The 72,089-nt window shown below is 44.9% G+C and overlaps 1 protein-coding gene across 1 annotated transcript; it reads left to right on the plus strand.

Moving 5' to 3' along the window:
• The first annotated feature begins 4,141 nt into the window (after nt 1-4,141).
• Nucleotides 4,142-46,438, plus strand: LOC147460602 (branched-chain-amino-acid aminotransferase 5, chloroplastic-like). The gene is made up of 10 exons (XM_086508078.1): nt 4,142-4,372; nt 4,446-4,528; nt 5,368-5,542; nt 5,638-5,814; nt 5,901-6,032; nt 6,293-6,391; nt 6,541-6,657; nt 45,377-45,472; nt 45,599-45,711; nt 46,086-46,438. The coding sequence occupies exons 1-10, from the start codon at nt 4,238-4,240 to the stop codon at nt 46,198-46,200; spliced, it is 1,242 nt and encodes a 413-aa protein (XP_086364204.1). The 5' UTR covers nt 4,142-4,237; the 3' UTR covers nt 46,201-46,438.
• The last annotated feature ends 25,651 nt before the right edge of the window (nt 46,439-72,089 follow it).

Consider the following 72,089-nt stretch of genomic DNA (forward strand, 5'->3'; position numbering starts at 1 on the left):
ATGCTGTGAACCACTGCCACAGTGTGCAAATGTGTCAAAAGACAACGAGACATGTGAGAGATGCATCAACACTGATGTAGGTGGCTTATGAAGCATTTATAGTCACTTTATTGTGCTACAATAGGCCAACAATATTGTTATGGGAATTCTCACACCTTGAGTGTCGATACTGTGGGGTATCACGTAGGGGCTATGAAGCATTCATAGTCACTTTACTGTGCTGCAATAGGCCAACAACATTGTTATGGGAATTCTCACGCCTTGAGTGTTGATATTGTGGGGTATCACATAGGGGCAAACAAGGGAAAACTAGATATTGATTATGTACTCAACAATCTTCCTGTTGTTGGGGGCTAAGAAGGGACAACTAAACTAGATATTGATGTGTGCTTCAACAATCTTTGTTAGGCATCATGCTACAGAAACAATTGAACATAGGAGGGGAGAGGGAGACCCTCATCATAAATGTGGCCACCTTTGAGAGGCCTCTTAGAAAGGGTGCTTCTACACAACTTATAGATATGGAGAAACATTTTAACCAGGAGAGCCTAATTGGCATAGGGGACATTGGCAAGGTGTACAAAGCTGGTTCAAAAGATTGGTCTATGGTTGAAATCAAGAAGTTTTTGTAATTCAACTATCAAGAATAAAGAGAGTCAATAGCAAAGATGGATACTCTGAGCATGACTTAGAATAGAAACTTGGTGTTCTTGCTAGGCTACTGCAAGGTGGGCAAAGAAAGGTTGTTAGTGTTTGAGTACATGGAAGGTGGAATCTTAGACGATAAGATGCATGGAAATAAGGGAATGAAACAAAGGCTGACATTGCAACATTAGAAGTAAATTATGCACGAGGCAGCTCGAGGGCTGTTCTTTCCGCATGAGGAGTGACTGCTCCATATAATCCATAGGGACATGAAGTCCAACAATGCTGCTTGACAAAACTCTTGAGGCTGAAGTGTCTAGCTTTGGCATCACAAAAGCTAATAAGTGCATTGGCCACTCACTTGAGCGTGAGCACATTGGTATGGCACCTGGCTATGTGCCTCAAGAGTACTACCAAACCTGTAGGTGGACTTTCAAAGGGAAAATCTACTTACCTGGGGTGATCTTGCTATAGTTCCTCATAGGGAAGTGACCTACAGACTTAATTTTTCAAAGATACAAATCTAGTAAGTTTGGGAAGGCAACTTGTGAATGAGAGGCATACATATGAGACACTAGAGCAAGCAAGTCATGGGGACAATCAATGTGAAATCATGTAGTATTTGCGGATCACATATGAGCGTATTCATGACATTCCTTCTAAGTGACCCACGATGTGACTGATACTCTCTAGGTTCAAGGGAGTTACCATCACTATGTGATGATCATGGAGGAGGCAAACCATGCAGGAACTCAAATAGTCATCCATCTTGTTGATGTTGATAAAAAATAAGTGCACGACGATGAACATTGTTGTTACTAAAAATTGCGGCGGTTATTAAAACTTAATCAACAATTTTTGGTTCAATAAGTTGTCAGATACGTTTATATGATGCATAATTTTGTCATTTGGTTTTCAAGCTATTAGATGGTTGATATGGTTTGCCCATGCAAGCACTTATGAAATAGAGATTAAAACTATGTCACCCTTTTTTTGCCAAAAGCTTGACTTTTGAAAGAAGCTTGACATCACACTGAATTATAATTGCTTTCAACATGATACCTGGTTTGGAAATTTGTAAACTCCAATAGAGAACACTAAATAGGGATGAGTCTCTCATCAACCTTGATTCACCTCAATGTCGATCGATGTGTGTCGCTTTCTCATCTTATCAATCCTTGGTTTGATTTTACACCGTGAATAGTTTTTTGTGAAAAAGAGACTCCAAGCTCGAAGTAAATTTTTCCGTGAGGCTAGCTTAGATTTTTTTATGAGGCAACATGATACCTGATTTCGAAATTTGTAAACTCCAATAGAGAACACTAAATAAAGACAAATCTCTCATCAACCTTGATTCATCTCAACATCAGTCGATGTGTGTCGCTTTGTCATCTCATCAATCCTTGGTTTGATTGTACATCGTGAATAGTTTTTTGTGAGAAAGAAACTCCAAGCTTGAAGTAAATTTTTTTGTGAGGGTAGATTAGATTGATGTGTCCTTGTAATTGGCACGCCTCGTGATTTTATCACTTGTTACTCTTCTAGTTACTTAATATGCATCTATATAGTGAGACAATGGTGAATGGGAAGTTCTATTACCTCCATGATAGGTGGTTCACTACAAAAGGTACTTAATATTAGCGACGCTCGTAGTGCGACGCTCAAAATGTGAAAACCCACGGCGTCGCTATGCATGTCGCTAAATTATAAGTAACTTAGCGACGCCTATGCGATGCTATCAGGGGTAAAAAAATAACCAAGAGCGTCCGAAAACTCAGATCTTAGATCTAAGTTTTCAGCGCACGCTCAAGCAAGCAAAGGTAACGCGCACTCTCCCTCTCTCTCTCTCTCTCTTTCTTCTCCACACACACACACACACACACACACACACACACACATGAGGAGAGGACGGAGAGCTAGGTATGCTCCTTCCCTCTCCTCACTCTCATGTTTCCTTCCCCTCTTTCTCTCTCCCTCTCTCTCTCTCTCTCACACACACACACATACACATTGTGTTTTTGAGAGAGAGAGAGAGAGAGAGAGAGAGAGAGAGAGAGAGAGCATATGCATATACAAAAAACGCACACACACATGCATAAACAAAGAATGCACACACATTGAGAGAGGAAAAGAGAGAGAGAGAGAGAGAGAGAGAGAGAGAGAGAGAGAGAGAGAGAGAGAGAGAGAGAGAGAGGAGAAGAAGAAGAAGAAGAAGAGAGTCTTAACGTCAGGTGAAAAGAGCACATGAGCGGCTTTGAGGTTGGCTCATCAAGCGCGTGATAGCAATCCTCAACCAAGTTCCAAAGGGGAAAAGCTCCCCTTTTCAGCCTCTTGATTGTAGAAGTAGACAAATGCTAGGGAGGAGTGATGATATGTGCTACCACTGGAAACTCCTTTAGATGGCCATCAATTAATAGGATTATTTTACTTTTACTTATGGAATGATTCGGAGAAAAGAGAGGAAAGAGTCAAGAGTTTGATCAAATGTCTAGCCCATCAGATGTCTAGATTAGTTAGTGGGAAAATTTCAGTGCATACTTGTTCATTTTTCAATTCACTCATAAACTTGCCTCTTTAAGAGAGATCCTGATTAAAAGGATTTTCTAATTTGACAAATTTTAGGTTTGAATTGGAGGGAGGGAGCGCTTCCCTCTTTCTGGAGGTCCATAAATGCACGCTTGGATCTTCTCTATGAGGCTACGAAAATTGTTGATGCGTGGGGGTGACCAAGGTTTAGAAACACAAATGTATATTTTGTTTCATGCAAGAAGATCACAACACTATAACACTTCTCTACAAGGCTGAAAATTGCAAGTCCAACCGCCCCATGTTGTATTGGAAATGTAGATATGGGACTTCTTACCATGGCCTTCAAGAACACATTTACCTTTCCTCCTCATCGAATTGAAAAATCAAGATCCAAGGGATTTCTTTTGTATCAATTTGAAGCAGAGCATCAGAACCCTCCTGTAAAGATGCAATGAATGAAAGAGACAAGCTCCTTCGCAATGTCTAAATTACTATGTCTTTGTGTGCTCTCCTCTCTCTTAATCATCTTCCAATAAAGGATCCCCACTAACTTTTGTACATGACATAGAACATTCCATGACTGCCTATATGAAGTGATGTCTATCCATTAGAGCAACTAGTAAGGCCGGCGGGCTTCGCCCGCCTCTCTCTCTTTCTCTCTCTCTCTCTCTCTTTGCGTCTGTGCTCTCGGAGTTGTAGGTCACACCCGCTGCTTGAAGGAGCTTCTGACACATGGCAGTGAGAGGGAACCGGAATTCCCTCCCCCGTTATCCTTAGTATAGATATAGATACTTAACACTCCATGACACAGCACGTTAGAACAACCTCTACATCAAAATCTCACCACCATGGGGTTCCTTTTGCATTCACACACTCATGAAAGTTTAGTGCTCTTCAATAGAAGCTACCGTGCAATCTGTCCGGACCAACGCATCAACGCAACACATTGGGAAACCCAAAGGGAAGACACTAGAGTGCCAAGCAAGAAATTGCAAAGCGCGGACGTCTCTCCCTCCCTCCATTATCGGGCATTGAATTGACCTCGCGCAGAGAGAGGGTGGCTATGGCATCTCTTTCCTTCGATCAGCTAGTAGCATCCTCTTCGAACCCAGACTTTTCCTCTACTAAATGCAGGCTTGGCTCATACCCATCTTACCGTGGATTTCATTCCCATTCTCTCCAGGCTCGCTCTAGTCAGGTTTGTCGTAAGCTCTGCCATTACTTCTACGTCTCTGCATGTCCACGCTGACTTTTTTGTTTGATGTTTTCAGAGGCCTCTGCGCAGGACATTCTTCATCAATCAACAAGCTGCCTTTTGCGCTCGAGCTGATGTCGCAGCTGTAACGCTTCCCAAGTACGTGCAACATGTTTTCCTCGTTCACGCCATTCCTTACACAGAATTTTCTACCTAGTGAACTAGTCTTCACTGCACCCGTGCTCATTTCTAGCTGTTATCACAAAGTTGCTTCTAACCGGAGTTTTCTGAGCATGGCCAAATATGGAAGCACATGCATAAGGTGTAGGTGCAAGTAGTTCAACAATGGAGGCAGATAACGAAGAAAACAGCCAAATCAAAGTTTGCAAGGAACTTGTGCGGCAAAAATCTCAATTGTGGGAAACCAACCTGAAGGCAGTAAAAAGACCAAGTAGGACAAGGTTGGGCTGCTTGGGGATATTCTTCCCTATAGATTGTTGTGATCAATTACCTGTATGATAATGGTGTGGAATGTGCGTATCATGTGGACAATATGGGCTTCTTTGTGTACGGACAACATCCAACGTTTGTCAACAAATCTGGCCAACCACGAGACAACAGCATAGAAGGTGCACATACATCGTGAGGTCACTGGAACACCAATGTGGCAAGATAAATCATCAAACTGTGGACTGTTGTGTTATTTGTAGTCATGTAAAAGGTTTCCTTCCATTTAGGCACACCAATCTCCTGTATTTCATCACCCAAGTTAATACATATCTATGTTCTAGAGGGAAGGTCAGATTGACATATTTTGAGATTTTGTAAACCAATATCTTTGACGGTTAGGTATGCTTTATTTCATAGGTATGTTCATGGTTGATTACTCTTTGCAAGCTTTTAGTGCTTCCTTTTTGTTTTGTTGAAATGCTGGTTTGTCCTTGTCACCTTATCAGATGTACCCATTATAGCTCATTTTTGTTGTTTTATGTGAGCAGTGAGATTAAGTCAAGTTTAGAAATTGATTGGGACAATCTGGGTTTTGGATACCATGAAACTGATTTCATATATGTTTCGAAATGTGGCCCGGACGGTGAATGGAATAAAGGAGAATTAGAACCTTTTGGTCCTTTGAAGCTAAGCCCTTCAGCTGGTATATTGAATTATGGACAGGTCTGTAAGCAACTCGGCTTCAAATCTGCTCTGAAATTCTGAGCTACTGGGTGCATATCCTGAGTTTGTTTATCAGGCTCCAACCATTTTAACAGGGAATCTTCGAAGGTCTGAAGGCGTACAAAACTGAGGATGATCGCGTGCTGCTTTTTAGGCCCGAGGAAAATGCCATGCGAATGATAGTTGGTGCAGATCGTTTGTGTATGCCAACACTACCTGTTAACCTCTTCGTCCAGGCAGTGAAGCAAACTGTGCTAGCCAATAAACGATGGGTGGGTTGTGTGCATTGACGAGAATACTAGTCCGTCACTCTTTTTAGGTGTAAGTTGCACACTCAGTATTTCTTGATGTTTCGCAGATTCCTCCTCCAGGGAAGGGGTCTCTTTATATCCGTCCTATACTCATGGGATCTGGTGCGGTTCTTGGCCTGGCACCTGCCCCTGAGTATACTTTTGTAATTTTTGTAGCTCCAGTGGGCAATTATTTCAAGGTGAGTTTGAGGCGTCTTTTTTCATATGCCACATAGTTATGTCAGTTAGTCTTCAATATTGCACATGTTGCGCACATGATTTTCTATGATTATGAGTTGATAAGGATTTGGCTGCATTTGGAACAAAAGTGAGGTACTTATTATTATATATTTTGCAGTATCTGAAAGGTTTTGTTCCTTGGGGTATTGAGGCATTGCATTTATAGATCTTATTACTTCAATTATTGTGGGCATTGCATTTATTCAATTTCTGTTTTCAGGAAGGGCTGGCACCTATTCATTTGAAAGTTGAGAATACGTACCATCGGGCAGCACCTGGTGGGACAGGAGGAGTTAAAACTGTTGGAAACTATGCATCGGTAAGATTTGTCACTGGTTAATGGCAGTTGTTTGTAGTTAGTTTACCCGGTATTAAGGCCTCCAAACTCTCTGCAACTACTTGTGGTTTCCTTTTTATTAGCAGGTTATATTAAGGCTATGAGCATACAGGCTATTTCATATTTTGCAGGTATTGAAGACACAACTCAATGCCAAGAAACATGGGTTTTCTGACGTCCTTTATCTAGATGCTGTCGAGAACAAGTATTTGGAGGAAGTGTCCTCTTGCAATATCTTTTTGGTAGAGGTGAGTGGTTCTGACTACTTTAAACCTCATAAATGGGGATGCTTTGTGTGTCTTGTTTACTAGAGCCATCACCAGGTGCATTTCCTGTATTGTACTGCACCTTTCATCTGCAACGCTTATACCATATGCAGTGTGCACTCTTCCCGCCTAGTGCCTCAACTGGCCAGAATTGCACTTCCAGGGGGGCCAGCTTAAAAGCCACGTGACAAACTTACAGATTTTGTGTAAGCTCAACAAGGACTCTCTCTCTCTCTCTCCATATACATACGTACATGCACCTACACACATACGGAGGTATCTGTATGTGTCTCTCTCTATACACGCATGTATATATATATGTGTGTGTGTGTGTGTGTGTGTGTATACGCATATTTGTGTGTGTGTTACAGGCTTGGACACTCCAAGCGAGAAATCAATAGCAACGTACGAACAGGAAGTTCAAAATCATTGAACTTCAAGAGAGAGAGAGAGAGGCGACACGGCACGGTGGAGTTCAATACCCAGAAGCATTGGCCCCAAAGACTGGCGCCCCTTTCGGTATTTCTTTATTATTGCTCATATCAAGGCACAACTGCCGAGGGGCCTTTGCTCTCAGACTCTGTGGCTAGATTCTCTGCAGAGTGAGAGGCCCAAGGGCTCTTTTAAACTTACAAGGGATGCCCAAAAGCAGAGTCCCAAAAACAATTAGTTCAAACTTCAAAAAGCATTAAACCCCAAAAGCTCTGGCTCTCAAAAGGTAGCGTTGGAATTTGCAAAAGTTGCTAGCATAATATACGAGAATCTGTACAGCTTGCCACGTCAGAATAGCAACGCAAAATGTGGAAAATCCGTATAGCCCTGCCATGTCATCATCCATACAAATTGCCACGTCAGCATGTCATTGCATTTTACGAAAATTTTCAAAAGTTCATGCTTTCGGTCTTTTTAGGGTTTTGGGTCCCACGACCGGTGTTTCATAAGTTCTTTTAGTTGGTTGGCTTAGTTTCTCTTGTCCACTCGGCCATTTCTCTTCTAGTTGGGCATGCCATGTCATCACTTTGTGACGGTGTGTGAGACAAGAGACGAGATTCTGTTGTGCGCAAAAGCCTTCCCTGTGCGTCGTCAACCTCAGCGCACTGCCGAAAGCCCAGCCTACGACTTGCCCCTGCTGTACCCTTTGCGCGGTGCTCTAGTTTCGTGCGCAAGCCTCAACATGACTCGTCTATGGCAGTTTTGCGAGAAAGTTTCAACGCGACCGTGCTCAGTTCTTTGTATATAGCTGTCTTCTGCTATAGCCTTCGTTTCGGTAGAGGGTATCAAGGTTGTGCTTGATTGCAGATGTATGCCCTTTGTGGTTTATATATATGCTATTGGGGTTTCTGTACATAGTTTGAAGCAGACGAAAATGAAAGCATAGTTTTTTGCAGTGTACGTTTCGCTAGGCTTGTTCTTTAGTTGGGGTTTTGCTACTGCATGTTAGAGTTTCTGTGCATGTTCAAACGTCGAAAAGCTATGGATAATTCTTTGGAGGTCGCCTCTGAAATCAAAACCTGTTTGTACGAGGACTGCGAAGAGGCCCGAAAGGCTTGGAATGGTCAGGCACCTGCTCTTGAATCCGTATTCTCGTGTAGGACCTTATGGATCTAGTTGCACAGTATTCCATGAATGCAGTCATCTTGTTTTTCTTAAGCAAAATGCCTACTGTGTAGAATGTCGGACAATGGCTTGATTTACTTCTCAAGCGTTAGGCTGTCCGTGGCGTTTATTTTGGTGCCCGTGGAATCTATGAAGTCTTATTGGTTGATACTAAAGTCAGAAACTTTTTGTTGGAGATGTCTCCACTTTTTTTCAGTACGTAGATGACTCATGTTCTGCCGAGGGCACTCACTAAAGATTATTGGAGTCTTATCCGTCACAAATGCACGGTGTGGGTGGAAATTGTTGATTTCCCTCGTACGTGGCAGCATTTTTTTACTGTTGTTGGCTGCACAACTTGGTAAGGTGATTTGCCCCCCGAAATTGGATGCTAACACGAATAGGTTTTGCATTCTTTGGGATACGGACAAAGAAACCCGTGAAGAATTATGGTTGATTCGCGAGACCCATGGGTAGGCAAGTGTCTTAGTGTCCTTTTATACTTAAATGGGGCAAATTTGCAAATTCTTGCTTTCGATGCGGGAAATTCGGTCACATGCAATTTGAATGTCTAGAACTAGTTTTGCAGCCCTCTCTTTTAGTAGTTCCTTCGTCTACCCTTGTCCGTATAGGCAAATCTATCGGTGAAGCTAAGCAGAATGGAGCCTCTACTACTAAGGTGGCTCCCAATGTGGAAAAAAGGAAAAACAAGACTCCTCTGTCTCTGATCGTGGGAATGGGAATGCTGTGAAAGGAAAAAATGTTGGGTGTAGTGATGCCCATTGCCAACACGTGGGTGGTGCCTAAAATGACAGTGAAGATTTGCACCCCTCTCCTCTCGTAATTATATTCCCTCTCTTAATGCTAATAAGAATGCATCGTTTAAGCAACTTCCATGCAATGACAATCGCACTGACGTATGGGAAAAAGCGATGCACTCCTACAAAGATGTACTTCTTGGTGAGCCTTCCACCTCTCATGCGAACCCTGTGGACATGTTTCGTGCATTGTTCTGGTATGGATATGGTGGATGGAGATGTGTCTATGGGCACTTCTACTTGATTCTATGTTCTTTTGCCTCTTGTATATATGATTCCCTATTTATAATCGCATCAAATGCATCTCATACAATGTGCGTGGGTTATGTAACCTTGCCAAAACGGTGACTAACCTGACACTATGTATGTAGGGCAAACATAGCTGTTTCGCAAGAACATAATCAGCATGAGTTTGCTGGTCAGTGTTCTTATTTTGCGGGTTATTGGATCGCGTATGTTGGCTTGCACGATTATTTGGGTTTATTGATGCGTGTTCATTATGAGCTTTGGTCCATTCTAGTGTGTAACGATCTGCGTGGCCGTTGGATGGCTGTACAATGCTTGCTGAACGGTCAGGTAATTGAATTTGGAGGTATATACAGCCTCTGGGCAAGGGGCCACCTTATGGCAAGACGTCTCTTCTCACCCATGGATCTCCAATGCATTCCTCTGTGGCGACTTTAATAATACCTTGATACGAATGATAGTACCACAGGCAATTCGCAATTCGCACACGTTGCTTGCAGAAAGGCAAGAATGGGATCTTCTCTTTGCTTCTGCACATATGATTGATTTATGGCGGTATTTGCATCCAATTGCTTGTGGATTTACCTTTCAGCATGTTGCTCACTCTTCTTATTGCTCAAGGTTGGATCATTGGCATTTGCTTAATTCACAACAGTATGATGATTTTGTATGTGATATGAGAATGGATACACCTAGTAGTCATTGGATCATTGCCTTGTTTTGTTGACTTTGTACTTTGGGCAGTCTCTTTGTGATCGGCCTCTTTCTCGGGAATGTGTGCTACATATTAACAATGCTTACCTCACTCATGAGGTCTTTCGAGACGTGATTGCTGATATAATTCCCCCTTTGCTTGCCCACATGCATCTTGTCTTGATGCTACCTTGTATCACTTTATCATGAGGGTACAATGTGTTATTCACGACTATGGCACGCATTACATGCATTGCACTCGGGGGGATGCCGATCTTGCGTGACTGGCTTGTCAACGACTGCAAGTATTAAGTAATTCGTGGTCTTTGTGTGACTCTGAAATGTCGGAGTTGTGGGAAGCTTTGTGTGAATTCAACATAATGAAAGTGGAAAATTGCTAACTGGCAGGCGCGTATCCACCAACAGGCTTTTATGGATAAAGGTTGCGCTTTGAAGCAATTTTTAAAGCATCTGCATCATACAAGGGTCTCACAAGAAATTAAGCGTGTTATGCTTCCTTCGGGTGCTTGGACTTCTTCAAAATAGGAACTTGCTGATGCCACGGTCTCACATTATCGTCAGGTGTTTGCTGCTCAGACATCTTCACTTGCTTGTCAAGCGCGTCAATTGTTGCTTTCTTATGTTCATCCAATCATCTCTCCGCAAGATGCACAATGCCTTGAGGATCCATTTATTGATTCTGAATTACATACTTGCATTGGGCCATTGGCGATCTCCTGGCTGGGATGGGCTTATTGTGGAATTTTTCCTGATTCTGAATTACGTACTTCATTGGGCCGTAGGCGATCTCTCTGGCTGGGATGGGCTTATTGTGGAATTTTTCCTTTCTTTTTGGGAGGCTCTCAAACAACCCTTGCTTTTCATGTGAAATGCGGCATGGGAGAAACAAGATTTGCCATTATCTTGGAAAGAGGGTTTTCTTAAATTGTTACCTAAGCAGCACTTTGCGAGCAATTCTCTCAGTGGCGGCCAATTACTTTGATGCTTGTGGTTTACAAGATATTGAGTTGTTGGTGAACTGCATTAAAGATCACCTGCTTACAGGTTTTCATCAGGCTCAATATGGTTGCATCCCATGTCACTAGATCATGGACAATTTGGCTAATGTCATGATTGGCATGGAGTATGCAAAATACACCTAGTAACATGTGCTTGTTATGCAAGTTGATATTGAAAAGGCTTTTGACACTCTCCAATGGGACTTAATTGCTGCCACGATGAGGTGTTTAAGATTCGTTTCTAAATTGGCCAATGCAGTCTATTTCTTATATGCTCGTAGTATATTGACAGAATCTTGGCCTCTTGGCTCTCCGGTTAGGCAAGACTGCCCCTTGAGTGCTTTGTTGTATGCTATTGCTACTCACCCCCTGTTGATGTATCTTGATCATTTGACCTCTGTTGATCGTCTTCATGGTTTGCAGCGACGCTCGAGTCATACCTTTATTGGGTTGGCTTATGCGGATGACTCATTGTTTATGCCTCGAAGTAATCCCAAAGAACAATATCAAATGCCTTCTCAATGTCAACATGCATAACCAAGGTATGCGGTCGAGTGTATTTTGCATGTTGTAACAGACTTGGACACTCCAAGTCAAGAATCAATCACGACAGCACCAAATAACCACTTCAAAATAGTTCACAGTTTGCAATAGATTTGCATTGGCCCGGCGGAGTTTCGTGCCTAGAGATATTGGCCCCAAAGACTGGCGCCCCTTCCGGTATTTCTTTATGTATTAATCAATGTTCAAAGTACAAGAGAGTGGTTAGGGTTTTACTCTCAGACTCTGCGTCTAGATGCTCTGCAAAGTGTGTGCCCAAACCGCTTATTTATTGTTTACAAGGGTTGCCAAAAGCAGAGCCCCAAAAGCTTCAAATCAAAAGCATAAAGCAAAGTATTCTCTTTCTCTTTCTCTTTTTCATACTTGCGTAGAGAAAAGCTGCCGCCAAAAGCTGGCCCTTTTTTTTCGTATATTACGTTGCAAAAAGCGGGTAGGGCCGTACGGTGCCACGTCATCAGATCAGCGCTGCCCTAGGGTTAGGGTTTATGATAGTTCTTAGGGTTAGGGTTAGGGTTTTTTTTGCAGATTTTAGGGTTAGGGTTTCCAGAATTAGGGTTTTCAGCAGCAGTCAAGGTTAGGGTTTCCCGCATGCTCTCGAACAGACACGTCATCACTTTGTGACATACCTCCCTCTTGAAAGCATTGTAATTGCCCTCGATTACGCCTTCAAAACAGACAGAAGCCATAAACCGTCTTAGCAGACACTGACTGTTAGTACCTACGTACTAGGGGCACACATCTAGCACATGTACCAATCGACAGTCACATCACACGACATCACAGGACATCACATGACATTCAACATTCATTTGGATCTTGATTTATCGGCAATATAGCTAGCAATCGCATCTAGATCCAATCGGGACCTCATCGATGTCCGATTGACTAACCCCTATTGCAACCGTGTCTATTCGAGATCAATCAGATCAAATGCTGCAGTCATTTCGTCTATCAGTTCCTGCACTTAAAAGAAGTCAAGAACAAATGAGTATCATAATCAGGAATTCCATTTCATAAAGTCATCCAACAGAATACTGTCAACTGTCAGTATTCTTGAAGCTCAAGGGCACATCACCTTTAAAAGGTTTCAAGAGACACATGAAATGCATTGTGAATCCTCCAAGTATCAGGCAGTTTCAGTCGGAAGGAGATATCATTTATCATTTTAGAGATCTGGAAAGGTCCATAGTATCGCATACTAAGCTTTGGAAAAAAAAAGCCTCTCCTCTCCCTTCTTCTTTCTTAGGCGTGCCTTCTCAACCAATGCCTTGCCTGATCTTGATGAGCTCATTGTGCGAAACGACGACTCGTGAAAAATGACGCGCAGGCCATTGCGCTTCGTTTCGGCACCAGCGGGGTCGGGTTTTGAGCAGGTCGTCATAGCCGTTGCCACATCAGCTAGGGGGGCTACCCATTAGCGACATCGCTAATGGGTTTGCCATTTTTAGCAAGGCAAGTCAATGCAACCTATAAAAAAGAGGAGGCGGTTGTTTTTTTGGCTCTCTCTTTTTCATTCATCTTCTTCTCTCCGAGGAAGAGAGCCAGAGACCTTAAGCTCTCTAAACCAAGCTTCCATAAGCCGCTTATACTCTCCTTGGATCTCATTAGCCAACATAATCATAAGCGCTTAAGCCAAACCTCCTCGAATCTCTTAGCCATCAGAGATTTCGAGCTCTTTAAACCAAGCTTGAGAATCGACTTATTCCAAATCTCCTTGATCCTCTTTCTTCTTCTCATTCATCTAAGCCATAATCCTAAGCCGAACATCTTAAGCCATAAATCTAAGCCGCAATCCTAAGCCGAACATCTTAAGCCTTAAACCTAAGCCATAATCCTCAAGCCGATAACCTTAAGCCAAATCGGAACTCCTAAGGCCATTGTAAGCCGAAGCTTTCATAGCCATAGCGGAAGAAAAATCGACTCTCTTCAACCTTGAAGCAGCAGAAGGAAAACGAAGCAGATCAAGGCAGTTTCTGGCAGATCAATTAAGGCAAAAGAGCTTATTTGGTATTGTTTCATCGGACCAGACTTTATCATCATTAGTGAAGCTTGATTTTCTTAATTAGCACCTGGATTAAGGCAGGTTAAACCTTGTAAGGAGCATAAACTCCTCCATTAACATTTGATTTTTTTTCCGAGAAATAGATCCTTCTATTAGTTAATGAAAACTGCCCATAGGGCTACATCCACCTCTGCGAGAGAGGGCTACAACAAGCATGATGGGGAGACTCTCCCAATGAAAAAACAGCATACATACAATGAGGCTAAATCAAGAGATGGGAGGAGGGAAGAGCCACACAGGTGGACAGTAGTGCCATTTGAGCACCCCCTGGACTATGGTGTAGAAAGGCCCAGGGCGCCAGAGTCCAAGAAAAGCCTCGCGGCGCTCCCGCATGCGGTCGGAGCTGCCATGTAGTCCCTCAAGCTGTCCTCTGAGAGTATGGATCAGCTCTAGCCAAAAGTCACGAACAGTCTCTGCTGGTGGCACAGGACGAGCCTCAAAGATGCGAAAACAGCGGGCCCGTTAGATGAACCAAAGAGCTAGGCCGCTGATGAGCTCCCAACACTCCTCTCTCTCACTGCACCACTCCTGTGGAGTAAGCTCTGTAGCAGGCTGGAGTGTAGGTCGCCCCCCCTGTATCACTATCATCCTGCTGGTGGAAGATATCTCAAACTGAACTGCTGGGCCCGTGAGGGTGGACCAAGCCGTTGCCCCCCAAGTGTACTGTCGAGTCGTGGAGAGGGCAGGCATCAGCCGAAGAACACGTAGCCACACCTGTTGGGCCGAGGGACAGTCCCACAGACAGTGACGCTGAGTCTCCACCAACTGGTCACAGGCTGCACATGCGGCCGAGAGACCACTATGCACAAGCCAACTCCCTATTGCTGTGGCTCTGTGTGCAACCTGCCACTGGAACAAAGTGACGCGCCTCGGCTGTCTGGAGTCCCACAGCCTCTGCCAAAAAGCTGCCAAGAACTCGACTGTGAGGCCCTCCTCCTGCCAATGACGTGCTGCAGCGGGGCGGGCCTCTCTCTGTGCTGCAAGTATATGACGTCCAAGCCGAACAGTGTACTGAAAGAAGGGGACTCCTGGGCGGTCTGCAGAAGAGAAGGGGTCCCTCCATAGCCACTCACCAGGATCCCACTGTACTCGTGCTAGTGGACAACACTCCCAAGCCCATAGCCTCCAATGTCCAGTCTCAAGCGCTGGTGGGTCAGGGTCTATGACGCAAGTCCTCCCACAGATGCCCACAACTCGGATCCTCTGGAAACAGCACTCTGCTACGTGCGGGGCCTCTACTGCAACTTGCTGTAATCGTCCCCCACCCTGAAGCTCGAAGAACAAGGCTGGGACAGTCTCTGAGCAAGCCCTGACTGAAATGAGAACCTTCAGTCGTGTGAAGGCTCCCATCCACCGGGGTGCTACTGGCTCGAGAGGCGTGAGCCACTCAGCTGGAACTGACTCTGAGATGTCCTGACACATGCTCTGCATCCCTCTCATGCCCTGTAGCTGGACAGCCTGTACCTCCTCTGACAAACCTGTGAACTCTACCCAGTCACCTAGAGAACGCGCTGGACCTGTCGCCATGGGATCCCAAGAAACGAGGCCGACTCCCAACCAAGTGGCCTCTCTGAGTGCTAACCATGGGGTTCCAGACGAGGGGCTGCCGTAGGCGCTCCTCCGTGCACGTCGACTGTCTCATGCCCTGTAGCTGGACAGCCTGTACCTCCTCTGACAAACCTGTGAACTCTAGCCAGTCACCTAGAGAACGCGCTGGACCTGTCGCCATGGGATCCCAAGAAACGAGGCCGACTCCCAACCAAGTGGCCTCTCTGAGTGCTAACCATGGGGTTCCAGACGAGGGGCTGCCGTAGGCGCTCCTCCGTGCACGTCGACTGTCTCTGCTCTAGGCCACGCCGTAAGAGCTCCCAAGATCGAAGCAAACTCACAGCGAATCTGTCCTTCAGTCTCCTGCTCAAACCAACTCGGCACAACTCTGTAAAGATCCATCTGGTCGAAGGTTGCCAAGGGCCTCCTGACTGAGGCACCCTGGCACGAAGCCTTTGCAACAAGAATTCCTTCCAGGGCTCCTCGCCTGGAACAAGTCCTCTGACGACAAACTTCCCAAGAAGGGCTCTGCTATGCTGTACAAGATCAATGATCCCAAGCCCTCTGTGAGAACAAGGAAGTGTGATGACCGACCAGCCACCTTGGCTCGGGCAATCTGAGTATCGCGACCTGACCAAAGGAAGTTCCTGATCAGCCTCTCTACCTGGCTGATACAAGAACTCGAGAAGATCCAGCAAGAAGTGATGTACCACATAGTTGCCAACAACACCTGGTTGACAACTACTACTCTACCAGCCAGCGAAAGTCGTGCTGAACTCCAATGTAGCAGCTTTCTCCTGATGGACAGGAGAAGAGGAGCAGTCTGCTGCTTGGGGGACAAGTCCAAACCAACCTGACAACCCAAGTACCGAACTGTAGTCCCTGGAGGTATCCACGTGAAACCCTCTCTTGGCATCCAATCTAGCACAGGAGCACTGCCAACCGAGAAAGCCACTGTCTTTCTCCAGTTGATCAATGCGCCCGATGCACAGTAGAAGGTCTCGAAAGCCTGCTCACATCTGTGTAGATTGGCCTCCTGGCCCTCTAAGTACAAGGCTCAGTCGTCGGCAAACTCAGCGTCCAGAAGCTCATCTCCCCGTATAGGGAGTGCTAAGCCTCGCAGACCAACCTGCTGTGACACCACAAATCTGCTTATCTCTTCCGCATAGAACAGAAAGAGAAAAGGGGCAAGAGGAAAACCTTGTTTGACCGATCGTGTGAGCATGAAGCGCTCACCTCTACCTCCTGCCAAAAGCACCTGACTGTGAGCCTGTCTGTACAAAGCTGACACCCCTCTGATCCAAGCATCTGAGAAGCCCATCCTGCGTAGCGTGCCCTCTAGAAAGTCCCAGTCGACTCTGTCGTATGCCTTCTCAAAATCGAGAAGAAGAATCACAAGGTCCTCCCCACGGAGCCGTGCAAGGGCAGAAGCCTCCCAAAAAGTGAAGATGTTGTCAAGGATACTGCGTTCCTTGACAAAACCTGTCTGAGTCCCATGTATAAGGCTCTCCAAAAGTGGCTGAATCCTCAAACTCAGAGCCTTGGCAAGAATTTTGTAGGCTGAGTTGAGGATGGTGATGGGGCGCCACTGTCGAATCTCATCCAAGGAGCCACCCTCCTTTGGAATAAGGTAAATCAGGCCCTCACTCATGCTATCCGGCATCACTCCTGTGTGCAGAATGTACTGAAAGGCACTACAAAGATCTGGGCCAAGCAGGTCCCAGTACTCCAAGAAGAAGCTAGGAGTCAGCCCATCCTCACCGGGACAGCTACCACGAGGGAGGGCCCTAAGAGCCGTGTGCAGCTCCTCAAGCTGAAGAGGCATCTCTAGCCTCTGGCGCATCTCCTCAGTAACAAGACAAGGCATCTGTGCCCAAACTTGCTCCCTACATGCATCCTGTCGCTCTGACTGGGGCTCAGCCGACAGTAACTCACGGTAAAAGTCAGTAGCAACTGTACGCATATCCTCGGGCTCACAAGCAACTGGCCCATCGGGTCTCCTCAACTGATTGACCTTGGCATGTGAGTGCCGAGGTCCCACTGTCTTAAAAAAGGCACCTGTAACTCTGTCACCCACCTGAGTCCACTGAGATGCCTGTCGGTGAAAGGCAAACTCATGACGCCTCTCCTCTGTGCAAGCAAGCTCCTGTCGAGCCTGCTGTAACTGCTCCTCCAACCATGGACTGTCTGGATGCTGCTCCTGCATCCTCTGTAGTGAAGCAATGCCTCGTCTGAGACGCTGCTCCTCCTCTCTCGCTGCAACCCGTCGAGCCAGAGACTCCTGGAGAAAAAAGTGGCTAAGCTGAGCTAGGCCTAAGGCCACTCTGTCTGCAGGCAGAGCCTGCTGGCTGTCCATGCCCTCTGTCCAGAGAGCATCTACCCTCTCTCTGAGTGCTGAGTCCAACAAGACCCGCTCCGGGATGCGAAGCATCGTGCTCCCACTCCTTTGCCTGTGTGCCACTGTGAGGATCACTGGTGCATGGTCCGAGAAGGAAGTCCCTGCCAGGATGCCCACGGATCCCCCCCAGGTCACTGAAGTGGTCACTAGTGTAGAAGCGATCTATCCGCGATAGATTCACTCCTCCCACTCTGCGGTCCGATCTAGAGAAGGCAAGACTCTCTGGAGGCCTGACAAAGCCAGAATGCTGCCATGTATCCGAGACCCTCAAAGTCATACACAACCTCTCCCAAGCTGCCAACTCGACTCCATGCACAGTAGCATGGCTGCCTCCGATCCTGTTAGAAGGATCCTCCAACATGTTGAAGTCCCCTCCTACACACCAGTGGTCAACCTGTGGTAAGGACTCAACAATTTGTGACCAAAACTCTGCACGAGCACTCGCCACATTAGGCGCATAGATGTTCAGGAAGCCCACGAGACCACCCTGAACTTGCATAGTGATCCACTGAGCCCTGCCTAGCACAATAATCCCTCTGTCCACAATGGCCTGCTACAATGAGTCCGCAATAGTCATACATACCCCTCCGTGGATGCCTCCAGGTCCAAAAGCAGCTGACCAAAAGGTATCATAACGTCCACGCAAAATCTGACCACATCGCCGAATGTGGCTCTCAGACAAATGGTGCTCGTGAAGCATAAGGAGATCAATCTCTCCTCCCACAAGGCAACGCTGAAGCTCCTGACGCAATCGGCCCCGCTGTCGTTGAAACTGGGGCCCACCTAGTCCCTACACGTTCCACGAGACGATCCTCATGGGGAACGAGAGAGAACAGATGCTACCGCAGCAACAAGACGGGCTATCTTCGAGGCTGGCTTGGATGGGGAGTAATCCGCATCCGAGCGTCCTCTAGATAGGCGAGACTGCAGTGAGTGCTTGGCCCAAGCCCAAGCAGAGCAAGCCGTGCGTAAAGCAACCTCCTCTGTCCAGGAGTCCTCATGAATGTATACATAGCAAGGCAAACACTGCGTATCAGCAAAAAAGTACACCACAATGTGCCTACATCCTGCTAAATCTGGGGGTGTCACCGCAAACTTGGCCAGTGGCCACAAAGTCTGTAGCAAATATGTAACTCCAAGTTCTCCCATGTGGTGAGAGAACTCGAGAACCTGCGTATGCAACCATCCCACCACTGAGTCGAGGAACCACTCTGTCTCGGTCCTACCACAGAGGAGGAAAGAGAAACCAACTGCTGAGTCCAAGGCCTTTGTCTCCCTAGCGGCGAGGAACAAAGCATGGACCCTGAAGTAGGTTGCCTCGTGGTCTGCTGCGGAATCGCCGAGAAAGCGAGTGAACCCGTAATCGAAGAAATCCCAACGGCGTCGGAGGTCAATGCTCGTCAGACCCCGAGGGATAGCTGCAAGGGAAGATGTCTGAATCTGCAGAGGGGGCCGCAAGAAAGGCTGACCCTCTCTCGCTAGGTGACTCGTGGCAAAAGCGCTGCTAAGAGATCTCCTAGCCGCCGGCGAGGGACCAGTCTCCTGAGTCGACTGTGGTATTGAAGCAGGAGGAGGGGGAGAAGGAGCTGAGGGGGGGGCGGGGGGGCGGAGGAGAAGAGAAGCGGGGTGGGGTGACAGAGGCAGGGGGGCGAGGTGGGGAGTGGACGGGAGCAGAAGGTGGGGGGGGGAGGGGGGGATGAGGAGGAGGAGGGGAACTCTGAAGGAGGGGCGGTTGGCGAGGGTGAAGCGGAGGTGGATGCTGGTGTAGGGGGCTTCTCCTGCTCAAGAGGACCAAAGCGGTTCCCCGTGGGAACCCACTGCTGCTGAGTAGGCACCCGAGGGCCACTCTGAGTGCCAGACTGTCGCTGTGGTCCCTGGTCTACGGCCACGGGCCTGCTGCCACCCCTCCTCCGTTGGAGCCCCAGGCTCAGAGGGTGGCTCTGAATCTGTGCGCTGTGCCGCTAGCTGTGGCTGTGGCCCAGCCTTGGCAGGCTGGGGCTGAGGCTGAGGCTGAGGCTGAGGTGCAGGTCGTGGCCTCCTCCGTGGACAGGCCTTCGCAAGGTGGCCCATCTGTCTGCAAATGAAGCACTGGTTCGGGAGACCCGAGTACTCCACACTCCGTCTAAACCAACCCCCACTCACCCGAGGTAGAAGGATGACCTTCGGGAGCGTGTGGGTATCTCTGACTAAAACTCGAACTGAAGGGATGCCAGCCGCCTTGGCAGCTACTGATGCTGCCGTACGAGGTGTCTCCAGGACTGTCCCGATGGCGGAACCAATCCTGGAGAGAAGTGGAAGGTACTCCCTCCGTAAACCCGGAAAGCAGACTGAGATGGGGATGTCTGCCTCCTCGACTAGCGCATCCGAAGTCGGGTCAAAACCATGTCGCCACTGTCGAAAGTGGTCGCGTGATGCTCGGATGGCAAGTGGACTCATAGCTATGACCTTGGAGGCCATCTCGGAAGTCTCAAACTCGATCTGGTAGTTCCCCAGTCCGAGAATCTGGACATCCAGGATCTTGCCCACCTCTGCGAGAAGGCGGGCCTGGAGAAGGTCTCGCAGCTCTCCTCTTCTAGGTCGGGTGTCGAGAACCTTGTAAATGACCGAAGTCTTTGCAAGCGCTCTACCTCTGCGGCAAGGCTCGCTTGCTCTGTCGGCGAAAGAGCAAGTCGAATGGTGGACGCAGCGGGGTCGGGCTAGGGGGATTCAGGCGAGTCCCTCTGTGGCGAAGTTGGAGCCTCCATCTGTGTCTACTGCTGTGGCGTAAGAAGAGGATGGCGGGCGGAATCTGCTACTTGACACGCCAGGCACTGCTCCAAAATGGAGTCAATGCTGAGAGTACCGATGTGCAGGATGTAACAGTGAGGAGAAAAAAGCTGGCGGGCCAAGGGAGGGGGAGGCAGCGGGTGGAGACGGCTACTGTGAGAGCGCGAGCAGCAACGGGCGGGGGCAATGGCGGGAGCGGCGCAACAGGGGGGCCGGCTGCGGATGGCAGCGGCGGGTGGGGTTGCAGCAGCGGCAGTGCCGCGAATTGCCACAGCTGGGGAGGGGCAGCGCGTTGTCGAGAAATTTGCGGTCTTGCCAGGAAAGCACCGGGTTTATGGCTGTGAGAGTTTGTGAGAGAACTCAACAAAAACTATATGAAGGAGTTAAACCATAGATGCCATGAAGACTAGGGCTTGGAAAGAAGTGCAATCAAAGAAGACTCACTCTTTCTCTCTTGTACTCACACACACAAAGAAAGAACACAAAAGAGAATGTCAAAACAATACGAAGATGAAAACATCAAGGCTATGGTCATATCGTATCATGGGTAATATGAAAGGGTTAATAGATGAGTTAATGGCATTCAATCTTGGCTGACCAAATAGGCTACAAATTGTTCTTTGGAATTGTAGTTTTGTGCTTACAATAATATATATATTTTGTCTAGTGATTGGGATTAATTGTGTGTACAAATCCTCTTGGTTCATAGCAAGATAACTACGCTTATGTCAAAAGAAAAGTTATAGTCTATGAGAGGTAGTATGATGGGATCCGGTGATAGAAGTATTTCATTAAGCCTTTCTGGGCCAAAGAGAAACACTATACGTTGTTGGAAGTGTATTTTACGGCTAATCCATACGTTAATTCTAATAGATCGTACAGAGTGAAAGCGATAGAAATGATCATCATGTGGGTTATTCATCTAGGATAATATGTGAGAAACGTAGATATGAGAAAAATGTAGATATGAGAGAAGTGAAGAGATGAGAAGTTTCCCTCCCAAGCTCCATTCTTGCCCGTAGGCAATAAGGATACTGCGGGGAGAGATGTACCTGTAGCAAGGAGAACCTAAAATTTGTAGAGAGGATGAATTACTAAGAGTGAGAGAGATAGGTTTGGTTAAGGAGATGAGATTAGATACATACATATATATTTTGTATTAGAGATGAAAATGAAAGCAACAAGAAATCAAGAAAACATCAATGTAGAACACATCTTACTTGACAAACCCTTCGGTACCATTATTGATGGAGAGAGAAGAAGAGGGGAGAATTCAACTTTGATTGATACGCCAAGTCCACGCCCTTCTTTGATTAGAGTTGATCTTCCAAGGATAGCATGCAAGGATGGCTAGTCTTCCTCTAGGAGAAAGTGTAGGCTTAGGCTTATGTTAATGGCTAAGTACAATTAGGCATTACTACTCACTCCCTCAAGAATTCCTCTCATCAATGGTTTGAATGCTTGAGTTCCTTTTCAAGGAAGAAGAGGTTCCCTTTTATAGGTGAAGGGAACCCCCAAGGGTTTACACAAGAAGAGAGGAGCCCGTGTGAATAGGAATTGGAAAAGTTGGAAATGAGTGGTCTCCGCATGATGTGGGCAGACTGGGGTCCAGTATTTTGATCATATCTCCTCAACCGTGGCTCCAAATAAAAAAGTAAAAATATGGGCAAAAACTTCAGCTCATTAGGTATCGATTTTCATTTTAAAATTATTTTCTGATTCGGATTGGAACCTTGTGTAAAAAATTCATCAAAATAGGGTCCATTTCTGGCAGCAGAAGTCTTCCTGTGGTCCCCTTAGCCTAGACTTTCATTTAATTCCAAAGGACACCTCATGCCATATGAAAGCATGACATTGCTCCTTGACAAAGTTTTGTAATCATGCTTACAATAATGCATGAAAATAAGTGTATCTTTGAAATCATGCCACCTAGTGTTCCACTAGGATTTGATTTTTCTCCTAGTAGCTATTTAAAAAGAAATATAAGAAAAGTATAAAAAATACATAGAATATATATATTGGAGTTTACCCTAGATATAGGATCTAGCTAGGGTGTGAGATGATAATGAGATAGTAGAAATAAAGAATCAATGTTTTTTGCCCCAAGTTAAAGAGGCTGAGCTATTGATGCTTTTTCCATAGTATTTTCTGATGGTAAAGTAAGGATAGGTTACCCTTGAGAAAAATAATAGGATGAGATAGAAGGCTTATTATTATACTTAAATATGCATATGTACATTATAGGAAAGATAATTATGTGTCTAAAAAGTTACAAGATAGATCTTGTAGCATGCGTTCCCACTATGTACGTGTCACAGCACGACATCCAGCCCCTCTAAACCTGCACATCCTTCGGTATGTGCCACATTATTTCTTTGTAAGATCAATCCTCTTATACATCTTCCTTGCTTTCTTCTTCACTTGATAATTCCAAAGCTTCATCTTCACTTTGATCTTTACCTGTGGTTTGCTCTTCGTCCTCATCAACATCTTCTGGATCATTGTCTCCTCTTCTCTTAAACATTTTGATCCTTTTTTTTGCAATGGAAATCTTTACGTCTATACCATCTAGTTCAGACAAGCTGTAAGTAGCATTTTCATGCACATGCATTACAACGTACGGTCCAAACCATCTTTTTGAAAACTTACGCATGACTGTGTGCTGGTTATCAAGGCTACTATCATACACCAAAACCCAGTCACCTTTGTCATTGCTTTGCTGTTGAGTCGATGTCGCTTATCAAAGTATTCCTTGTTTTTCAACCTTGCATTTTTTAGTCGTTCTTTTGCAGCTTCAATGTTTCTAGGTCTTCTCTCTAGCTGCCTTATACGCAGTGCGAGGAGATCTTCCCTGCTAAGCCCCTCTTGCCAAGGTAGTACATTCCATGTTGGAATTGTATCTTCAATCAGCATCACTGGCTTTTGACCATACATTAGCTCCGCAGGCATGTAGCCAGTTACTGAGCTATGTGTTGTACGATCAGCCCATAAAGCATATAGTAACAATTTTGGCCACTCACCAACTCTTCCTTCGCAAGCCTTGGCCAAAGCTTTGATGATAGGAGGATGCCCTCTTTCACTCTTTCCATTGCCTTCAGGGTTGTAAGCTGTAGTAAGAGAAAGCTTGATTCCTAATCTAGAAAAGAACTCCCTTGCTTCTTCGGCATCCAGTTCACCTCTATCTGCAGTGATTTTTCCCACAACCATAACGGCAAATCACCTCATCAAGAAGGAATTTGCACACAGCTTCTGTGGTTTTAGCTCTTACTGCTCTTCCTTCAACCTGGTTAGTTAGGTCCTCTCGTGCAAGAACCAAGTATCTCATCTGCCAGAGTCCTAGAGGCATTGTGACTAGATCCACAACCCATTTATAGTGCATGGCTAGTGGATATGTAGGGTGCAATCCATCACGATATCGGACATTTGAATACATTTGACAAGTTACACATGACTCTACAAATTGAGATACATCTTTATACATACCCTTCCACCAGTATTTTTCTTTCAACTTGGAGAAGGTTGCCCCCACACCCCTGTGTCCAATCCATAGACTCTCATGAAACTCTTGCATGAGCTTTACTTGAGTCTCTTTTTTACATATAACCCGTTGTGGTGTAGCACCCTTTTGTTTAGGATGCTTCCACAAGTAATCATCCCTCAAAAAGTACCCATATGCTTTCCTGCGTATCCTCTTGAATTCTTGTTCAGACCAATCATCCTGTTTTGTTAGAGTACTCAAGTAGCTTCCAATAGAAAGCCAATCACCTTCATAAAGATCTTTCAAGAACAATTCAAGTGAATTATTCATGCAGACATTGTTACCTTTGACATGAGAGATAGAATAGAACTTTGTACCTACATCATCTCTCTCATCAATCATTTGTGACTCATCTTCATACCTTGCCCTTGATAACATATCTGCCACTGTATTGTCTTTACCTGCAATGTGCTTAAACTCAGGATTTAAGGACTTAATGTAGGCAATCCACCGCAACATAGCAATGTCTGGAGTTGAGCAGCTTGTAATCATCCCAAGAAGTGGTAGACAATCTGTTTCTACAACCACACATGCACCAATTAGGTACTCTTTCCCACTTTTCAAGGCTGTAACCATATCCCATAACTCTCTCTTTATCTGTGGATAGTTTCTTTGGCGAGCACTTAGCACCTTTGCTCCAAATCTTACCACATACCTGTGTCCTTCTTTGTGATCTTGTCCTATTGCCCATCCAATCCCTGTAGGACTGGTGTCTACTGTCACAATTACTGGCCTTTGACACTCATAGTCTACCTTTCTCAAAGTTGTTGCTGACTTGAGCAACTCCTTTAGCTTTTTCATGGATTTTACATGTGCTTCTGTCCATTTAAACTTCTGATTCTTTCTAAGCAGCTGACAAAGAGGATCAGCTACATTTGCATAATGTGGAATCCAAATAACATAGAAGACACATGCTCCCAGAAACCTTCTAACCTCAGTGATGCTAGTGCATGTTTCTTTCATTCTTTGGATGGCATCTACCTTTGTTGGACAAGGTTTCCTACCATATGGCCCGCACATGTGCCCCACAATAAGCACTTCATTGACATCAAACATAGACTTTTTCCCTGACAATGTAAGATTCACTTCTTCCAACCTAGACAAAATTTTATCACAATCATTTATGTGATTTACCACAAACTTGCGACATCCCTTGAGATCCAAAGCTTTATCTTTGTCACTTTCTTCACATCCTTTGATAGGCAAATCATCAATGAAAAGCATTGTGATTTGAGGAATAAAGTCACGTAAGACCTTATTCATCCCATTCATCATATGTGCAACCGAGTTGGTTGCTCCCTGTGGCAAGGTACACATCCTTACCAAACCCAAAGGTGTCCTCGTGGTTGTCAAGTCTCTGCTTTCGATTGCAAGCTGAAATTGATCATACCCTGAGTAGAGATCCCCCATTGAGTAGATTGCTCTCCCTGCAAATGCCTCTGCAAACTCATCCACAATTGGACCTGTACCTAGATTTCTAATTGTCACCTTGTTCACTGGTTGCATATCTTGGATGAAGCGTAGAGAACCATTCTTTTTCGGAACTGTGAACCACCTGTTTGAGTATGGAGCACAAGAAGGCTCCAAGATTCCCATTTTGATTTTCTCATTCAGTAGCTCTACTAACTTTGGCAAATGAGCCTTTGGAACCGGAATAGGCCGCAGATTCCAAGGCACATGAGGTATTGTGAAAATTACCATAGGAGCTACAATAGAAGGATCAACACATCCTATCTCATGTGGCTCAAATGCAAAAGCCTTACCATGCTTTGAAAGCATTTCTTTGAAGCACTTTGTCTCCTCCGGTGTTAGAAACTCCTTGCGACCAATCTGCAAGTCTTGAAAAGACTCCTTTGTGAAGGTATGCCCAATCTTTTTAGGATTCCTCAAACTTGGTTGTAAAGAAGCCTGCTCAATCTTTTCCCTGTTGTTGGGTGGTAAGGGTGAAGCTACTGGTTTCACCTTCTTTGCTACACTCTTGTATTTAGTTTCAACATGGACTTCTGGGCCAACTGTTTGGCTTTCTTTAAATGCTTCTATTACTTGATACATTTCCATAGAGCAAACTTCCACAACTTCATTTTCAAGATGCAAATTAGACCCCATTATAGTATCAAGCTCACCCACAGTATCTACAAAAGAAACTTGTTCACACAAACCCAAAACATTTTTAGTAGGCTCTAGCAACCCACTCTTTTTCATGCCTATTTGTACATTATGCACATATTGCCTCTCACATCTCTTCAAATCTTCAAGTTTTGTAAAACATACTGATCCATTCTTTGTTACCAAGGAGCTCGTTGAAAACGCTTCACCTATTTTTGGATCAGGCGAGACCCTTTTTCTTTCTGTACCACTGCAATCCCGCTTTACAATGGTACTTGGCCAAAACCCATCATTTCTCTATGATCATGAAACTCTTTGCTCACCTTTGGTAGAGGATGTTCTCTGAGGTTGTCATGATTTCTTTCATGGTTCACACAAACTGTGAGAAATTGGACAGCTCATTTACCATCTTTGCTACGTATCCTAGCATATGCTGAACCATCATCCATTACCTTTGTTTTTGTTCGAACTCCCACAATGTAGGGCTGTCCAAGGATGAGATGATATGAAGATGTATCCTGTACAAAGAAGTTTTGGTCAATCTTTACATCACCTATTGTTACCTTCACACCTGGACATGCTGCATACAATTCACCGAATGAATTGTTTGCCACTTTTACCATCCAGTCATGATTTGTGTCCATCGGCCATTTGCACTTGTTGTAGAGACTCTTTGACATTATGTTTATTTCTAAACCATGGTCAATCAAGGCAACAAATGGCTCTTCAAGATCACCTACCTTGACCAAAGTTTCTGTAGTAGTCCTTGCCCAATGACTTCGTGAATAGTAACTCCTAGGAATATCTTCAACTTCTTCATCATCATTTGAGAAATGTACTTGCTTCACTCTCCCACTAGATTGGTAGCATCCTACCACAGCTCCATCATTCTCCTTATTTTGCAGTTGCATCCCTTGTGTCTTTGAGGTTTCCCCTTCAACCTGTGGACGAGAAACTTAAGCAAGGGTTTGTCTTTTCCTCTTGATGATGTCAATGATCTCCTCATGGAATTCACGCTTTGCAATGCCAAGAACTTCTCCCAGAGTAAACTCAATCTTGCTATTCAAGATCCTTTCCTCCAAGACTTTCTTTAAATTTGTAGCAATCTCAATATCAGATTGTAGTTTATAAGTTGTGCCTTTTGTTTTACCTTTCGTTAGCTCTTTCGTCTTTCTTGTTGTAGACTCCTCCATGAGTACTTCAGGTGGAGATGCTCCTTGTGTTGAGGGTGTTTGAGAAGGCATTGAGTCGCTTCTTCCTCTACCTCTAGAAGCTCTTTTTGATGGTCCTTCATCAGCATTCTCACGTCTGCGCTTCTCTTCTACAATCGCCTCATTTTGTTGGCATTTTGTAATGTAGGCATGCACTGACAATGAGTCCACCGGATCATTCCATCCTGTTTCTAGACGTATGCAATCACCTGCTTCATGTAGAATCTCTTTTGTAAGCTTTCCCTTTCTAGCTAATTGCATGACATTTGGCCAAATTTGACCATGATGGTCACTCACCTCTTCATCACAAAAATGTTCAATTTGTACTCCATAAGTAGCTGCCTCAACTGAAGAGGTGGCATGCTTGGTTGCCATATCTTCAACTAAGGTTTGTATTCCCCTCTTCTCAAAGTTAGTTCTCAAGGGTAGACCTGTCTCTCTTAAGTGGATTTTACCATCCTTAAAAAAGACAACATCTTTTGACAAAGCATCACTAAAATCATCACAATCCCTTCTTACATGGTCTGTACTATCACACCAAATACATCTATTAACAAACCCTTCTTTGGGCTGTTGTCTTTGCCTAGGAAGTGGCCCTGATGGTTGGCCTTTTTCTTCAAGCTTTGCAAACTTCACCTTCAAGTCACGCATTCCCTTCACAAGCTTATCTAGCATGGACTCATCAAACTTAGGAGCGATAAAAGTAGGCTTTACCATTTTGTCAGAAGTTGAGGTAGAAGGACTTGTAGTGTTTACTACCATCTTGTCCCTTCTTCTTTGTCGTTTGGCAAGCAGTGAGACAGCACCTTCAACCTCATTCCAGTCGGTCTTTAGTCCTTGCTCAGCATCTTTATCTTCAAGAAGAACCTCCAAATTTTCTTGAAACTCTTTACCTGCAGCTTGTAAGAAAAGATCTGTCTTCTCTGCATCTAGTGTGGCCCTTTCTGTCCTAGTGAGTTGTGCATAGCGCCGCTCAAATTCTCTAAGTAGCTCTGTTATTGATAGTCCTTGCTTTGGCTTGACTACCCATTCTAAGAATGTCCTTTTGGTCACTCTCTCCGAGTCCTCCATGAAATATTTCTCCTTTAAAGCTACTTTGAGTTCTTCCCAATTTCTCCCATGCCCATCTTTAATTGCCCTAACATGCTCCCTAATTTCTGGAGCAACAACTAGCTCAAAGCTTTGAATCATCTCACCCTCTGACACGCGATGCAGGTCCATCTCCTTCACATACTTGCGTAAGTACTTGGTTACATCTTTGCCATTGAACTGATCTATTCTGTTGACGACCGCTTGTATGGCCTTCGTTGTTGAAATCTCCCTTCTTTTAGTAGCATGTTGTTGCATGAATATTGCAAATGCTTGAAACATTTGCATTGTTGCTAGGTCAAAATGCATATCCTGTTGCTCAACATGATCACCCATGGTTACCCACAAACTCTCATCCTAGTAGATTCGCGTCGGGTTCACCAAAAATATGTCGAGAAATTTGCGGTCTTGCCAGGAAAGCATCGGGCTTATGGCTGTGAGAGTTTGTGAGAGAACTCAACAAAAACTATATGAAGGAGTTAAACCATAGATACCATGAAGACTAGGGTTTGGGAAGAAGTGCAATCAAAGAAGACTCACTCTTTCTCTCTTGCACTCACACACACAAAGAAAGAAAACAAAAGAGAATGTCAAAACAATACGAAGATGAAAACATCAAGGCTATGGTCATATCGTATCATGGGTAATATGAAAGGGTTAATAGATGAGTTAATGGCATTCAATCTTGGCTGACCAAATAGGCTACAAATTGTTCTTTGGAATTGTAGTTTTGTGCTTACCATAATATATATATTTTGTTTAGTGATTGGGATTAATTGTGTGTACAAATCCTTTTGGTTCATAGCAAGATAACTACGCTTACGTCAAAAGAAAAGTTATAGTCTATGAGAGGTAGGATGATGGGATCCGGTGATAGAAGTATTTCATTAAGCCTTTCTGGGCCAAAGAGAAACACTATACGTTGTTGGAAGTGTATTTTACGGCTAATCCATACGTTAATTCTAATAGATCGTACAGAGTGAAAGCGATAGAAATGATCATCATGTGGGTTATTCATCTAGGATAATATGTGAGAAACGTAGATATGAGAAAAATGTAGATATGAGAGAAGTGAAGAGATGAGAAGTTTCCCTCTCAAGCCCTATTCTTGCCCTCTCAAGCCCTATTCTTGCCCGTAGGCAATAAGGATACTGCGGGGAGAGATGTACCTGTAGCAAGGAGAACCTAAAATTTGTAGAGAGGATGAATTACTAAGAGTGAGAGAGATAGGTTTGGTTAAGGAGATGAGATTATATATATATATATATTGGATTAGTCATAAAAATGAAAACAACAAGAAATCAAGAAAACATCAATGTAGAACACATCTTACTTGACAAACCCTTCAGCACCATTATTGATGGAGAGAGAAGAAGAGGGGAGAATTCAACTTTGATTGATACGCCAAGTCCACGCCCTTCTTTGATTAGAGTTGATCTTCCAAGGATAGCATGCAAGGATGGCTAGTCTTCCTCTAGGAGAAAGTGTAGGCTTAGGCTTATGTTAATGGCTAAGTACAATTAGGCATTACTACTCACTTCCTCAAGAATTCCTCTCATCAATGGCTTGAATGCTTGAGTTCCTTTTCAAGGAAGAAGAGGTTCCCTTTTATAGGTGAAGGGAACTCCCAAGGGTTTACACAAGAAGAGAGGAGCCCGTGTGAATAAGAATTGGAAAAGTTGGAAATGAGTGGTCTCCGCATGATGTGGGCAGACTGGGGTCCAGTATTATGATCATATCTGCTCAACCGTGGCTCCAAATAAAAAAGTAAAAATATGGGCAAAAACTTCAGCTCATTAGCTACGATTTTCATTTTAAAATCATTTTCAAATTCGGATTGGAACCTTGTGTAAAAAATTCATCAAAATAAGGTCCATTTCTGGCAGCAAAAGTCTTCTCGTGGTTCCCTTAGCCTAAACTTTCATTTAATTCCAAAGGACACCTCATGCCGTATGAAAGCATGACATTGCTCCTTGACAAAGTTTTGTAATCATGCTTGCAATAATGTATTAAAATAAGTGTATCTTTGAAATCATGCCACCTAGTGTCCCACTAGGATTTGATTTTTCTCCTAGTAGCTATTTAAAAAGAAATATAAGAAAAGTATAAAAAATACATAGAATATATATATTGGAGTTTACCCTAGATATAAGATCTAGCTAGGGTGTGAGTTGATAATGAAATAGTAGGAATAAAGAATCAATGCTTTTTGCCCCAAGTTAAAGAGGCTGAGCTATTGATGCTTTTCCCATAGTATTTTCTGATGGTAAAGTAAGGATAGGTTACCCTTGAGAAAAATAATAGGATGAGATAGAAGGCTTATTATTATACTTAAATATGCATATGTACATTATAGGAAAGATAATTATGTGTCTAAAAAGCTACAAGATAGATCTTGTAGCATGCGTTCCCACTATGTACGTGTCAGTACGACAGCGCGGACACGCAAGGTAGCAAGGGGGCAGCGAGGGCTGGCGGGGGGGGCAGAGAGAGGGCAAGCGGGTAGTGATAGGGGGGGGGGAGGGGGGGGCGCAGCGGAGGGGATACAACAGCAGCGAGCGCAGTTCTTGCAAAGTCTTCTTTCCATTAACATGTGATTAAACAGGGATACTGTTAAGTATTCGATTTGAGATATCAAGTTTCAAACTGTCTGTTTTAAGCTCTGTCCTCATTAATTGTGTCTGTTGCAACTCTTTCCCTCGCACCTCTCACAGCCAGGGGCCCTGTGCCATCCTGGCTCACCTTTCGAATACAAATTCCCCGACACTGCGACTATATCCGGAGTCACTTGGAGCTTGGCTTGGATAGTAGTGCAGTTACTCTTCTACACTCCTGATCATATGGATTGCTACCTTCAGAGTTGCTTACACTCAGCCTCGGTAACCTCATAACAAACTCATCCCCCCACCTGGGCAGTAGGCCACTCCCAGCTCATTCACATTGAGAGCCACACAGAGATGCGGTTTGGTGGCGTTGTTGGCGCGGATTTTGTTTTGATTGACATTGGAGGATTGGAGGCAGGAGATACAGACAAGACGGCGCAAACACACTAGTTTGGCCTTTCCTCTTTTTAGAGGTTATCCACAGCACATACTGCTCAGTCTGGCTTCCCTTCTTCATACAGGATGATTACGGTGCAGACAACTTGGTCTAACCACACCTCTTCTCAATGGCCCTTCACAACGCAAATCTTGAGTCTGGCTTTCCCCTCATCTTGGATTATCCTACCTACTGACAGGACACCATCCGGTGGTGGTCCGTGCGGTCTACCGATTACTTCTGCAGCTTACGGTAGCTTCTACAGTGCAGACTGCTTAGGCTTTCGTTGATTGGGAGGGAGTTTATGGCGCAAATTACTACATCTGGCCTTCTTGGAGTTTTACATAGCTCAGCCAATTGGTCACTCTGGGTTACAGGTTCATGCATTGACAGGCTTCCAGTCATTCTCATGATGGTTCCTAGGCTTTTCCATTTTCTCCAGACGGTTTGACTATAGACACCACATATCCTATTGGGCAGGACACTTGTAGGTCTATCGGCACTTCTCTCACGACAAGGAGTTGTTTTCACACTCAGTTCGGGACCTTTACGCAATATCTTCACCTTGTATCGACGGAGTACAGCAGTTTGCTACACTGCTCATGACGGCACTTTACCATGGAGATCTCTTGGCGGTTGGGACATCCCAGACTGCTGCGGACATTGCAGCAGACATCTTCATCATTTGCCTCACATCTTCGGCTTTATGCGGTTTGTTCAACATCAGATACTGAGAGGGGGTGTTAGACTTACGCCACTCTGCTGTTTCATAGGTCTAGGGCATAGTTGTACAACTAGTATGTCTTCGGGCTGGCCACCCATAGTCTAGGTTGTACCTGGTCCGGCTGCCCGAGTTTGGGGCCGGGCGTCCACTTTTGTCCGGGTGCCCACATATGTTTCCATATATCATTTTTTTGTTGGGTCCTTGCCCTACCTCCCCTTGGGCACCTATTTATGGGGCCAGGGAGGTACCCACTTCCACACACATCTGATTGTATAGACTGGGTCTTCTCCTCATGGTAGTCATGGGGAAGTTGATCGCCCCCTCTTCACCATATCTCTCTCTCTCTCTCTCTCTCTCTCTCTCTCTCTCTCTCTCTCACGCTTCTGCACACGCACTCTCACAGACATCATCATTGTCGTCATCAAGTACCACAACATTAGTACCCATTAGCATCAACATCTCAGCATCCAGTGATTGTATGAGCATTTGTACAAGAATAAAGAAAGTACTTGCTCTGGCAACAGAGCAAGGGGGCCCTTGAGGGTTGGGACCCGACATTCGGTGTCGTTTCTTTTCTCTCTCTTGTGTCTCTTTTTTTTAGTTCAGTTCAATTCTTTCAAGTGAAGTAAAGTGTCCCTTGTGTTTGTGCGGAGTACTAGATTCAAGCTAAATCCATAAACACTGCCGTTGCACCTGACACTAGGATTGTAGACACTCCTATTTAGGGATAGGTACAGAATTGGCTTTGGATGTAAGGTGCTCGGAAGTGAATGTTGAACTTTGCTCAAGATGAGTGCTCCGAATTGTGCTCAAGGGTTCTTTTTACCTACGGAAGGGAGAGCCTTCCGTTTCCTTAATGAGAGAGTGCAAGTGATCACAAACAAAGAGAATAGACACTGTGCGTGAAGGTGCTGAGATTGAGAGAGAGAGAAAGAAGAATACGACACCAGAATGTTGTCAAACCCTCCTTCGAAGGCGCCACTCTCTATGGCGAGAGCGGTCTACTTATGATTGCACAAATCTCTACAATGCTTGGACTTGCCGACGACGTCGACGACGACGACGAGACCGGCTGAAATCTGAAAACGCTAATGGCTGAAATCTGCAAATCTTCATCTGCTGAATTCTGACTCGATGTCGGTGACGATGTCGATGACGACGGTATGACGACGACGCGCTGAAAACGCAGATGCTGAAATCTGCGTTTTCCGGGCTGAATCTGCAAACTTCACGGGATTTGACTGTTCGGCGAGGATCTGCGAGGTTTGGGACTTCCTCTGCGGGTCCTAACTGCTGAAAACTGAAAACGCTGGTCTATGGGCTGATTCTGCTGCGAAGATCTGCAAAAACGGTGAGGTTGATCTGCAAACAAAAAACGCTAGGGGCTGAAATCTGTCTTGCGGAGGAAACTGCTAACGCTAGGGCTGATCTGTTGTCGCTGGGGGATCTGCTATCGCTAGGGCTCTGATCTGCTGTGTCTTGTGGTCGTTGAGGCTGCTCTGCAATGCAAAAACGCCAAGGCTGATCTTGGAATGAAAACGCTAGGCTCTGTTGTTGGGCAAAAACGCTAGGTTGGTCTTGGGGGGTCCTGTTGAGAAGGTGCCTGTTGAACCGGAGCTCCTGCTGCCTCTTCCGCCTCAATTGCTAGCGCTAGGTTTTTCTTATATAGTCACTTACTGAAATTTCCCTATCTAGTTCCCAACAAAAGTCGCTTAAAAATAATAAGTGAAAAATGTCAAAAATAGGGAAAATAGGGCTATGCATTGTAAAAATGCTCATGATGGTATATGGAAATCTGATGATCATGTTGTGTGCAACCAGAGGATATGCATCTAAATCAAGTGTCTGGACATGCACGGTCTGCGAACGGACTCACAAAAGTGCCAGATCACTTCCTATTCTAGATTGACTTGACTGAACTGAACCCTGGTCATGCTATAGCTTGTCCACGGACACATAGGGTTGGATGTGTCACGTTACATTGGAAGTCAATGAAGCATGACCACGTGGCACATAGAGTCATGTGCACGTGACATGGTGAGTAATGGGTACTGAACTCCATGCAAGTCATTAGATGGTCTCGAATGAATGGCCTTCTTGATGATGTCCTCCACGACTACTTTTGAGAGAGAGAGTCCCCTTGGTAATGTGGGAATATCCAAAAGACCATGGAGGGTGATGATACATTCACTCGCAAACAAATGTACTGCCTCCTCTATTGATGATGCCCTTGTTGGTTACCGACCAACCTTTGCTACCCGAACTTAGATGGTGTGAAAACTGCAAACCGGATGGATGCTCATGGAGCAAATGGCTGGATATACAAACATTGATGCCCACGAAGACTACTGGCCAGCCTATGCTACCCCTACGCGAGAAGATTGGCGAGAGCAACTCCGAATGGGAGATGAAGATGGATATGTTCTTTTGAATGTTTACAAACCATGGCAAATCCTTTGTATGATGTCTCATGAAACTACCAAGTAACTTCTTCTTCCTTCAACTGCAAGTCATGTCGATGCTTATTTGTTGCCTTCTTATGCCGTGCTTGAGACTTGTCACTTCTCCAAAGCCTCCCATACCTTGGCGAAAGCAGTGTCCAGATCTTGTGTTTATTGATCTGCTTCAAAAATCTTATCTTGGGTTCTCAGAATGAGTGGAACCTTCTTGACACCCTAGATAATCTCAAATGGTGGCTTCCCTATAGAGGTATGAACTGTGTTTTTGTAAGCAAACTCCACCAAGGGAAAAATTTCTTTTTTGATCAAAGATGCATGACCTTAACAAGTCTAAGACCATTGAATTGGCTATCGCCGACTGCCCTGCTGTCTGTGGATGAAACAAGGATGAGAATTTAAGTCTTGTGCCTATATTCTCACAGATTGCCCTCCAAAACAAACTCATGAAATGGGGATGTCTATCTGGAACCATAGATTCAGACATACCATGTAAATTTGAAAATCTGCGAGACAAACAACTTAGCCAAATGGTTGGCATTAATTGTTTTCTTTACCGGAATAAAGTGGGCTTGTTTACTGAATCGGTCAATGACTGGCCAATGCCATTGGGAAAATAAAATTTGAAGTCCATTGCTTTTGGCACCTCAATGGGCCAATCTAAAACTGGGCAACACAAAGCATCACAAACTCCCAAGGTCGTCTAGGAATGGGTAAAGGTTGTAGGAGACCAAGTGTCTTATGCCGATCAAACTTGACTTTTTGAGAGACCAAACAACTGCAAACAAAGTGGTCCACATCCATTTTGAGCCTTGGCCAATAGAAATAATTCTCCACACCTTTCAAGGTGGTGTCAATGCTGCAATGCCTAGAAAAAGGTGGAATATGGCACTCTATCTTCACCTTGTTCCTCAACCTTTGAGTAACACACAACATTGTCTTCCGCATTAAATAACCTTCTTCTAGAGCATAGCCTGCAACTGTCTCCCAATCTGCAACTGTTCGAAGATGTTTGCAAAATCCGGATCTGTGGCGTACTGATCAATCGTATCCGTGAAGTTTCGATGGTGGATCACCGGGATAGCCGATATCTGTGGCTTTTGTCAACAAGTTCTTCTTTCCCTTAACATGGACGATCTGAAAATGAAATTGCGTCAAAATGTTTGCTCATTTCGTCTACTTTTGAAAGTTGCTTCTGGGACAAGAAGTATCGCAAACTTTGGTGATCGGTGAACAATGTAAATTTTGCTTCTAGTAGAAAATGGCACCACTGAGTAAGAGCATGGATGTTTGCCAATAGCTCCTTGTCGTAAATCTATGCCACCTACTCTAGTTGCAAGAACATTATACTCTCATAAGCTAGAACTGGTAGAATCAATACTAGACCAGTTGTCAACTTTTCCTCTAGAGTCTTGATTGTTGTAGTCTCTAATGGTCCCCAAGTAAAAGGAACCCCTTTCTGAGTCAAAATGTGCAACGGAGAAACAATTTTTGCAAACTTCCGAATGAACCGCCTGTAATACGAACATAAGCCGAAAAAGCTGCAAACATCACGTACATTCTTCAATTTTGGCCAGTCTCTAATAGTTTCAACCTTGGTCAAAGTCCATCTTTACACCCTTTGAAGAGACAATGTGTCCCAAAAAGTGTATTTGTAGCAACCAAAACTTTCTCTTTTTCCCATTAACCACCAACCTATGTTGTAACGCTTGAAAAACCCATAAGAGATGGCGTCTGTGCTCTGCTTCACTCTTAGAGAATACGATGATGTCGCTGAAAAAGATACCCACAAATGTCGGTACTCTCAAAAAATGCTGTCCATCATCCTATTGAAGGTTAGAGGAGCATTTGTGAGACCAAACGACATCACCAAATTGTAAGGTGCAGCGGAATGAATGTTGTATTTTCTCAAGATTAGTAATCTTTACTGCTCAAGGTTCCTTTTAGTTCTTAGGGAAAGAGAGAGCTTTCCGTCTTATAGAGAGTGCGGTGATCACGAACAAAGTGAGTGGATCTAGTGCGTGCAAGTGAATGAGACTGAGAGAAGGAGAGAGAAAGTTAGGACACGGAGAGGTTGTAAAACCCTCCTCCGAAGGCCCCACTCTCGTCGGCGAGAGTGGTCTACTTGATTGCACAAAAGAGTACAATGCGATTGCAAAGGACTGATGCTATTGGACTATGCCGATGACGATGACGGTGACGACGACGACGACTGGATGGCTGAATCTGTGATCTTCTTAGGCTGAAATTCTTGGACTGTTTTAGGGCTGAAAATGTCTGTTTTAGGCTGTGTTTTTATGGCTGAAAATGGGGAACCATCTGCAACCTCCTTGGGGGGTGATTGGCTACTGTGCATAGGCTGAAAACTGCGTTTTCTTACCGCTGAAATTGCAGGTCAAAAACGCTGGGCAGATCTATAGTTGGAAAACAAAAACGCTGGTATGCTGGACTTACTGTTCTGCTAGCGTTAGCATAATGCTGAAAACTCTGGGAAATTCAGCCGTGCTGGCCTTAGCAAAAACGCTAAGGGGTTGGGCTGATGCTGAGGTTCAAACGCTAGGGATTGGTATGGTTCTGTCGCGGGAAAACACCGGGGATGGGCTGATCTGCAAGGGCTAACGCCAGAAGAGGGTACTCCAATGGCGATGGCTGGATCTGGTAAAAATGCCAAGGATGGAAGTGGGATCTGCTGGCGATGGTGTTGCGGGGGGTACTGTTGAGAAGTTGCTTGTTGAGCGGGAAGCTCCTGTTGGCTCTTTTGCCAGAAAGTGTGAACTTTGGTTTGCTTATATATTAACTTGGCAAAATTGCCCTACCTACTTTTGTTGGAAAGTCACTTAAAAATAATAAGTGAAAATCCCAATAAATAGGAAAATAGGCTAAATGCACTGGAAAATTTCCCTAACTGATGCTAATGGATTCTGATGGGAATTCCGATGATCATGCTGTGTGCAACCGGAGGATATGCATCTATGCTATGTGACTGGGCATGCACGGTTTACGAATAGACTCACAAAAGTGCCAGATCACTGCTAATCTAACTTGATCGGACTGACTGAACCCTGCTGTGGTGTAGCTTGTCCACGGACACATAGGGTTGGGATGTGTCACGTAACATCCCCTCCTTTTCAAAGTGAGGTACTGGTACCAAACTGTATGGCGTTGAGGGAGATCGCCAACAACATCCGGAATCCTGGAAGAGACTCTTCGCCGACCCATTCTGCTGTGTGGGTCGAGCGGTACTTGAACTTCATAAAGGTCTGCAACGCTTGCGTCTTTGGGCCGCGCCGAAAGCGACTCAAAGTCTTCTGTGGCTCCTTCGATGCTTCAACTTCGTCTAGAGTCCTGCTTCTTCCGTCTTCAAGAATCTCCATGGCTGAAAATTCTTGAAACCATCTCCAACACAAAACCATGAACAAACCCATTCCATGTAAAGTGAAGGAAAAAAATCTTGTCTTCTCTAAAGATTGTGTATGCAATGTAGATGAACATAGAGACGGAGTGACAACCTGTTCATCAAACACATGCAAACAATGCGCTCGAATCTTTTCTGTGTGATCGAAATCAATCAACTGTGGCAATTCACAATGGAAATGCCCATGCTTGGTGCTCACACTAGCATGTTCTCTTTCGGAAACTGTGTCATGCCACGGAAGAAACATGGAATGTGACTTCCTGACATACAAACTTTTCAGCTTTTCATGAACAATCCGCATACATTGGTGCTCATCCATGAGAGAAACGTGCTCAACATACAATATGTCATGCCTAGGAAAAGGGATCACATAAGGATGCTGACTAAAATACAGGAAACCTTCACGAATGAAACACTTGAACAATGCATGCATATCAATCATGCGAACACACAATACTTCCTGTGACGGTTCTTTGGACCAGGGCTCGAGAGCCAAGATCGCTTCTTCGGAATCTATCGAATCTTCTTGTGGGGGATCTGTGGACCTCGACTCGAAAGCCAAGATCGATTCTTGGTGATTGATCGAATCTACAATGAGGTTAGCTTCGCTAGAAAAAGCATCTACTAACACATCATCCTTGTGAACAATCACATCTTCTTCATGCAATTCATCATGCTTGTCCTTTTCATCTAAATCATCATGCAAATCATGGTCAATCAAATCATCATCATGCTTCACACAACCATGCAAATCTTGTGTGTCATGCTATGGAGAAAGAGAGACTGAGAGAATCTCCTTATCCCGAATCCTTTCAATCTTGTCCTGCATATTAGCAATGAGAGATGGAGAATGAGGAATGTCCTCTCCATGAATGACAATAGGAGAATCACTTTTGGCATTGAGAGTTATAGTGTTAGTCAAAAAATCCTTGAGAGCCTTATTATCACGAAACCATCGAATGCCCAAAATCATATCACATCCTGAGAGAGGAGAAACAACAAATCTTCTAGTGAAGGCAGTCTGTTTAATTGCAAATAACACATCAAGGCATTCCTCGGTGATGAGAGCGTCCATACCAGGACGAAAGCCAGAGACCTCGATAGGAGATCTCGGACTAACTTCGAGGCGGGCTCTCTCAACAAGAGAGGAACTGATCACATCATGCATACTACCTGGGTCAAACAATATGACAAAACGGTGCCCCGACGTACGACCATAACATTTAATGAGAGAATCATCAATAGGAGGGTTCTGAGAAACTGTGGGCACAATCATGTTCATTCATTGTATTGACAGATGTAGTGGGTGATGTGGGTTCTCTAGATTCATTCGATTCAAGCTTAGGATATGTTCTTTTTATGTGACCCTTAATGTGACAATGAAAACAACAACCTTTCTTAGAATAAGTGCTTTGTTCTTCCGAAGTGATGTAACCTCCTACAATTCCTTGTGCTACCTTTTCATCTGGAGTAAGCTTAGGTTTAGCAGTTTTGTTAGCCTTACCCTTAGATTCATTGGAAGAATTCTTTGATGAGAGACTGTTGGTAGATTGGTTAGAAGAGTTATCATTCTTACCATTCTTACCGTCCTTACCGTTCTGAGGAGTCTGCGAGGTACTTGTGGAAGTCTTGTTCTCCTTAGGCTTTCCCTTGTTGTGCTTCATCTCCTGCGCGAGAGCAATCGCTACCGCCTTGTTGAGATCGATTGGATCGAATACCTCGACATCGTACTGGATGTACTCGTCCAATCCAAAGAGAAAAGCCTCTTTGCGCTCATCATCCGACATGCGTAATTGGGCACCTAGTTGCAAAACACGATTAGAAAAAGACAGGCATACCATTTTGCTTGAGAGCTCGCCAATCGTCCTTCAATCGTGCAAGGTACTGAGGTGGCATAAACCACGCCTTGAGCTTGTCTTGGAAATCAGCCCAACTAAAAGAGAGGGGTGTGAAATCGTCGGCTGCCTCTAGGTGCGCGGCTAGCTGTGCCTCTTGCCATGCGTGGTACCAATTGATGGCATCACCGGCAAGGTACATAGCTGCCGTCAAAACTTTGCTATTCTCTGTCCTCTTAGTTGTCGCAAAATAAGCATTAAATTGATGCAACCAAGAATGAATAACTGTAGCATCCATCTTACCGTCATACTTATTGAAAGTCAACGTTTCTGTGACTGGATGGTTGGAATCCGCGTCGTGGCTTGCGCCACTTGACGAACTCCCATGATCTTTGGGTGGTTCAGTCTTCTAGGCTAGGATGTGGGAAATAAATTCTTGATGACGAATCTCCCTTTTAGCCTCTCGTTCATCGCGCTCGCGCTAAAAAACAAGTCGATTGTCTTCTTGTTTTGCGGCAAGAGCAATGGGCTCACGTTCTTGAGCAAGGCGATTTTCATTGCGCTCGTGGTCCTTGGCTTCTTGTGCTTCTGCTTTGCTTGCGAGTTGTGCCAATGCAACTCGATTCGTTTCTTGTTGTTGTGCCATCATGTCCAACATCGATTTGACCATCATCTCCATAGAAGTGAGTGCAACTCGTGGCGTAGATGGCGAAGGGGGAGGGTCGAAAAAGTCTCATGGTGGGGAAAAATCTTTGCTGCCTCTCTCATGCTCATCACCTGTATGCGAAGTATCCATTCCGCTTTGGGTGACGATCATGCACTATAATCTTGGGTTCTGAAGTTCGCGAGGAACTTGGGTTCTTGAGGGTCTTGAGGTTCTTGAGGTCCTTGATTCGTGAGAATCTAGGGTTCTTGAGGTTCTGGGGTTCTTGCTTTTTTCTTTCGCTTGCAAATCGCGTTGGAGAAGGATCTTCTCTTCACCCGAGTTCTACTCCTTTCTGCGGGCGCACCCCTTGGCAGCCTTGCGCTCACACCAAGGTTGCTTTTTCCCACATCAGGTCGATTGGCCGGCCGTTAAGTGCACGGACCGCTCTCAATGAGTGAAAAGAGACACAAGGGGAGGCTGGACAAGCCCTTCTTTCTTGGGATTCCTGTCACTCTTCAACAAAACACGATTAGGAATCGCCAAGTAAACAAGAGACACAAGGGGAGGCTGGACAAGCCCTTCTTTCTTGGGATTCCTGTCACTCTTCAACAAAACACGATTAGGAATCGCCATGCCCAAGTAAACTTGGGTTCGTTTGACCGCAACAAGCAAAAAAAATTCTTGTGGTTCTTTCCTTGAGTAATGCAGAACACTTCCAAAGCTCTGATACCAATGTAAGGTGCAGCGGAATGAATGTTGTATTTTCTCAAGATTAGTGATCTTTACTGCTCAAGGTTCCTTTTAGTTCTTAGGGAAAGAGAGAGCTTTCCGTCTTATAGAGAGTGCGGTGATCACGAACAAAGTGAGTGGATCTAGTGCGTGCAAGTGAATGAGACTGAGAGAAGGAGAGAGAAAGTTAGGACACCGAGAGGTTGTAAAACCCTCCTCCGAAGGCCCCACTCTCGTCGGTGAGAGTGGTCTACTTGATTGCACGAAAGAGTACAATGCGATTGCAAAGGACTGATGCTATTGGACTATGCCGATGACGATGACGGTGACGACGACGACGATTGGATGGCTGAATCTGTGATCTTCTTAGGCTGAAATTCTTGGACTGTTTTAGGGCTGAAAATGTCTGTTTTAGGCTGTGTTTTTATGGCTGAAAATGGGGAACCATCTGCAACCTCCTTGGGGGGTGATTGGCTACTGTGCATAGGCTGAAAACTGCGTTTTCTTACCGCTGAAATTGCAGGTCAAAAACGCTGGGCTGCTGATCCAAAACACTGGGCAGATCTGTAGTTGGAAAACAAAAACGTTGGTATGCTGGACTTACTGTTCTGCTAGCGTTAGCATAATGCTGAAAACGCTGGGAAATTCAGCCGTGCTGGCCTTAGCAAAAACGCTAAGGGGCTGGGCTGATGCTGAGGTTCAAACGCTAGGGATTGGTATGGTTCTGTCGCGGGAAAACACCGGGGATGGGCTGATCTGCAAGGGCTAACGCCAGAAGAGGGTACTCCAATGGCGATGGCTGGATCTGGTAAAAATGCCAAGGATGGAAGCGGGATCTGCTGGCGATGGTGCTGCGGGGGGTACTGTTGAGAAGTTGCCTGTTGAGCGGGAAGCTCCTGTTGGCTCTTTTGCCAGAAAGTGTGAACTTTGGTTTGCTTATATATTAACTTGGCAAAATTGCCCTACCTACTTTTGTTGGAAAGTCACTTAAAAATAATAAGTGAAAATCCCAATAAATAGGAAAATAGGCTAAATGCACTGGAAAATTCCCCTAACTGATGCTAATGGATTCTGATGGGAATTCCGATGATCATGCTGTGTGCAACCGGAGGATATGCATCTATGCTATGTGATTGGGCATGCATTGTCTACGAATAGACTCACAAAAGTGCCAGATCACTGCTAATCTAACTTGATCGGACTGATTGAACCCTGCTGTGGTGTAGCTTGTCCACGGACACATAGGGTTGGGATGTGTCACGTGACAAAAATACTCGTACAATCCAAAGGACATCTTGCACGCGGTCTTGTATACATCTCTAGGAGCGATCCTGATCTGATGATAGTCAGTTTTTAGGTCAATTCTGCTAGAGCATGTAGAACACTGTAACCTATCGAGTATATCATCGACCCTGGGTATTAAAAACCTACTCTTGATGATGATTTTGTTGAGAGCTTTGTAGTCAATACACATTCTCCAAGATCCATCTTTTTTTTAATTAAACCAACAACATTAACAAACAATAAGGTAATGTATTGGACTGAATTAGATCCTTTTCGAGAAGCTCTTTCACTTGGTTCATAATTTCCTTGTTTTGAGCTCTACTTACTCTGTAAGGTGGTCGGTTCGGTGGCGTGTTGCTGGGATTCAAATCAATGGTGTGATCGTCAAGTCGCAGTGGAGGTAACTCTTTGGGCAAACCCTTTAGGGCGGACATGTTTGACGTTTTATGAAGTAGATTGAGTAAACGAAAAAAATGGATTTCATTAATTTTAAGTCGGTCGAAGCGGATATAAGGGAGATGGACTCACCTTTCAATCTTACATCAAGAATAATATGTTCTTTGATGTTGCCTTCTTAGCCTTGTAGTCGACCATCACGCCGTTCTTATGGTACCTGGGAATTCCCAAGAGTATGTCACATTCTTCCAAAGGCATGATGTAAAAGTCCTCGTGCCCTACATACCGTTGACAATGCAGGCAACCGAAATTTGCCTATGACAGGTGTAATGGCAACATCCCGTCCTGGTGACGGTGGCCACGTGTGATGTCAGTGCAAAAAGCAAGACTCGTTGTATAGCTTGCCACACCGTCACGCTCTACGTGATTTGGATTATCTGCGTGCGCGCGCTTTATTGATCAGTTGGGCCCCCTCGGCAATTGCTTTAAGTTGGTAAGGGGTTAGGATCTTTCATTTCTTAACCCTTTACTTTGTGGGCCACTCGACATGACTTTCTAAGTTGGGATTTCTTTTGTACCTTCTTTCTTTTCTAGGCTTTAGGCCTCTCGGCCCGTTCTTGCAAGGCTTAGTCAAGTTAGTCCAAGACGCGAAGGTCACAAAGAGGTTCCTAGATGCAAATTTCACATTCAGAGAATTGATCACGTCACAGAGGATTCCCGCTATGACGAAGAGATTGGCATGGACCACCTTCCTAGGGAAGTGAGTCTAGCTAGGACAAGCCAAATGAACGCATTGATTTGATGCATATAGGACCTCGACGACAGAAACCTTAACCCTAAAACTCGTCACAGTTGGGCTTTTGTTTAGTGTTTTTAGCCCTCGACCGGTTCTTGTAAGTTGTGCAGGGTTTGGATGATTTTTTTACCTCTTTGTCTTTTAGGGCACTTAACTGGTCTTTAGTAAGTTGGTAGGTCTTCTTCTTCTTCTCCTTGTGTTAGGTTTTAAGGCTGCGGTTTGGGGAGCATCTAGCTGCATATGGCCTCTAGACGATGTAGGTTGCGATTTGGGGGGCGTTTAGATGCAAATGGAAACCTTCCAGAGGTGCAGACTGTGGTTTGGGAGCGTTTGGTTGATGGCCTGTGATTTGGTTCTAGGAGGGAGTATTCATGGGGGAGTTTGTCTTGATGTCTTGTGATTGCATCTGTAATCTGTGTTGCATCGTGATTTGTGAAGCATATGAATCTTGTGCATCAACACTTCAAGTTGGGTAAGATTACTTGGGTATGCCATTGTAGTGCATCAAGAGACCCCTTTAAAGGTCAGCATGGTTTAGGTGTAATGGCCAACTTTGCTACACCAGAATATCAAGACCTCCGATGCGCGATGAGGTGATTGGATGACCCTTGGATTGTCCCTTGGATTGTGGAACTTTATGATGTAATGCATGCTAGAGAATATGTTGTTTGGTATGGATGGGCATTGTCATGTATGCATAGAGACAATGTTTGCTGATGAATTGGATCGAGTTTTGCAGGTCTGATTGTGGATGATTACTCTTCTTTCAAGAGGGGGGTATGCCACAAATTAGTGATGTGGCGTTCATTGAAGACATAGGGGGTTAGGACTTCAAAATCCGAACTCTGACAAACTTGTAGAGTATGGCTAAGGGACCTAAAGCCTAAAAGAAAAATAACACTCAAATTTGCGTAACATGCTGATGGCACTGTCGTACGGAAATCCTTGAAAACGTGGATGGATGTTGACGTGGCATGATTGTACGGACGGGCTCGGGAATTGCGGAGCAGCCTTCTTGGCGATGGATTTTGGACTAGTTCCTTTTGGAACAATAGCTGTTCATAGCAGTTGAGGCTACTCCCCCAACATTGGTCCCTCAATGAATCCACGTGAGCATATATATTAGTTTCAAAAGAGTTACAAAAATAAAGAGAGTATAAATAGAGGTGTCTCTCTTATTAATAAGATAGCCTTTATCCATGTGGATTTGACATCATCCTTTAGATCTTGAGAAACAATCCAACGGTAGATATTGCTCTATGCGTCAACCAACCATAAATAAATTACAGTACACTGCGTCCGTTTGCCAAACCATTCAAATACTGTCTTATTTCTAGAAGGGTGGTTGTGCAAAACTCTTGGTGAACGTCAGAATCCTCCCATGCGACACGTTGACACACTCTAGATTCTCTAGACTGTTTTCTCTCTCCTGGAAGATGCTTTGTGTAGAACCTGCTGATTTTCTCTCTGGTGTCTGAGGACATAGCAAAGATGGCTATCTTTCCTATTTAAAATGGTGTTAACTTCTCTCTCTAGCACTTATATTATGAGAGAGCAACTTTTAAGTCGGTTATGCCTGGCTGTTGCGTTTCACTATGGCTTTAGGAGATTATTGCTTTTCTAGTTAAGCTGCTTGTATTCAGGGAGGTTCCTAAACTTACCAAGCCTGTATTGGTGACAGTCTTTGTTTTTCAGTTCAGTTTCTCCATCCAGTTTCTCCATGTTTGTAGGGAAATAAATTGGCGACTCCACAATTGAAAGGAACCATACTTCCTGGAATCACACGGAAGAGTGTCATAGAACTTGCCAAAAGTCGTGGTTATGAGGTGAGTGTCGTAAGTTTGTATTTCCTATTTGATTGTTGTGTAGGTGTCACGGAGTTTTTCCTTGTGCCATGATTCAACAGTACAAATTTGTGTTTTGTTCTAACCAGAGGTGTTTTCAAATTCAAGGTGGAAGAACGGCCAGTAAGTGTTGACGAACTACGGAGCGCAGATGAAGTATTCTGTACAGGAACTGCAGTGGTCATCTCCCCAGTTGGGAGCATCGTCCTTGAGGGTGACAGGTCTGTCCCAACGCTAATCTTGGAGTTTTTCTTCTTATGGCTAGTAAGTGAAGATGTTTCTGGCCTGAAGGGAAAGTACATGTTGAGTTCATAGAGTTATTTTTCTGAAAATTTTAATGCTTTACAAATGGATAGCTTGATCTTTGGGGATATCCATACAATTTGCAATGTGTGCAACTTGAAACGAAATGCGATAGCTCAGAACACATGCCAAGACTCGAGACTCGCAGCATATTGTAGAACTGTCTCCTGTTCATTTTTTATTTTGTGTCAATCCGAGCTACTGACCGAGAGGTGGAATGATTAAGGATGTCTTGACTCATTGATTATAGAAATATATCTGATGCGTTCAAGTGCTCTCTCTTTTGTTGCAGGTTAGAATATGCAAATAAAGGTGTGGGTAAAGTGTCTCAAGAGCTTTACGCCGCTTTGACAAGCATACAGATGGGCAAGGCAGCTGACACCATGGGGTGGACTAAGGAGATTTAGAAGCTTGTATTCCGAGTGACCTTGTGATTGACTTATGAGCAGTCCTCATTGTAAAAGGCACGAGTCAAGGATGTCACATTCCTGTCCTTGGCGGCATGCAATGCAATGCCCTTGGTGAGATATCTGTTCGTATGGTCTGTGACGCTTTTGCGTTATAAGACTGCTAGTGGGGTTAGACTCCCTTGTTTATAAGAACTTTCTAACAACGAAATCTTTCCAATGGATTTCACTTCGTAGTTGTCATGAGTGCTTTTTGGAAGAACTTTTGCACCATGTGTAACCTTTCAGCTTCAATTACATGAATGGGTATGTATTTTCATAGCACATGCATTTTGCACGCACACATAATACATGCACACTCATCCTCACATGTATGTATGCACGAGTACTTGCATGCATCGATACATTTCTCCAGGCATATATATATATATATATATATATATATATATATATATAGAGAGAGAGAGAGAGAGAGAGAGAGAGAGAGATGAAATGTTATATTAACGTCTTCAAAAAGCCAAAATGACCTATGAGACCAGAGTGTTCCAATGTGGTGGATCTGATACGAAGTCGAATAACAAAATGAAATGACAAAATGATAAAATTTAAATACTATGAAATCCTAAGTTGGTAGGTGTGAACTAAGCAGCTAGCTGGGATAGCTAAATCACAAGTCACAAGAGATCCAACATTGGTCGTTGGCGTATCTCATCAATCTCCATGGTCAGTAGTCTGATCGGGCGTTGTGCATGTCGGGCCAAAGTGATCTGAATCCTTTGATGTAGCCTTCATCAATGCTGTGTAGTCCTCCATAGTCGTGGGTGTTTGAAAATCCCCAACTCAGTCGCTCGGTCGGTCAGTGTGCCTTTGGGGTGAGGCAATGAGATTTGTTGTGGTAGTAGCTTCTCCGGGTGTCCAATGTTTGCTCTAAAGAAGTTTGTGATGTGTCTCTGAGATTGGCTGGCCTCTCCTCTCATCAGGCTCTGTGTCTGCACAGCTCGAGCAGAACCAAACCCAGGTATCTTTGATCCTTGTACCTCACGACTTTGGAGAGTGGTCCAAAGCCCTCTCTGAACAAGCAGTGGAAGCGGCCTTGTATCTCGTAGTAGACGGGGCAGTGGCATGTGTAGTGTAACTCTGTCTCAAGCTCCATGTCACAGAGGGGGCATGTCTTGGCCTCAGCTGGTACTCCGTTGTATCTCCGAGCCTCGATTCGCAGATGGTGTGAAGATGTGCGTATCTAGCCAATAGCACACCGTATCCCATGAGACAAGTGGGTGTCTATGTATGTGGGCTTCGTCACAAAACCGTCCGTCGTAAGTTGGAGAAGATGCTCTTTGTAGAAAGCCATCTTCGTGCCCAGCTCTTGTGTTGGTTGTATCCATGTCCTCCTGGTGTGTAGCTGAGTCAGGTCATGGCGGATGAGCCTGGTGATCTCGGACTGTGTAAGAGGTAGGGAGGGTGCATCCAGTGAGTATTGGAAGGGGGGTAATCTGTCTATACTGAACCCATGCGCTTGGAACCATGATGTCATCTCTCAATACCAACATGTTGTATCTCCTTTCATGGCTAACGATCAACAGGACTCAAGTCCAAGGGGGACGTATCTGTCTCTTGGATGTTCCCACATGCGGTGTATGGAGGAGACAGATCTGGTGAGCGCCTCAACCACTAGTGGGGGGCAGCTGGCTTTGCTCGGATAATGGCACGTGATACTGAAGCCTCGGCTCTAATGAGCTGCGAGATCATAGAGACCAGGGGCTTCTCCATGTCTCCCTATCCATTAGTGTGACTTGTCCTCCCGTGATTATCTAATGAAGGCCCCCATATCTCAGCTCCATAGAGCAATGCAGAAGCCACCAAAGTGTCAGAGCCAGAGCTTCGTCTGAGGCTCCTGAAACTGAACCTATGAACACATCCTCTCTAATCTACCCAATGTCGAATGGGCTCTGGTCAATCTAGTCTTTGTTGCTCTCCTCAATGAAAAAGCTGGTCCACTAAAAACCACTCGAAGGTGTGTGTAAGCATCTGTATACTCCACTGTCTCCTGGCCCTATGTGAATGCGGGCGCTGACCTCCTGATCCATTGTGGGGTGGTATTAAATACCACGACCTTGGTTTTACCAAGGTTGATGGACAAACCACTTTCATGGGAAAACCTATGCAAAGCATTTCAGTGACGTTGCATCCCCTTCGGAGAGTCATCAGCATATAACAATAGTGGAATCCATGTCCCTGTCAGCGATGCACCTCTATCACCATCTCTCTCAATGTAGTCAGAAACCTCATCCACATATATACCAAATAGAGTAGGAGAGAGCGGGCAACCCTGCTTCACCCCAATAGTGGAGTAGATCGATGTAGATAGACCCTCTGAGGTGCGTACATGCCCTACTACTGATTTGTACAATGCCATGATCCCCCAAATGAGCTTTGTGAGTACTCCCATGTCCTATAATCTGCACATCAATTTAGCTTTGGGTAATGTGTCAAATGCTTTGCGGAAGTCCATAAAGCTACAATAGATCCATCTCCCTCGGGATCTGCCCTCCTCGATGATGGCCCTTAGTGTCCAGATATGGTCAAGAGTAGAAAAACCTCTCCTGAACCCTGCCTGCCCAACTGCATGCATTCCCTCTCTTTTCTCATCTACTCGGTTGATAATGTGTGTCCAATCATGATAGTGTAATTCCTAGGCTCCATAGGGTCTCTTGGTTTGAAGATAGGTACAATCGTAGATAGGCTCCAAGTATCAGGCAAGCCCTCACACATGGCATGGTTAAACATGAATGCTAGAAGCTTTGCTAGTAGATCTCTGGCATTCATGAAATGCTCAACTACCAAGCCATCATGATCATACGCTCTCCCAGTCCTCATCTTGTCAATGGCCGCCTTCACCATCTCATCAGTGAAAAAAGCACATGTGTGTGGGCATGGATCGAGGGAATCGGGAAGGGGCGGTTGTCCAATAACTGTGTACAAAGATGACGCGTACTTACCCCAAGTCTCTGTAGAGGTAATGGTAGGGGGGGGGGGGGAGATAGCTCATGAAAGAGCCGCCATGCCTCACGCGAGTCCTGACTCAAGAATAGCTGGTATAGATCCTGCTCTAGTCGAGCCAAAAATGTCCTTCCGTCGCACTAGGCGTGGGAAGTCAATCTGTGACTGTCTGTGGAGTGATGTCCCCCAAAAGCACTTCCCTCTGAAGTCTATCTCTAGTCTTGCAGCATTCCTCATCATACTAGGTGTTCTGAGGCATGCTCCCAGAACGACGCCTCTGCTCAGGCTGGGTGTGTGGGTATGCCTCTGCTGCTGCATCATGTAATGTCTGTGTCAGTATAGTAGTAAGCTCCTCCAGAGGTTGTTCTGGCTCCTCAATGCATAGACGTTTGTAGACCCCGTCTATGTATACAAAATACGTCTCTCGCGTGAAGGTCTAGCGAGTAGGGGTTGCTACCCGTGGAATGTGTTCTACATTGGACTGGAAAGAGATGGTCAACAACACAATAGCATGATCCACTACCACCCCAACAGGTTTGGGCCTAACTATGAGATCCTGGATACTAGAGATGAGCCTCGGTTGTGCCATGACATAATCCAATGTGCTGGCTCCATGTCTTTGTGGAAAGCATGTGAAGCCTCGCGCACCGGGAAATCTCTGTAGGCCATTCAAGATGGCCAATCCATGTGCAGTCCCCATGTCTATCAAGTGCCGTCCATACTCAGTATGTTCCCTATCCTGTGATAGTCTGGATAGGCCCATCTTTGCAACATCCAGCTCTCTGAGCATCTCCTCTCAAGTATCATAAAATACTGTCTGATGATGGGCAGTCCTAACATTGAAGTCCCCTAGAATGATAATGTCACCATCTCTAGAGAATTTCCATATGTCATCATCCAAAGTAGAGAAGAAGGAGTGTCCTCTGGGTGGTGCATATACTGACGTACTCGGAGGAAAGTAGCAAATAGCAATGTAAAGATATCTGTCAGTCTCTGCTCTCAATTTCACCCACATGTACCTAGCTTCCTCATCCTTGCGAGCTATATGTATCGATGGCTTCGTCTACATTATCAATGTTCTTTTATGTCTTCGTCTACATTATCTTTGTCTTTAAGGATGCAAATTCTCACATGTAGAGAGCGTACACGTCTTCTTTGCTCCTCTTCTAGTGTCAGGTTGATAACGGTGGGTGTGGATGCTGTTTCCTTAATTTTCCCTTTCTTGGCAACCTCAATCCATTTCTCAGCACCAGAGAGAGAGAGAGAGAGAGAGAGAGAGAGAGAGAGAGAGAGAGAGAGAGAGAGAGAGAGAGAGAGAGAGAGAGAGAGAGATGAAATGAAATGAAATGTTATATTAACGTCTTCAAAAGGCCAAAGTGACCTATGAGACCAGAAAGTTACAATATGATGGATCTGACACAAAGTCTAATAGAATAGAAATACTATAGAATCTTAAGTTGCGAGATATGAGCTAAGCAGTAGTAGGTGGGCTTGTGTAGGATATGAGTAGGGGGTGAAGTGAATGTGGGTTTAAGACAACACAGTGTCAAAAAGAGTTAAATCACAAGAGACCTAACATCGGTCGTTGGTCTCATCAATCTCCTCCATGGTCAGTAGTTTGATGGGTGTCGTGCATGTCGGGACAAAGTGATCCGGATCCTTTGATGGAGCCTCAGTCGAAGCTGTGTAGTCCTCCGTAGTCGTGGGCGTTTGGATCTCCCTAGCTCAATCGCTCGATCGACTAGCATGCCTCTAGTGCAAGGAGAATGTGGGCTCCGATGTTGTAGTAGCTCCTCCGGATGTCTAGTGTCTGCTCTAAAGAAGTGTGTGATCCGTCTTTGAGATTGGCTAGCCTCTCCTCTCATCAGGCTCCCTCTGTGTCTGCGCAGCTTGAGCAAAACCACATGACCCTAGAGAGTGGTCCAAAGCCCTCTTTGAATAGGCAGTGGAAGCGGCCTTGTATCTCATAGTAGATTGGGCAATGACATGTGTAGTGCAACTCTCTCTCAAGCTCCATGTGACATAGGGGGCATGTCCTGGCCTCTACTGGTACTCTGTTGTATCTGCTAGTTTTGACCTGAAGCTGGTGTGACGATGTACGTATCTAGCCAATAGTACATCATATCCCATGAGACAAGTGGGTGTCCATGTGCCTTGGTCTCATCACAAAGCCGACCTTCGTAAGCTAGAGAAGATACTCTCTATAGAAAGCCATCTTCGTGTCTAGCTCATGTGGTGGCTGTATCCATGTCCTCATGGTGTCTAGCTGAGTCAAGTCCTGGCGGATGAGCCTGTTCATCTCGGACTGTGTGATAGTCAGAGTGGGTGGGGGGCAATTTGTCCATGTTGAACCCATGTGTCCAAAACCATGATGTCATCTCCCAATACCAGCATGCTCTATCTCCCTGCATGGCTAACTGTCGGGAGGACTCAAGTGCGAGGCAGGCATACCTGTCTCTGGGAAGGTCCCATAGGCGGTGGGGAGGCAGCTAGCTCTACTTGGATAATTTCACGTAGTACTGAAGCCTTGGCTCTAATAAGCCGCGAGTGCATAGAGACCAGAGGCTTCTCCATGTCCCCCCATCCATCAATGCTACCCGACCTCCCATGATGGTCCAATGAAGGTCCCCATATCTCAGCTCCATAGAGTAATGCGGAAGCCACCAAAGTGTCAAAAGAGCCAGAGCTTCATCCAAGGCTCTTGAAACTGAATGTGTGAACACATCCTCTCCAATCTACCCAATGCTGCATAGGCTTTGGTCAGTCTAGTCTCTGCTACTCTCCTCAATGAAAATGCTGCTCCACTAAAGACCACCCCATGGTAAGTGTAAGCATTTGTATACTCCAGTATCTCTTGGCCGTATGGGAATGTGGGTGCTGGCTTCTTGATCCACTGTGGGGTTGTATTAAACACCATATCCTTAGTTTTACTAAGGTTGACAGACAAACCACTTTCATGGGTAAACCTATGCAAAGCATCCAAGTGACATCCGAGATCAACACAATATGATCAGCATATAACAATAGTGGAATCCATGTCCATGCCAGCTATGCACCTCTATCACCATCTCTCTCAATATACTTAAAAACCTCATCATCATACATACCAAATAGAGTAGGAGAGAGCGGGCAGCCTTGCTTCACTCCGATAATGGAGTGAACTAATGTAGATAGCCCCTTTGAAGTGCGTACCTGTATAATGCCATGATCCCCCAAATCAGCTCTATGGGTACTCTCATCTCCTGTAGTTTGCGCAACAATTTTGCTCTGGGTATTGTGTTAAATGCTTTTCGGATGTCCACAAAGCTACAATGGATCCGTCTCCCATGGGATTTGCCCTCCTCAATAAGAGCTCTGAAACTCAGGATGTGGTCAAGAGTAGAAAAACCTCTCTTGAACCCTCCCTCTTTGCCCATTCTCAAATGTTGCTCAAGAATGGATGCATACAACCGTGCCAATGTGTGTCCAATCATGATAGTGCGATAATTCCCAAGCTCCATAGGGTCTCGTGACTTGAAGATAGGTACAATAGGAGATAAGCTCCAAGTATCAGGCAAGCCCTCACACATGGCATGATTGAACATAAATGATAGAAGCTTTGCGAGCAAATCCTTGGCATGTATAAAGTGCTCAACCACTAAGCCATCATGATCATATGCTCTCCTAGTCCTCATCCTATCAATGGCCTTCTTCACCGTCTCAGGGGTGAAAAAAGCACATATGTGGGCATGGATCGGGGGGTCGGGAAGGGGCGGTTGTCTAGGAACTGTGTACAAAGATGATGCGTATTGGCCCTAGACCTTTGTAGAGGTAATGGCAAGGGGTGGGGAGGGAGTGCTCATGAAAGAGTCTCCATGCCTCACGTGAGTCCTAGCTCAACAATAGTTGGTATAGCTCATGCTCTAGTCGAGCAAAAAATGCCCTCTTTTTCCGCCGCAATAGGCGTCATAAGTCAATCCATGACTGTGTGTGAGTGTTGTCCCCCAAAAGCACCTCCCTCTGAAGTCTGGCTCTTGTCTCGTGGCATTCTTGAATCCTCATCATACCAGATGTTCTAGGGCATGCTCCCAGAACGCCGTCTCTGCTCAAGCTGGGTGTGTGGGTACGCCTCTGCTGTTGCATCATGCAATGTCTGTGTCAGTATAGTAGTAAGCTCCTCGAGAAGTCGCCCTGGCTCCTCAGTGTAGACCCCATCTATGTATACAGAGTCCGTCTGCCGTGTGAAGCTGTAGTGAGTAGGGGCTGCTACCCATGGCCTGTATGCTAACTAAACTGGAAGAGATGGTCGTCGACACAAGGGCATGATCTATTGCCACACCAACAAGTCTGGGTCCAACAGTGAGACCCTGGATACTAGAGATGAAGGTCGGCTGTGCCATGACATAATCCAGTGTGCTGGCTCCGTGTCTGTGTGGAAAGCATGTAAAACCTCTCGTAGTGGAAAATCTCTGTAGGCCATTCAAGATGGCAAGTCCATGTGTATTCCCCATGTCTATCAAGCGTCGTCCATACTCAGTTTGCTCCACATCCTGTGATAGTCTAGACATGCTCGTTTCTGCAACATCCAGCTCCCTTAGCATCTCCTCTGAAGTATCATAACTTACTGTTTCGTGGTGGGCAGGATGATAATGTCACCATCTCTAGAGAACTCCCATATGTCATCATCCAAAATAGAAACGGGGAACTGTGCACTGGGTGGTGCATATACTGACATACTTGGGGGAAAGTAGCAAATAACAATGTAGAGATATCTACCTGTCTTTGCTCTCAATATCACCCACCTGTACCTAGCGTGCTCATCCTTGCGGGTTGTATGTATCAATGGCTGCAACTCCTCCCTGAATAACACTACCACTCCCCTTGCGCCCCACCCTTTGTGCTCTGATCGTGTCTCCTCTTCTCTACAGGTTGTCTCCCATCTGTATCCACTAGTGTCAGGCATAGAGTGCCCAGGGGGTTGATGTGTTTCATAGTAGAAAATGATGTCTCTCCCAGTAAAAATATCCTCAAAAGCACCCACATCAATGCGCATAGATCCATTACAATTTTGGGTAACAATTTTGAGTGTGGTCCCATGGTTTCTCACCGTCATGTGGGGCGTCGCTCCAATATAACCACTGTTCCATCTCGGTAAAAGGCAATCTTACCTTTTTCCCTTGTCACTCTAATATCCACGCTTTAATCCTAGCATTACCTCCTGCATACGAACGATCTGCGAGAGGGTAAGGTCATCCCTGAGAAAGATGCCCGTCTTCTTAAGAGTTGGTCTCTTCTTCATAAAGTCCTTCTTTGCTTCCATGGAGGGAAAACGAAGGATGAGTGTCCTTTCTTACGAGGTTTCCCCATTGCTTCCATTTTTTTTTATTGCCCACTCTCCAAGCTCTCGTGTGCATCAGCTCATTAACCCCTATCATAGTCATGAGTCTTTTTACCTCTTTGTCCACATTCTCTTTGTCTTTAAGGTCACAAATTCTCACAGGTAAAGCGCACGCACGTCTTCTTTGCTCCTCTTCTAGTGTCAGGTTAATAATGGTGGGTGTGGACGTTGTTTCCTTGCCTTTTCTTTTCTTGGCAACCTCGATCCATTTGACGGCCTCATGTGATGTGCTGTGCTGTGCTGTGTGTGTGTGTGTGTGTGTGAGAGAGAGAGAGAGAGAGAGAGAGAGAGGAGGAGGAGGAGGAGGAGGAGGAGAAGAAGAAGAAGACGAAGAGAGTTTTATCATTGTAGGAAACTATCCCAAGAGACCTGAAAGATCTAGCCGAGGAGGAGAAGAGAGAGAGAGAGAGAGAGAGAGAGAGAGAGAGACAGAGAGAGAGAGATGCCTTGCTTGGTGCCTATGCAAGCTATGGAGAGAAATTCCTCCCCCCTCCCCCCCCCCCCCCCCCCCAAAAAAAAAAAAAAAAAACACACACACACACACACATGAGAGCTCCCTCACGACCCCTTCTCATGGTTGTAGCGCTCACACGACATAGGTAATTTTCGTCTTTCATTGGCACTTATAATTCCTTATAATGCTCTTGACCAAACACTCTTTATATATTACATGTTCAGTTCTTTTTTCTTGGCTATCTAGTATCTCCCAGCTCTTGAAGAAGAGAACTAGTATCTAATATGAATCGTACAATTTGATCATGTGGGACATAATTGTTGGAATCTTCAAGTTTTTTCATAAGTCTACAAACAGGGGGGTTTTATTTGTCTCTAGTAGGTGGAGTTTGTAAAATCTATCCCCTACTTTCTTCATTATTGTGTAAGGACCACAATTACTTAGGAAATAGATTTGGACATAGTTCACTTTTCATAGTTTTTGAAATTTTAGGCACTTATTCTCCTTCATGGAAGGTGAAAGATCTCTTCTGAGGGTTAGCATAAGCTCTAGCTCTATCTTGAGCTTTCTTGATGTTGCTTGGCAAGTTTAAATTCATTCGTACCTTCTAAAAGTCTTTTGTTGTCTGAACTTTTTCTTTATACAATTCTATTGCACTGCACAACACAACACTGCGCAGGGAGCTCTTCATTGAAATCAAATAGTAACATGAATTGAGTATATCGTGTGAAAGCATAAGAACATTTTGGAGGTCTTTTGGAGGGCCTTCTTGAAGAGAGAAAAAAAAGAGCTCCTCTATTGAGAGAAGGGTCAACGTCATGTAGAAAAATAGGCGGATGTTAGTAAAATATGAAAAAGGCATCACCTACTCATTCAATGAACCAATGGTCCTTGAAACCGGTCATCTTTTCATTAAATGTGTATGTCTTTTTCATGAGGTAGGCGTCGCTCATTCAATATACCTTTCGTCATCATTGGAATGCAAAAAAATCACAAAGTTCTAGCTAGTATTAGAATTTGAAGATTCGGATACCGCCAATGCGTCCGAAACACCCAAAAACCTAAAAAACCGATGTTTACTTGCCCTTTTCTAACACCTGGAGGGAGAAACCACAAAAAACTCTTAGAAAGGGGGTTTCTTCCACGGCGCGTGAGGAACGTTCCAAAAAAATCGTTTCTGCACACGACGCACGAGGGGTATCCTGATTTATTTTTTGGGATGCCTTTGACGTGTCGTGTGTAGAAACCCCCTTTTTTAAGAAATTTTTTGGTATTTTCTTGTTGGTATACTTGCTATGCCCACCTCTCTCAGTTTTTCCACCACAATATATGCTGCACAGTTTTGTAAGGCCCCCATATGAGGAGAAGCCAATGGTGCACATATATTTGGTGGATTCCAGCTTTGCACGCTGTTGAGATCTCTATTTGTGATCGTTATGGTACGGTGCAAATCCAGGGTCAACTTTCGTCGAAATATTCCATTTCGTCTGAATATCTTGGCCGTAATGCAAAGCATATTGCATAATAGCAATTGCAAACACAAATGGCCATTGATTTGTAGCTACAAAGGCAATATCTTAGGGGCATATTCATAGGGAAAATCAAGGGTAAGCTCGTAGGAGCAAGTTTTGGCACCACATAGGAGGTGCAAACGTGCTTGATGGATTTTGTTATACATCAATCATGCATCAACATGAAGAAAGTGAAAAAAGTGAGTGTGCAGAGAGATGCCCTCGTTGCTTGGCTCCATGCATGCCCTGCCCCGGATGAAATAGAGAAGAAGAGCTCTACTATTGATAGCCCGTAAACCTTCTTGTAGGTAGAAGTGCTGAGAACCTCTCCTTGCTCATTGGCAGGTAAGGTGCTTGTGCAACATGGCATTCTCTAATAGAGTCACAGGATTTGATACTAGTGATAGGTGCCTTGCATGTCTTTGCTCGGCACCTATGCAAGATACATAGAGAAAGTACATGCGCGCATGCACACGTGTGCACGCGTGTACACACACACACACACACACACACACACACACACACACACACACACACACACACACACACACACACACACACACACACACACACTTTTGTGAATCTAAATTGATTAATTTACAAGTGGGAAACCTCAAAACGAGGAAAACCCACCAAAAAGGTCAGATACAAAGAGAAGAACACAATTGTGTTCTGCGATGTTAAATACTAGAAGCAAACATAGAAGAGTTGCAAGATTTCCAGGGATATGTCCCTAGTATCTTGAATGAAGGGAAAAGGATCCGCCTCATGTCGGTGAAACATACAGAGATTGCGATGGTGCCACAGGGACCACATCGACCAAAATCTGACCCAATCAAAGAAGATGGCAAAATGTTGGAGGGAAGTCGGAAGAATGCCAAAAAGCCAGAAATGTTTGTGGAAAACCACCGAGGGAATCGAGGATGCATACAAGCAGAAACACATCTAAGAAATGTCTTGGTGGCAGCGACAATCCCAAAGCAGACGTCTGACATTCTCATCAGCAACAACAGAGCAGCTGACACAACAAGGAGCTAATGCGACACGCCACAAGGAGAGTTCCTACCTGGAAGAACTCCCAACAAACAACACCAAATAAACAAATGCTCCTTAAGAGGCGACACTTCCAAATCACAGTGAGAGCCTGTCTCCACCATCTTTTAGATTTGTGCAAAGCCCAGAGTGCATTACAGTGATCAGCCAGCCAAAAGTCTTTCACAAGGGAAGCATAGATATACCGGCCAGAAATGGCATTCACAGGAGTGTCCCATAGAGTCCAATACTGCATACAACAACCACCTGTTAGCAGTGGAACAGGGAGGAAAGTAGCCAGCATATACTGAAGCAGGATCCAAATTTGACGATAATGCATGCCCAACCCAAAGCGTGCGGCTGCTTGAGAAAAAGTAAGTAAATTCCCATATGAATCCACCACATCATCCACTGTGCATATGCCACGACCAGAGAGGAAGTAGGCTTGACGAGGTGATTGATCAACCAGGGTAAGAGAGAACACCTTACTCCAGTGAATGCTTTCCAAACGCAACGAATTCCCATTTGTTTGCTGCCTACCATGCCAGTAGGATGATCCGTAACCACTTTCCAAGCAGAGAGCAAGCCAGAGGTGAATAAGCAGCTAGGAACATAGCCATCCATCTTGCCAAACACAATCTCCCAAAGGGAAGTCTGCCAACGACGACCAAAAGTGGGAGTGGTAACGTGCCGACATAGATCATCAACCATGATTGTCCATGGCTAAGATTGCTGCACAAGAGTAGGCAATAACATTGCCTTCCCCGCCAATGCATGTTGTCGAAGGTCCAAAATATTCAGCCCCCTAAGACGCTTTGGAGTGCAAAGCTTCTCAATTGCCAACAAAGGGAGGCCTTTCTTATGAGAACTAGTACACCACAGGTGAGATACAATATTAAACATAAGCAATGAGATACGACAGCTAGGCCAGTGCAATAACGGCAAGTAAAATTGAACATATGCCATCATGATACTTTGCACAATACGAAGTCCAACATGTAGTGGCCATGTAGACAATTTCCAATAGTGAAATTTGACATTCAAGCGTTGCACGACCCAATCAATTTGCTGTGTAATAGTTACTTGCCAGCCGATAGGGTATCCTAAGTGCCTGACCACCACATGCGGATCAAGAATCTTGCCAGGCCACAAAAGACGATGCCAGTCACAAACATCCAGAGGCAAGAGTTTGGATTTGTGAAAGTTAACGTTAAGACCTGCAACCAAGCCAAATGTATCCAATGCCTGTATTATTTCACGCACATCATCCTGGTTATTGCGGGGCATGAACAACAAATCATCAGCATAGGCCTGCCCTGCAAAGTCTTCCCCATTAGGTAATTTCAGCCCATGAAGACGACCGAGTGAAGTCAAATGATCCAAATACAATAACAAGGGGTGAGTGGCAATAGCATACAATAAGGCGCTAAGTGGGCAACCTTGTCTCACAGAGCATCCAAGAGGCCAAGGTTCTGTCAGCTCCCCATCAAGGAGGCCTGCAGATATATTTTGAGCATTCAAGAAGTATACCACATTGACCATCTTAGGACCAAATCCAAAATCCCCCATTGTGGCAACAATGAAATCCCATTGTACTGTATTGAAAGCCTTTTCAATGTCTACCTGCATCACAAGAACATCTTGCTAGGTATACATTGCATATTCCATTCCAATCAATACATTAGCCAGATTATCCAAAATCTGGCAACGAGGAATAAAGCCATACTGTGTGGAATGGATACTAGCCATAAGAGGTTCATTGATACGGTTCACAATGATTTTAGCCAGGATTTTATATATAACTGGCATAAGAGTTATCGACCACCAATGCGAGAACTGCTCACAAAGCGCTTGTTTGGGCAATAACTTCAACAAATCCTCTTTCCAAGACATTGGCAAACACTGTTTTGCCCATGCAATGTTCATCATGTAAAGCAAAGGTTTTTTCAGAGGCTCCCAGAAGGAGATGAAAAATTCCACAATGAGCCCATCCCAGCCTGCCGTCCCAGCCTGGCGAACGCCATCTTCCAAGAGCAAGCAATGCCGAGTGCAATTCATTTTCTGTAAAATCCGCCTCCATGGCCAAAGCATCATGAGGTAGGACAATCGAACGCACTGTAGATAACAAAATTTTGCGTGCATTAATAATTACAGCAGATGCTACAAGGGGGCGGCAAAAACATTCCTAAAATGTGACACCATGGCATCCGCAAGCTCGTACTTTGAGGTTGTCCAGGCTCCAGGTCGGAACATAACCTGATTAATAGTTTGAGAAGCCCTTGAATGCTGCAAGTGCTTAAAAAACTATTTTGAGGCACATCCCTTGTCCACAAATGCTCGATGGCGAGCACGAGTCTGCCATTTCACCAATTTTCGTTTATCATTATGATGCAAATGCACATGAGCTTGACAAAGAGCTGTCAATTCACTCTCCAACAACAAACGTATATCAGCCAAGAGTTGAAGCGGTTGATACATATGTTTGGGATCCTCAAAAACACACACACACACACACACACACACACACACACACACACACACACACACACACACACACACACACACACACACACACACACACACACACACACACACACACACACACGTATCACTATTAGTGGTTTTTTTCAAGCCTAAACCCCATAACCACACACTTACCCTTTACCTAATCCATGCCATACCTACTGATAGCCCAGTAATGAAGATTGCTTCTCAGCACAGCTGATTATTTTTTCTCTCCTAGGTATTGGAGAGAAAATCTCCTACTAAGTTGTGGAGCTACCTATGGTATGATGGGTTTTGACATGATAGGATTACATCGCACTTATTATAAGCGGGCAGGGTAATTTTACCTTTTACTTGGTTTGTTTTCTTGATTTTTCTCTCTCTTCCCCTTTCATCTTGTACCCTCTGCATACAGGGTAGAAAAGGCGTGAACTCTAAGATGCTACTGAGGATGGAGTCTCCCTATCCATACCTCCCTCTGCCTCTACCTACTACTCCTTGCATCTGATCTCGATAAACCAACTGCCTCGTGTCATGGTCCATTCATTGGTGGATCGTGCATGGATTCTCTATTGATGACACTCGATGTTTGTTAATATAAATATAGGTGACGGTTAATATCCCCCTCACTTAGCCTTGAAATTGTTTTTGAATATGATGAAAAAAAATTGTGATGTGCGTACTGCCTGGCTGTCTGCAATATGGAAGTCATTTAGCCTTGTATATGGCTTATCTCTGTGTTCTATTTCCAAATTTACCATGGCACTATAAATTTTGGTGGGTTGTGGGTGTGGGTGTGTGCTGCTTCCCGCTCTTACATTTTGGAGCTCACCGAGCTTAAATCGACTCGCACGCTCAAGTTGGTCGCCTCTCTACATGTGTAAATTGATGCTACATATGGGTTGATGACGGTGACCTCCTGTTTGTTTATAATTTTGCAACTTGATGGATGATGAAGGTCTCTATAGGAACTATTAAAACTAAGGGAATGATGTTGGTCTGTGCTACCTGGACTGGTTAAGGCCTAAATGATGGTCTCTATAGGAATCAATTAAAGCCAAAATTTGTTAATATTGATTACTTTGTATTTGTGGCTGCTATGATTTGATTTTATACTTTATAATGTGTTTCAAGATCTCCACCCCCCATTATCTAACATGTGAAATACAGCCATTTGCCCTACTGGCTGAGGCCGAGCTGTTAGTTCTTTTGGTTTTTTGGAAAAACATTGAAAACTTGACCTGGTTTTGCATATGGAGTTTGACTTTGATTGAGGTGTATGTCATGAGTGGTTGCCATTCCTTTTGATTATTAACTAGGTTTTGAACCTCACCAATGGGGTTGGTTGGGGATTAAGATGTCATAGATAATCCTAGGTCTTACAACTATAAATTCATATGGAATATTGCAGGCAATGTAGCTCAAATTTAACATTGGGCCTTGACATTCATCAGAGTTCTATGAATTTATGATGGTTGTTCTGGTTTTTTTTGTTTTTTTTTCTCACCCCTGTTGATTTACCTCAGCATTATGACTTTTTGTTGTTATCAATACATCTGGATTACATCAGTTTTTTTATCACTGAAACAGTTTGTATTCTACTGATGGTGGATAAGGCCCAAAAAATAGCACTTCAATGAATACAAATCTACCAAAGAAAAGGGACTGACTCCCATATATTTTGGTAAACCAGGTTCTACTAGCCCTAAGTGTTGTAGGACCAACCCTTGCTATTATAAGTACTTTATAGGTTTTTTTTTGGAAAGAAAAAAAGAGGATGGACCGGAGTGGCTTGCGTAGCTTAAACTCAAACACCAAAAACTAATACGTTCCCTTTATGACAACAATCAACTTATTTAAAATTGGATTTCTAATGCTGAGTAGGTGATAAATAATCTTAGTGGTCTAGGTTTCTATGAACCTGGTTATTTGTAAGTGGTTTTTCCCATTTACAAGATATTTCTAAATAATGATAGCCATCTAGGTGATGGTGGCTTGTTATAAAGTTAACTGTTTCTATGTGGAGAGGTTTGGTTGGTAAAATTAACCTCTCTTCACATACTGGTTTTACCTAGGCTGCTAACATATCTGGCTTACACTTTGGTGATAGTTATTTCATTACCTACCTAACAAGCGGTTCACTTTGGAAATTTGCTAGGGCAACCTACCCTCTTATGGTCTCGGTGGAGTTGTGATACCTGGCTACTGACCATTTCTTCGTTCCAGTAACTTGTTTACAAAAAACCATGTTAAACTATAAAGGGGTTTTGGCTATAAGGCGTATTGGAAACAATGCCTGTTGGGTGTTAGCATATCTTTAGTGGTGGTTAGTGGTTGGCATATCTTTTTGAATACTATATGTGGACCTCTCTAATGAGTTGGATATTAGGTGGTTGAAGATAACACGTGTAAAAATTGAAGTATACTTCTTGATTACAAGAACCACTTTAGACTGTAAGTGGTTTTGCCCCATACATGGTTTGGACTAAGATGTGATCAAGTCATTTTTTACCTTTAGATCTCATTACATAACAAGAACACCTTAAAGCCGAAATAATAAAGGAGCTTCATGGGATAAAAAATGGTTAAGACACTTGATAATTTAATCTAATTATTAGATATAATTTCCTTAAAAAATAGGGTTAACTAGCTACTTTTACAACTTATTATAAAAGTACCGCTTGGATAAGAAAGGGTGATGGCCTTCTAATCACAAGCCTAAAATGAAATTTATAAGACCTTTTTGAAAAACACATTTTACCTGATAAGGAGAAGTAATGGTCTCCAGATCTCATTGTGATAGTATCATTACATTTTTTTGAATGGATACTTGGTGAATTAAACTCTTCATGGATGGTAGGTATATGTTTAAAACGTTTCAAGTAGGACATGGATAAAAACTGATAGGTTCGTTGACACTTGTAATACATATTCAAGGCTAATGAATCTTTTGTCCAACTTATGGATGCAGGTGACGACTCTATCTTTACTTAGGATCTTTTTGGGTTTGCTGCTGTCCGTCACTGATATACTTGGCCTTTGTCACTTTACTATCAGTTGTTTTTAGCTATCTTATGTACAAATCACTAGAATGATACCTCATTCTCACTATGATGTACAAAAATGAATCAAAGACTTAGTCGTTTTTGTGCTAATCCTTGTCCTTTCTAAAGCCAATTGTCTTTTGAAATGATATGTTCTTTTGTGTATAAGTATTAGTTTAAAAGCAACAACAACAACACACACACACACACACACACACACACACACACACACACACACACACACACACACACACACACACACACACATACTTATATGTTCTTTTGTGTATAAGTATTAGTTTAAAAGCAACAACAACAACAACAACACACACACACACACACACACACACACACACACACACACACACACACACACACAAAAGAGCTCCTCCATGCCCTTTTCTCATGGCCATGTTTGTATCACCCTGCACAAACAATTTCCTCCTTTAATTGACACTTGTAATCCCTTATAATGCTCTTGACCCTTAGAACAGTAAGAGGGAATTCACCTTGACCCCTAGCTCTTTTGCATGCATGCCCATGTGCTCGGGATATATGAGAGAGAGAGAGAGAGAGAGAGAGAGAGAGAGAGAGAGTTCTATTATCGTCCTCGGGGGTCAAATATGACCTATGGGACCAAATGAACATGTCACGTGGTGTGAGTGGAGGTCATAAGTGACTCTCGATGCTCAAAAATGGCTGAAATGAGCGTCGCAATAGAGAGTCCACATCGTGGTTGGGAGAGGAAGGTATGTAGGGAGAGCTCATGGCTGAATATATGGGGAAAAGAGGACCTAATGTGGTCAAAAGCTGAGCTCTCAAGTAGTGTGTGGTACTCACTCTCTCGCACTTGACGAGGGCATAAGGTGCAAAGTCGATGAGACTCCTCGCCAGTGCCCCAACGTTCTGTCTCGCAGCGTAGAGAATGGGAGCTGAGACGAATGGAGGCAATGGTGCTGATTGCACTCAATGGGATGGGCTCAAGGGGGGGGGGGGGGGAGAGAGAGAGAGAGAGAGAGAGAGAGAGAGAGAGAGATGAAATGGAATGTCATTTTAATGTCTTCAAAAGGCCAAAATGACCTATGAGACCAAAAGGCATCCATGTATCCTCAATGCAAGCAACCTATACAGGCTTTGAGGATGCAAGCAAAGGTGGGGAAGGTCCAACTCATGGCCATAACCAACACAAGTGCATGCAAGGGCAATGCTCGTTACCCAACTCAAGTTTTGTGCCCAACATAAGGACCTCTGCTCAGACAGAAAGATCCATTCTAATATCGTTGAGCACTTCTCCAGAGCAGTGAGTTTAGCAGAAGAAATTATGCAATGTGGTTTGCCTTCCGGCTACTAGACTATCATCGATTAAAAAAGCTTGCAACATAGGTGATTGCATCTTCAAAGAGGTCCTTGCTTTACATTTTCTGAAAATAGCCTAGAGGCCCAACTCAAAATTCGTGCCCAAGATAAGGACCTCTGCCATAGGCAACAAGATCCATGCAGATATTGTTGAATCCCTACTGCTTGAAAGAACTTCTCCACAACAGCGAGTTTAGTGGAGGCAGTTTTGCAATGCGATTTGCCTACGATTAAAGAATCTTGCGACATAGGTGATTGCATGTGGAGAGAGGTCCTCACATCGCATGTGCTGAAAACAGCCTAGAGCTTTCTGGCCCTGCTCTCGCTGCGCACATCCTCGGAATAGGTGACATTCCAGACAAGAAGCTCCTCGAGAACTGTTTGTTCCTTCTCAAGCGCACCACATTTGGCATACATATCAACCAAGACAATGCCAAGCATTTCATCTTTTTTCAACAGCCTCTGACTAACATCATAATTCCGCAATCAGTGCATGCCAAAATGTGACATTCGCACAAGAAGCTCCTCAAGGCAGCAAGATCCATGTTGATATTTTTGAATCCCAGCTGCTTGAAAGCATTCTCCACAACAGTGAGTTTAGCAGAGGCGGTTATGCGATGCGATTTGCCTACGATTAAAAAGCTTGTGACATAGGTGATTGCATAAGGAGAGAGGCCCTCACTTTGCATATACTGAAAATAGCATAGAGCCACAGCCATCTGGCCCAACTCTCGTTGCGCACATCTCGCAATAAATGCATTCCTTTGAAGAGGTGACATTCCAAACAAGAAGCTCCATGCTTTCTCAAGCGCACCACATTTGGCATACATATCGACCAAGACAGTGCCAAGCACAACATCTTTTCTCAAAAGCCTCTGATCGTACAATTAGTGCATTCCAAAAGGTGACATTTTGGACAGAAAGCTCCTCAAACACTTTTTATGCTTTCTCAAGCGCATCACATTTGGCATACATATCGAGCAAGACAATGCCAAACACGACATCTTTTCCTCCACAGGCTTTGAAGATGCAAGAAAAGGTTGTCGCATCAGGAGAAAGTCCCTTACATTTCATTGATGGAAACAAGTAAGCCCCTCCTGCCCTACTAACAAGCTCGTGGCGAGCCTGCTGTAGCTGCTCCTCCAACCAAGGACTGTCTGGATGCTGCTCCTATATCCTCTGCAAGGAAGCAAAGCCCCGTCTGAGACGCTGCTCCTCTCTCACTGCAGCCAGGTGAGCCAAAGACTCCTGGAGAAAGAAACAACTAATCTGAGCTAGTCCTGAGGCCACTCTGTTAGGCAGGAAAATCCAGCATGTCCAAGCTCTCTGTCTAGAGAGCCTCTAGTCACTCTCTGAGTGCAAAGTCCAGCAAGAATCTCTCAGGGATGCGTAGCATCATGCTCCCCCTCCTCTGTCTGTCTACCACTGTGAGGATCACTGGTGGATGGTCCGAGAAGGAAGTCCTTGCTAGAATGCCAACTGTCCCACCCAAGTCACTGAAATGGTCACCCGCAATAGATTCACTCCTCCCACTCTGCAGTCCGAACGAGAGAAGGCTAGGCTATCTGGGGGCCTCACAAAACTAGAGTCCTGCCACACATCCGAGACCCTCAGAGTCATACAAAACCTCTCCCAAGCTGCTAGCTCAACTCCATGCACAGAAGCATGGCTACCACCAATCCTTTCAGAACGGTCCTCTAACATGTTGAAGTCACCCCCTATGCAACTGTTCTGCCTGCGGCAGAGACTCAACAATCTGTGACCAAAACTCTGCTCGTGCATGTGCCACATTGGGTGCATATATGTTCAGGAAGCCCACAAGGCAACCCTGAACCTGCATAGTGATCCATTGAGCCCTGCCTGGCACAATAATCCCTCTGCCCACAATGGCCTGCTGCAAAGAATCCGCAATAGTCATACATACCCCACCCTGGATGCCTCCAAGTCCAAAAACAGCTGACCAAAAAATATCATATCATCCACGCAAGAGCTGACCACAACATCTAATGCGGCTCTCACACAGATGATGCTCCTGTAGCATAAGGAGATCAATCTTTCCTCCCACAAGGCAACACTGAAGCTCTTGATGCAGTCGGCCCTATTGACACTGAAACTGGGGCCCACCGAGTCCCTGCACGGTCCATGAGACGATCCTAATGGGGAGCGAGAAAGAACAGATGCTTCCGCAGCAGCTAAACGTGCTATCTTCGAGGTTGGCTTGGATGGGGAGTAATCCGGATCCGAGCGTCCTCTAGATATGTGTGACTGCAACGAGTGCCTGGCCCAAGCCCAAGTAGAGCGAGCCGTACGTAAAGCAACCTCCTCTGTCCAGGAGTCCTCATGAATGTGTACATAACATGGCAAGCACTGCGCAATGTGTCTACATCCTACTGTATCTGGAGGGGTCACCGCAAACTTGGCCAATGGCCACAAAGTCTGAAGCATGTCTGTGACTCCCAGGTCTCCCATGTGGTGAGAACTCTAGGACCTGTGTATGCAACCACTCCAACACTAAGTCGAGAGTCCACTCAATCTGGTCCCTGTCGAAAAGGAAAAAAGAGAAGCCAACCGCTGAGTCCAAGGCCTCTATCCCCCTAGCTGCAAGGAACAGAACATGAACCCTGAAGCAGGCTGCCTCATGGTCTGCTGAGGGGTTGCCGAGAAAACGTGTAAAGTCGTAGTCACAGAAGTCGCATCGATGTCGAATGTCGAAGCTCATCAGACCACGAGGGACTGCTGCAAGGGTAGACGTCTGTACCTGTAGAGGGGGTCGCAAGAAAGGTTGTCCCTCTCTCGCCAAGCGTGGCAAAGGCGCTGCCAAGAGATCTCCTAGCAGTTGGAGATGGCCATGCCCCTTGGGTTGACTGTGGAACTCGAGCGAGAGGGGGGGGGGGGGGGGGGGGGTAGGAGCAGGGGGAAGACGGGGAGAAGAGGGGTGGGGGGGAGTGGCAGAGGTAGAGGAGCGAGGGGAAGAGGCGGCGGGAGCAGGAGCCGGGGGGGGGGGGGGGATGATGAGGAGGAGGGGAACTCTGGGGAAGAGGGACTGTGGAGGGTGAAGCTGAGGTGGGGGCTGGAGCAGGGACCTCATCCTGCTCAAGACGACCGAAATGGTTTCCCGTGGGAACCCACTGATGTTGGGAAGGCGCCTGAGGACCACTCTGAGTGCCAGGCTCGCTGTGGCCCCTACCATCGTTGAACACGAACCTGCTTCCATCCCTCCTCCGCTGAAGCCCCACGCTCGGAGGGTGGCACTGCATGTGTGCTATGTGTCTCTGCCTGTGGCTAATGGCCAGCCCTTGCAGGCTGGGGCTGAGTCTGTGGTGTAGGTGGAGGCATCCTCCGTGGATAGGCCTTTGCAAGATGGCCCATCTTTCGATAAATGAAGCACTAGTTCGGGAGGCTCGAATACTCCACGCTTTGTCTAAACCAACCCCATTCACCCGAGGCAGAAGAATGACCTTCGGGAGAGTGTGAGTGTCCCTAACCAGAACGCGAACTAAGAGAATGCTGGCCGCCTTGGCAGCTACTGAGGCTGCCGTGCAAGGTGTCTCCAGGACAGTCCCAATTGCTGAGCCTATCCTAGAAAAAAGTGGTAGGTACTCCCTCCGTAAACCAGGAAAGCAGACGGAGATGGGGATGTCTGCCTCCTCTACCAGAACATCTGAAGCAGGGTCAAAACTATGTCTCCACTATCGAAAGTGGGCTCGAGCTGTTCGGATGGCCAATGGACTCATGGCGATGACCTTGGACACCATCTCAAGGGTCTCGAACTCGATCTGGTAGTAGCCTCGTCCGAGGATCTGGATGTCCAAGATCTTGCCCACCTATGCGAGAAGGCGGGCCTGGAGAAGATCATGCAACTCTCCTCTGCTGGGTCTGGTACCGAGGATCTTGCAGATGATAGAGTCGCCTGTAAGGGTTCTACCTTTGCGGCTAGGCTCGCTTGCTCTGTCGATGATAGAGCAAGTTGAATGGTGGGCTCAGCGGGGTCGGGCGAAGGGGCTTCAATGGAGTCCTTCTGTGGTGGAGCTTGAGCCTCCATCTGTGTCTACTGCTGTGGCGGAGGAAAAGTGGGTAAAACAAAAATTCTATCGGGAATCTTATTTATTGCTGTAGGTTTCTTATTTAAGATCACCACAGTTTCTTTTCGAGCGGCTGTAAGACGGCCTATGGATACTGGCAAATTGCGGCTAATCTCAGTACTACCGGGGTGCCTTATGCTGGAGAATGGAACCTATCACTAAGAGAGTTTATGGCCTCTGTCTATTTTGCAGGCGTAATCAAGGGCGATTACAATGCTTTCAAGAGGGGGGCATGTCACAAATGGGTGACGTGGCAATAGACCTTAGGAGACACACACTCTCTGCTGAGAACAGCCTAGAAAAAGCGGCGCAACCTACGTTGACTGCTTGACACGTGGCAACCCGCAAAAAGTGACACTTTTTACGTTGACAATGCTGATGTGGCAGTCCGTAGGAAAACCAATACAATTCACGCTGGCTGAATTTAATGGCAGCTTTTGTTACAGTTGCTTTTGGAGATTATAAGATTTTGAGTTTAATGCTTTTGGGGCTTTGCTTTTTTGGCATCCCTTGTACCAATAAATAAGTGGGTTAGGCCCTCACTTCTTAGAGCATCTGGATGCAGCGTCTGAGAGTGAGCACCTACCCACTCTCTTGTACTTTCAACATAGATTAATACAAAAAGAAATACCGAAAGGGGCACGAGTCTTTGGGGCCAATATCTCTAGGCACTGAACTACGCCGGGCCGTGTCGACTCAAGTGTGAATTGTGAATTGTGAATTGTTTTGAAGTGAATCTCTGATGTGTCATGGTAGAATCTTGACTTGGGGTGTCCAAGTTTGTTACAACCAACACGAGTGCATGCATGGGCAATGCTCTTGTCACCCAACTCAAGTTTTGTGCCCAACATTAGGACCTCTCCACACAGACAGTAATAAGCGCATGCTGATATCGTTGAATCTCGGCTGCTTGAAAGCACTTCTCCACAGTTGCAAGTTTAGTAGAGGCGGTTATGCGATGCGATTTGCTGCGATTAAAAAAGATTATGACATAGATGATTGCATCTGGAGGGAGGCCGTCGCTTCGCATCTGCTGAAAACAGCCTAGAGATTTTTGTCTCTGCTCTCTTTGCGCACATTCCGCAATCAATGCATTCCTTGGTAGAGGTGACATTTCGAACAAGAAGCTCCTAGAGCACTTTTTGTTCTTCTCAAGCGCACCACATTTGGTATACATATCGACCAAGACAATGCCAAGCAAGACATCATTTTGCAATAGCCTTTGACTAACAATATAATCCTCTGACTAACAATATAATTGTTCAATCAATACATTTTAAGAGGTGACATTCCTGACAAGAAGCTCCTCAAGCACTTTTTTTGCTTTCTCAAGCGCACCACATTTGGCATACATATCGGCCAAGACAATGCCAGGCACAACATCTTTTTTCAATAGCCTATGACTAATTGTGAAGTTTTGTGTCCATATCATCATCTTGCATAGGGCCACATGCCTACAAGATGCATGCGTAGGTGACTACATCTGGAGAGAGGCCCTCGCTTTGCATATGCTGAAAATAGCCTAGAGGCCCAATTTAAGTTTCGTGCCCAACATAAGGACCTTTGCACAGATAGCAAGATCCACGCTGGTATTGTTGAATCCCAGCTGCTTGTAAGCACTTCTCCAACATAGCAAGTTTAGCACAAGTGGTTACGCAATGCGACTTTCTAGTGATTACAAAAGCTTGCGACATAGGTGATTGCATCTGAAGAGAGGCCCTTGCTTCGCATCTCCTGAAAATAGCCTAGACTCCTTTTTGTGCTTTCTCAAGAGCATCACATTTGGCATACATATGGACCAAGACAATGCCAAGCACGACATCTTTTTTCAACAGCCTCTGACTAACAATATAATTTTCATGTGCACATCTAACCCTATGTGCATGTGGACAAGCTACTTCAGGTCTAGGGTTCAAGTCAGCTTAGGAAGTGTTTTGGCACCTTTGTGAGCTTGTGCGCAGGCCGTGCATGTCCAGACACTTAGAGTAGTTGTATATCCTCTGGTTGCACATAGCATGATCATCAGCATGATAGTCAGTAACCATCCTGAGCATTTTACAGTGCATACAACCCATTTTCCCTATTTATCCATTTTTCACTTATTATTTTACAAGTGACTTTTCTTGGAAAACTCGGTAGGGCAAAGTTGGTAAGTTACTATAAATAAAACCTAGCACTAGCACTTTCTAGCAGAAGAGGCAATAGAAGTTCCAGCAACTTGCAGTGCACCTTCTCAGCAAGACTTGCAGGAGTCCCTAGCATTTCCAGCCAACAGATTCAGCATAGCATTTTTAGGTTGCAGATCAGTCTTGGCGTTTTGCTACCGACCATCTGGCGTTTTCAGATTGCAGATCAGGCCTAGCGTTTTTATATCTTGCAGATACCTCTAACGTTTTGCAGTTTTTCGGCGACAGATCAACCCATTGCATCAACGTTTTCAGTTTTTAGCACTTAGACACCGTAGAATCAGTCCCTAGCCTTGTAGATCTCACTCACCTACCTGCAATAGATCCTCACCGCACCGTCAGATCAGCCCGTTGTTCGCAGATTTCAGCATCTACGTTTTCAACGCATCGTTGTCGCGTCGTCGCTATCACCGTCCTCGCCGACACAGTGTCAGAATTCAGTAAAAGTCAACGTTTTGCAGATTTCAGCCCTAGCGTTTTCAGATTTCATCCTGTCCTCGTCACTGTCATCATTGTCGTCGACATCATCGGCAAGTTCATTGCATCTAGACCATTGTACCAAATTTGTACAATCAATAGCATAGACCTTTCTCATCATAGAGAGGGGAGACCCTTAGAGGAGGGTTTGAGAACCATTTGGTATCGTATTCTTCTCTCTCTCAGTCTCAGCACCTTCACAGTGTCATTCACTTTGTTTGTGATCATTGTACCCTCTCACTAAAGGAACGAAAGGCTCTCCCTTCCGTAAGTAAAAGGAACCCTTGAACACAGTTCGGAGCACTTATTTTGAGCAGAGTTCAACATTCACTTCCGCGGCACCTTACATTGGTATCAGAGCTTTGGCAGTGTTTTGTATCACTCAAGGAAAGAACCACAAGAATTGTTTTTTGCTTGTTGACATTGCACGTAACCCAAGTCCACTTGGGCGTGTCGATTCTTCGTCATGTTTTTGAAGAGTGATGGGTAACCCAAGAAAGAAGGGCCTGTCTGACCTCCCCTTGTTCCTCTTTTCACTCATTGAGAGCGGACTGTGCACTTAGCGGCCGACCAATCGACGTGAGGTGGGAAAAAGCAACCTTGGTGTGAGCGCAAGGCTCGGGGGGTTCGCTATGTGTAAAACTACCATATCACGTGCGTTCAAGACATATTTGTAAAACTCCTTATCTGTAAATTTTGTTAGGAATATAATGTACCCTTTTCTTTTAAAATCTGTAAGTTTTTTTCAAATTTGAAAAAATGATATCCTTCTGTAAGTTTCAAGAACTTTAAATACCATTCTGTTGAACTCACGTGATAGGTTACATTTTTCTTAGGTGACCTCCCCGGGGCGCAAGGCCGCCAA

The sequence above is a fragment of the Adiantum capillus-veneris genome, chromosome 3, assembly GCF_014529385.1.
Source record: "Adiantum capillus-veneris isolate H3 chromosome 3, ASM1452938v2, whole genome shotgun sequence".
NCBI classification, from domain to species: Eukaryota; Viridiplantae; Streptophyta; class Polypodiopsida; order Polypodiales; family Pteridaceae; genus Adiantum; species Adiantum capillus-veneris.

Excerpts from the sequence above, each read along its gene's own strand:
- LOC147460602 (XM_086508078.1), top strand. The coding sequence starts at position 4,238 with ATGGCATCTCTTTCCTTCGATCAGCTAGTAGCATCCTCTTCGAACCCA. Across the intron at positions 4,373-4,445 it reads TCCAGGCTCGCTCTAGTCAG|AGGCCTCTGCGCAGGACATT; the intron begins GTTTGTCGTAAG and ends TGATGTTTTCAG. Across the intron at positions 6,392-6,540 it reads CTGTTGGAAACTATGCATCG|GTATTGAAGACACAACTCAA; the intron begins GTAAGATTTGTC and ends CATATTTTGCAG.